The sequence below is a fragment of the Eurytemora carolleeae genome, unplaced genomic scaffold, assembly GCF_000591075.1.
Source record: "Eurytemora carolleeae unplaced genomic scaffold, Eaff_2.0 scaffold94, whole genome shotgun sequence".
NCBI lineage: Eukaryota > Metazoa > Arthropoda > Copepoda > Calanoida > Temoridae > Eurytemora > Eurytemora carolleeae.
In genome coordinates, this window is record NW_019396036.1 from 1 (window position 1) to 58,027 (window position 58,027).

At 31.9% G+C, this 58,027-nt stretch overlaps 3 protein-coding genes across 3 annotated transcripts in view; 2 read left to right on the forward strand and 1 right to left on the reverse strand.

The window, feature by feature from the left end:
• Positions 1-3,885: 3,885 nt before the first annotated feature.
• Positions 3,886-10,308, forward strand: LOC111699021 (uncharacterized; the record flags this gene model as incomplete). The annotated part of the gene is made up of 7 exons (XM_023469552.1): positions 3,886-3,955; positions 4,575-4,621; positions 4,905-4,964; positions 6,667-6,759; positions 7,101-7,206; positions 9,607-9,782; positions 10,205-10,308. Coding segments are annotated over 7 exons (616 nt in total), but the record flags the coding sequence as incomplete, so codon positions are not given.
• Positions 10,309-22,977: 12,669 nt separating this feature from the next.
• LOC111698896 (uncharacterized) lies at positions 22,978-35,104 on the forward strand. The gene is made up of 7 exons (XM_023469370.1): positions 22,978-23,747; positions 24,645-24,743; positions 26,471-26,555; positions 28,074-28,213; positions 31,622-31,898; positions 33,219-34,086; positions 34,156-35,104. The coding sequence occupies exons 1-7, from the start codon at positions 23,665-23,667 to the stop codon at positions 34,596-34,598; spliced, it is 1,995 nt and encodes a 664-aa protein (XP_023325138.1). The 5' UTR covers positions 22,978-23,664; the 3' UTR covers positions 34,599-35,104.
• Positions 35,105-53,269: 18,165 nt separating this feature from the next.
• The window catches only part of LOC111698875 (S-methyl-5'-thioadenosine phosphorylase), a gene marked incomplete in the record, with an annotated part of 39,024 nt that continues 34,266 nt past the window's right edge, over positions 53,270-58,027 (reverse strand). The window contains 2 exon segments of the mRNA XM_023469347.1: positions 53,270-53,512; positions 56,441-56,588. Of these exon segments, the coding sequence (XP_023325115.1) occupies positions 53,478-53,512; positions 56,441-56,588 (183 nt within the window).

The window sequence follows — 58,027 nt, forward strand, 5'->3', positions numbered from 1 at the left end:
AAAAAATTATGATAAATGTGAAAAGTGTCTTGTAAAGGATAAAAAGAAACTTTTCTTTATTTACTTCAAGACAATTTTTTTCAGGTTTCAGATATCAATGGGACCTATGCTTTGAGGTAAGGCTGAATGGTATTTAGAAATACACAATGAACGCCTTGTTTATGTTATTATTATGGACTTTAGCGTCCCACACTGTTGACAACTGATTTTCCACACGTTGTTATTTGATCCGATTTTGAGACGTTTTTTTGTTGATATTTCTTCATATATTATATATATTTAAATATAAATCAAAATATACTTTGTTTGTTCGTATCCAATAAACGTCAAACCGGCGGAATCGACCCAACCCAAATTTGTTGTGGGACCTCACATGACCCCTGGGGAGGTTTAGGAATGTTCAGAGTTTTAAAATCTGTCTCCAAAAAACTATGATATTCTTCAATAAATCATTTATTATCTAAGAGAAAATTCTGAGCATATCTGAGCATATCTAAAATTTGAAATAGAAGCCTAGTTTATGTATAAAATATTAAACACTGTAGATTGAGCATATCTAAAATTTTTGACTCACCCTGTATATATATAACTAGATAAAGAAAATGAGTCTTTGCCACAAACTCTTATTATGATTTTCTTATTCCTACATCTTTACAACCCAATATCACAAACCTTAGATATTTCAAACTGTGAATTCTGTTAGATCAAAAGGTTTACACCATCAGAAAGTAAAGACAGCGATCAGAAATTTCAATTTGTGGAGAGAAAAAAATTTCTTTGTAATCTAAAATACATATGCACAAAATCAAAAAACAAGGAGCCAAGAGGTTCCAAAGTTCTACCAGTAATATCGCATAAATTTCTCCTTCTGACAGAGCTTTGTTTAGTAAAAATGTGAAGTAAAATACAGAACTATTTATAAATATTCAATATTAAACATGAAGTCATAAAATAAACCTTATCAGAATTTGTGCTAAAATTATATATTATATTTTTGATATTTGACAAATAATATTCAATATTAAACATGAAGACATAAAATAAACCTTATCAGAATTTGTGCTAATATTATATATTTTTTTTTGATATTTGACTTAAAATATTTTTGATAATAAAGGATTTTTATAAATAATTTTTATCAAATGAACTTAAATTGTTTAAAACTATTTTTTCTTTGAAAAACAGAACTCCACTAGGTTTGCATACTCTCTAGTTGGATTGAAAGAGTTGAAACCTAGACAAATTAAAACTTGCTGCATACATTGAAGTATTAGCATAGCATAAATCTTTATCAAGCATCGCATTGCAGTTGTTTAGCGCATAATAAAATTCTTCTCAAGAATTTATAAACCTGATTTTCTTAAAGAGACTTACCACGTAAACTCAAGAGTAAGTTAAAGAGTAACATTCCCAAACCACAACGGTGTTAGTACCCTTTAATAGTTGTTTTGTTACTTTAAATTAAATTTCATTCTTGATTCTGAAAACCAAAATTGAAGTTCGTAATTTTTCAGATAAAAAATCTAGAATATCTTTTTACTCTTAAAAGATGCCGTTGTTGATTGTGCAAGTGGGGGTTCACTTGAAATTACGTCTGTAGTCCCTTTCATGAGATTGAGAATCCCTTTCATAAGATTGAGAATCCCTTTCATGAGATTGAGAATCCCTTTCATGAGATTGAGAATCCCTTTCATGAGATTGAGAATCCCTTTCATGAGATTGAGAATCTCTTTCATGAGATTGAGAATCCCTTTCATGAGATTAAGAATCCCTTTCATGAGATTGAGAATCCNAGATGGGGCACATTGCTCTAGTATACTTCAATATCAGATGGGACACATTGCTCTTGTATACTTTAATATCAGATGGGGCACATTGCTCTAGTATACTTCAATATCAGATGGGACACATTGCTCTTGTATACTTTAATATCAGATGGGGCACATTGCTCTAGTATACTTCAATATCAGATGGGACACATTGCTCTTGTATACTTTAATATCAGATGGGGCACATTGCTCTAGTATACTTCAATATCAGATGGGACACATTGCTCTTGTATACTTTAATATCAGATGGGGCACATTGCTCTAGTATACTTCAATATCAGATGGGACACATTGCTCTTGTATACTTTAATATCAGATGGGGCACATTGCTCTAGTATACTTCAATATCAGATGGGACACATTGCTCTTGTATACTTTAATATCAGATGGGGCACATTGCTCTAGTATACTTCAATATCAGATGGGACACATTGCTCTTGTATACTTTAATATCAGATGGGGCACATTGCTCTAGTATACTTCAATATCAGATGGGACACATTGCTCTTGTATACTTTAATATCAGATGGGGCACATTGCTCTAGTATACTTCAATATCAGATGGGACACATTGCTCTTGTATACTTTAATATCAGATGGGGCACATTGCTCTAGTATACTTCAATATCAGATGGGACACATTGCTCTTGTATACTTTAATATCAGATGGGGCACATTGCTCTAGTATACTTCAATATCAGATGGGACACATTGCTCTTGTATACTTTAATATCAGATGGGGCACATTGCTCTAGTATACTTCAATATCAGATGGGACACATTGCTCTTGTATACTTTAATATCAGATGGGGCACATTGCTCTTGTATACTTTAATATCAGGTGGGACACATAGCTCTATACTTCAATATCAGGTGGGACACATAGCTCTAGTATACTTCAATATCAGATGGGACACATAGCTCTAGAATACTTCAATATCAGATGGGGCACATTGCTCTAGTATACTTCAATATCAGATGGGGCACATAGCTCTAGAATACATTAGTATCCGATGGGGCACATTGCTCTTGTATACTTTAATATCAGATGGGGCACATTGCTCTAGTATACTTCAATATCAGATGGGACACATAGCTCTAGAATACATTAATATCAGATGGGGCACATTGCTCTTGTATATTTTAATATCAGATGGGACACATTGCTTCATGCTTCAGCGTTAAGAGGTGTTCAGCTAAAACCTGTCATTTTATTTTTTTTGTCCATTGATAATCGAACCAAATTTAACTTTAAATCTACAAAATATTTAGGAGATGAAACACGTCAGAGAAACCTTCTTCGAGAAATTCTTAATTCTTAATTTTGATCTCACGACGCAGTTAAAATATTGTACTTCATGATATCCTGCTAAAAAGTATCTTATTATTTGAATAATTCGGGTGAAGTGTTCCAATTCTCACTATAGAACCTTTAAAAAAATCTTTACACAAATTTTTTTTTCAGAAAACAAAAAATTTAAAGAATTCGAGATTCCATGCGACATCTTTCCTTGGTCCATGTACTAACTATTTCGATACATTTTTACGGATTTCGTTTAATGGTTTTTAGTATATTTTAATTTCGTGTTCTAAATCTTAAGTAATCACAAAAATTTCTGATACCTTTACTTAAACATTTTCTTGGAAATATATTGAGTCTTTGCCACAAACTCTGAACGTTCTGATCTCTATATCTTTGCAACTCAACGTCACGATCGTATACCTTAGATATTTCACAAAATAAATTGTGTTAAATGATTTAATCTAAGTTTAAAATATTATAGATTTACACCATCAGGTTGCAAAGATAATTGGAATTAGAAATTATGAGTTTGTGGTAAAAACTTTATTCCTCTACCAGATTCAAAAATAATTTCAAGAAACTTTTAGATTTATTGCGCTATATATCTATATATCTATATATCTATATATCTATATAGCTATATATCTATATATCTATATATCTATATATCTCAGTGTGAAAATTAATGTTTTGACAGTTGAAAAAATATTTTTAGATTCTCCGTTGCCAACTCAACAAAAAATTTATTTCCAGGATTTACAAAAACCTCAGTGAGAGTGAGACTAAACGAGGATTTATGGTGAGAGGAACAGTTCATCTGGAGGTAATTTTATTCATCTCAGGGGGGGGGGGAAATGTAGGTTTGATTAGTTCTATAGTGTAAGTGTAGAAACAATTTTGGCTGTTAATGGCGCCATCTTTTTTTGTAAATCGTATTTCGAGGATTTTTGGGTATTTTCAAAAATAATGAATGCGACATGGGCAAAAATATTTATCTTTAGCAGGCGTCTAGAAACCTTCCCTAGGGTCATGTGAGTTGTCAAACAAATTTTGGCCGATAGATCCAGTCGATTGACGTTTATTGGATACAAACAGACAGACAAGCAAAGTATATATATTTAGAATAGATACAGTGAATTCGGAGAAAACTATATATCTAACGATCACAATCATTCAGAGAGCTTTAAAAAATTTGTATCAATTTTTAAGACCAGGTCATCTCTGAAGTGTCAAACACCTTGCTTTTGATTTTACATACAGTGATAACCAGAAAACAATAGAATAGGAAGACGATAATATGTCAACTAACGTGTATTTGTTACAAAGCAAATTAAATTTATTAAAATGGGTCTGATTACATTGCACAATTGGTGTGTCTCTGCTCATTGCTCAGTGTACACTTTGGAATAAAAAATTTAAAAAATGGAAAATTCTTTTTTTAGAAAACCCAAAACCTCAACAGTCAGACTTCCTTCAAATCGATGCTGAGGTATGTATATTGTATGATATATACTTTTATTAAAAAGATCAACATTACATGAATTCGCTGAAAAGTTTTTTTCTTACGTCTTAAAACGTGTTGGATTGTTTCCATCACATCTACAGCATTAATCAGTCACTTTTTTAGTGAAATTACAATCGAAAAGTAGCAATTTTCTGTTAGAAATAGCAATATGTATTCCTATTACTTTATAGGAAAAAGATTATGAGGTACCTTTGTGAATCTCATGCAACTCCTGAAATTGTACAGTCCCTTAAAGCTATATTTTCAGGAGTAAGTCCTTGAGAAGGGGTAATCAGCTCACAGATCCAAATATGTTCTCCATTTCTAGGTATAGGTATAGGACTCAATCATAGATATTATATTTATATATATACAGAGCGTCCCATATCATATTGGATTATCTCCAAGATATACCACTGAAATATGCAAATAATACTCGAAAAACCTAGTATTTCATATATTAGGCTTAAACGATTTTTAAAAATGATTTGTTCTTTTTAGATTTTCTAAGTAGTACCGAAAATCGCAATTTAGAGCCAGAAACGATATGTTAATATATATATCTATCTATAGCATGCCGTGTCAGTACGAGTATGGTCTATCGGCTATCTACAGTATGATCTTTAACACAAGTTTAGAAATTACATGAAATCCGAGACAATCGAATTAGATTGGACATTTTTGATCCTAGAGGGGATTTGGAGATTAGCCAGATCAAATCCCAAGAAAAACAGCAAAATTATTCACTCTTAGCAAAGTAAATCAATAATTCTGAAAATGGAGTGCTGAAGATGTGAAGAAAGTAAAAAAAAGTTTAGAAGAAATTCGACCAAAAATCAACTTTGGCAAGAAACAATTTTTAGCCTTATTGAAAGACTTTACTAAAGCGGCTTTGTTCATCCAATGAAGAGCAGAATGTGATTCTTGCAATGGAGGATACGTTGAACCAAGGTTATAATGCAAGGAAAGTTATTTCAGCCTGACATGGGATCCATTTTTCACATAAAAAATCAATGAAATATTCTGGTCATAGGAAACTACTATGTCCCTTATCAAAATTATCAAAATTTAATGCTTTTAACCTCAATATAGGATTCTAAACGAACACTAATGCATCTATTCTTCTTTACAAATTCCGCCCAGAGAGATCTGGTTTCAATATGTACGCAGAGTATACGCAACTGCAATTAACTTTCCTTGCATTATAACCTTGCGTTGAGCATGCATAAATCATAAAAATTTATATTTTCGAGTTATTACTATAAACATTTTTAGAATCACAAGACTGGTATCTTTTGCACATCACACTTTTAATTTGTTACATTTACTAGAAATCATACTGTAGCCAGGTTTATCAAATTCTATTAACAGTTTTTTTTAGACTATTAAAGAATCCGTAGAAAATCGTTCTATACTGAGAATTTGATAGGAGGGAGATGGGATATTATGAATATTATGCCAGAGCCTCATTTCTCAACAGATTTTCTCTTTTTAGATCTAAAAATTATTTTGTAAAGTTTTTAGTTCTTAAGGGAAGTACAAAAACCTTGCATCAAGATGAAAGCAAATTGTACCCACAAAGGATGAGACTTCAGATAAGATTGTACGGAATTAGTTCTATCTGTTTCCTTTAGTTATATTCACACATTCCTTGCAAGTATAAACTTTTTTGTTTCTTTGCTAAATCATTAAATAAGCAATTAGATTACCATATATAATACAGAATAATTAATTTACCTTGGGATCATTACATTTTAAGAGTTTTCAGTCGTCTTTACAGTCTCATCCTTTGCGGTGAACCCTGTATGTACGTTTAAAGTCTGGGAAATCAGTTTATTGGGGAAAATATGAAAAAATCAACCAATAAACACACTAGATAAATATGTTAGCTCCTATATGATATTTTATAAGCTTTTTATTTTGATATTTTTTTTTTCTGTTTATTCAGCTCATTTCAAGGAAATACAATTAATGGAAGGTGACAATATAAAGTTGTACGAACCCCTGTAATGTTTGTCTCTGTATCCTAGTTCTGATCCGGAACGAGGTCAATCCATGTTGTCTGGACGACCAGGAGAGAATATGGAGAGAGAAACCAACTTCGGGGGTACTCCTTCGTTTAGGTATACACTCCTGATACACTACAGTACTCCAGGGGGGTATACACTCCTGATACACTACAGTACTCCAGGGGGGTATACACTCCTGATACACTACAGTACTCCAGCGGAGGGGGGTATAAAAATAATCTTTCAATCATTCTGAATGGGTTTAAAGGATTTTAAAATAAAACAGGACTTTAAAATCCAACTATTTTCCTTATATCAAAAAAAAGGATAATTTTGCTTTCACCTCTTCATCCACAACTTCAATCAAACATCCGTCTTTAGAAAGGGAGGGGGGGATATTAGCATTATACTTATTAAACCTTGTTACAAACCTTAACAATTTCTTTAATGTGCAGAGTTCAGTTCAACCAGTTGAAGAGGAAAAGAGAACGAAGTAATCTAATTCTGCTCGCTATAGTCCTACTCTTCATATTCTCTCATTCATTCCGTATACTCTTCAAGGTTAGTATTCCGTATACTCTTCAATGTTAGTATTCCGTTTACTGTTCAATGCTACTATTCCGTATAATCTTTAAGGTTAGAATATTTAAGAAATGAATATTTTTAAAAGTTCAAGTTAGCAAGATTAATTGAGCTTGATTGAGAGGTTAATTAAACTTTAAACAACATGACTTGAAGGCTTAAGAAAGTTTTAAAATTATCTCGCAAATTACTCATTCAGGCTAGAATACTTTACATTTTTTGTCGTCTTCACATTGACCTCAAATATGTTTAGTACTTCTCAAAAAATATGTTCTTCTGAGGACTTTTTATGTTGTAAGATCATTATCCTAGATGATTCTAGGTGTATATGCGCAAATTATAAAACATTTTATCAAAATTTGAAAACTACGTTTTAACAATTAGTGTATGGCCAGAAGTTAGACCTTGTTGTGTAAATCTCTGATAATCTCCATCAATATCCAATTTATACAGTCATACCCCTCAATCCTCAATCCTCAAACAAACTAAATTAAGTAAAAATTTCCGGCAAATAAATAATTTCCCAAATTATACACAAGGCAGTTGCTTACATAATTTTATTCCTTTATAAACAGAAAAAAACGCGAAAAAAAAACTCTTAAATCCGCAAAATTTAGTGAAAAATCCAGAATTTGACAGTGTTAGTTGAACTGGCAAGCAAGAGGCTAGATTCATCAATTATCTTCTGGGACATTTATTCTCATAATGTCCCAGGACAATTATGAGAAATAATTTCCCAGAAGTTTTTCAAACTACAGGAAAATACACGGGATAATATTTCTCTCAAAATGGAATAAAATATGATATATTTAATATATTTAAAATATTATATATTTAATGCTTTTTTGTAGTTCAGGGGAGAAAGTCTTGAACTTGAGAAGTTTTAATGAAACTAAGTCTTCTGAAAGGATGAATTTCAGAAACAAAATTTGTTAGGTTTAAGAGCTTTTTGAAGTGAGTTAAAATGTATCAAACTAATTAATAACATGGTAATTCTAAACGAAACTTAAATGTTTAATGTGCATCATATTATAAAGTTTAAGTAGAATGTTTTTTCAAACTGTTAAATTTCAAGTATTTGTAACGACGACATTAATAATTGTAAACCATTTGTAGTCCTTACAATCATAAATTGGGCCCCGAAATAATAATTTGAAAATTTTACCAAACCAAATAATTGCGTATGGCCCAAATAGTCGTCTTTATCCTGTCTGTTCGTTGTTCATGACAAAAACAAAACAAACAGACAAAAAGAGATTACCAGCTTTGGAACCCGTAATTCCCTGGAAACTAAACTTTCTCTAGAAAAGTCAACTCACCAAACTTAGAACCATCAGTCCTATCTTTCCATGCTCCGACCAGGTCTAAGTCCTATCTTTCCATGCTCCGACCAGGTCTAAGAATTACAGGTCTAGTGTGTCATCGTTTCGAATTACTCGTACCCAGTTTATATTGGACCCGGGGCGTTTTTTTTTTTTCAACCGATGTAGTCTGACAGAATCTATGTATTTCGTTGCGCTTTTAAAAACAAAATCCGCAAATCCACGTTTCAAATGATATTCTTGCTGATAAAAGAACGTATAAAAAGTATAAATCATTTTTAGAGAGAAGGTTGCGAAGAGTCTGATCTTTGTGACAATCTCAAATTTTTAAATCCCTATATCTTTACGACTACTTAGATTACTTAATCTAACAGAATACATAGTTTGAAATATCTAAGGTCTACAACATTTGGGTTTCAACGATATAAGAATTAGAAAATCAGAACTTGTGGCAAAGACTCAATTCCTTTTTTGTCGAGAAAATAAAAATAAGTTATCAATTTGATAAATAATAGATTTTTGGGTAAAAAGAAACTTTGCACTGAAAGCTGGAACTCGTTAAGTATTGTGTACTTGAAACTTGAAAGGTTGGGGATAATATCTCAACAATCCTGTAGAAGTTTTCTTCTTTAAAAGTAAAATCTTATAGTCCTAAAATTGGAGAAAGTTTGAAAAAAACACCTGGATATCACTTTTGAACGATACTATAATCGAAAGAATAAAAAATAAATAAAAACATGGTTTTTAGTGACAAAAACTTAAAAAATCAAATGTTTCTTTTACCTTCATTTAAACCTAGGAACCTTGGGTGCTTCATGTCCCGTTTCTCAGAAAAAAAAAGAAAAAAAATTGTTCAACAATAATTCTCCCAACAGTGTGCCAGCCATGATAAGACGAGAAAAAATAAANATTGATTGCAGAATTAAGAAATTAATAGAATAGTTTTCCTTTCAATCCATCGAATTAAAGGTTAATTTTAAATTCAACTTCATTCTTCTCGGCTCTTTCTTTTACAAGTAGTTTCTTTAATTTTCGTACACAGTCTCTTTTTGTTCAGGCGATAGAGTTGACCTTCATCGACAACCACGTGTCCCTGGAGGTGTTTAACTTCTGTTATGAGAAGGGTCGTTATATAATCCCTCCTGCCTGGCTCTGCTTGTCTCATGTAAACCATCTTTTCCTTGTCCTGAACTCAGCACTTAACTTCTTCCTCTACTGTCTAGTGGGTCGCAGGTCAGGAAAACTTTTTTTACTTTTCTGAAACCAAAGGGGGGGAAAGGTCCACGATTCCTGTTTTAGAATTGATCCAAATGGTTCAAATCTGATGGTGTAAACCTCTGATATTTTAAACTTTGATCCAACAGAGTTTACAGTTTGAAATATATGAAAGATATTCTGATTAGAAAATCAGAGTTTGTGGCAAAGACTCTTGTATTTCGAAATTAAATAAATTTAAAGTTTGCTATGAAAATATTTTTTCTTGGGAGTCAATTTGAGGAAAATCTTAAATTAGATAAAAAAATGTTCGAAATATTTTGTTTCTAATTTAACTGCTTTTAACTTGAAAATTCATTGAATTTCTTTCCTAAATTTATATTATTACAAATTTCGTTGTAAAAAAAACGATCGAAATGCAGCTATCACATTTTTTTAAGGTTCCGGCAAGAGCTGCAGTTGTGTATATGCCGGTTAATCAGGCGGAGAAGACAAAACATCTAAACCTGATCCAAGAGAAACCTCAATACTCAAGGCTTGAGGACAACTCGTCTTGAACTTGAGAAGTTTTAATGAAACTAAGTCTTCTGAAAGGGTGAATTTCAGAAACAAAATTTGTTAGGTTTAAGAGCTTTTTGAAGTGAGTTAAAATGTATCAAACTAATTAATAACATGGTAATTCTAAACGAAAAGAGAACTCTGAACATTAATCCCAGAGAACTCTGAACATTAATCCTGGAGAACTATGAACATTTATTCCGAAAAACTCTGAATATTAATCCCGGAGAACTGCACAATGAACTACATTTACCTCAGTGAACTCCATTAACTGCACAGTGAAATCCATTTACCTCAGTGAAATCCATTAACTATAAAGTGAAATCCATTAACTGCACAGTAAACTCCATTACTGCACAGTGAACTCCATTAACTGCACAGTTAATTAACTCCACAGTAAATTCCATTAACTTCCCAGTAAACTCCATTACTGAATGCAGTGGACTCCATTAACTGCACAGTGAACTCTACTTTCTGCTTTGAGCTCCATGTAAATTGCTGCTCAAGATATTGCAGCAAAACTCTATACTCATCAGTTAAACTCTAGATACTACAGTGAAACTCTAGATACTACTGTAAAACTCTAGATACTGCAGCAAAACTCTATACTCATCAGTTAAACTCTAGATACTACAGTGAAACTCTAGATACTACTGTAAAACTCTAGATACTGCAGTAAGACTATAGATACTACAGTTAAACTCTAGATACTACAGTAAAACCCTAGATACTGCAGTAAAACTCTAGATATTTACAGTAAAGCTCTAGATACTACAGTAAAACTCTAGATAATGCAGTAAAACTCTATACTCATCAGTAAAACTCTAGATACTACAGCAAAACTCTAGATACTGCAGGGAAACTCTAGATACTACAGTTAAACTCTAGATACTACAGTAAAACTCAAGATACTATAGTAAAACTCTAGATACTGCAGTAAAACTCTAGATACTACAGTAAAACTCTAGATAATGCAGTAAAACTCTAGATACTGCAGTAAAACTCTAGATAATGCAGTAAAACTCTATACTCATCAGTAAAACTCTAGATACTACAGTGAAACTCTAGATACTACAGTGAAACTCTAGATACTACATTAAAACTCTAGATACTACAGTGAAACTCTAGATACTGCAGTAAAACTCTAGATACTACAGTAAAACTCTGGATACTACAGAAAACTCTAGATACTGCAGTAAAACTCTAGATACTGCAGTAAAACTCTAGATGCTACGTAAAACTCTAGAAACTACAGTAAAACTATAAATACTGCAGTAAACCTCTAGATACTACAGTAAAACTCTGGATACTACAGTAAAACTCTAGATACTACTGAAACATTCTTGAAACAGTACTAATAGTTGAAATCTAGATAAATAATTCTTATTATGATTAATTTATGATTTGATATAAACCTGATTGTTGTATAAAACGACTTGATGTAGGTTACTTTGATGACACTAAATAACTTTAAAGGGGATAAACTTTACCCAAATTATTATTTAAAAACTAAATCTTCGTTTTTTCTTGACAAAGCATCAATGGTTTAATTGTTTCAAAAGTTTGAATATTTCAAATTTCACACAATGCACGGGAATTAAAAGAAAACTCCATTTTTCTAAATTAGAATTGATAATTTTCTTTGAAGGTAAATGAGTAAAAACAAAAATTCATGTTCAGAATGGAAGCTTGCGTTACTTCAAAGTATGCAAAAGATGTTTATTGCAAATGTAAAAAACTGTAGCAAGCGCAGATTTAATTATAACTGCATTTCTTTTAACATTTATAATCCCTATATCTTTGCAACCTTAGGGTTAGGTGTAGCATTTTTGATCTAACTTAACATAAGTTTGTGACAAAAATTATATTCCTTAAATCTATTTTGCACCAAAAAAACGAAAAAAACGACGAAACCCGCGAAAAATGGACAAGGATCTTTAAGCATTTGCTCTTAAAGGCACTTTAGAGAGACCTATGAATGTCAAGTGATTTTCCATGGCGTGGCGTGGCGTGTCTGATTCTCAACAGTACCCCTTTAAACGTTTAACTTATTTATCTACATGCTAAATGCTTGTAAGTGTTAGTAACTTTGTCAGCTTAGTTGAGTTCACACGGTATGCAGGCGTACACTCCAATTTTTCTCTGCAACATGGAAATTCTTTCGAGAAAAACATACAGAGTTCTCTACCATCAATGATCAGTCAAAGATTTAAACGGCACCCTTGTAAATAGGGCATTCATCTCTTCTCTAATGTAGGATCACTTGAAATTACTCTTACAATCCCTTTAAACTAAAAAATGTTATTACCTTGGTTTATAAAGTTATTATAATTCAAAATTTCTATCTAACAATGAATTCGTTATTAAATATATAAAAAGAAACCAGGTATTTTATTTCGAGGCCCTAGGGACGCTAGTCTGGTATGAATACAAAGTGTATCGGAGAAAAGAAAATATGAAGAACAAAATTAATTTATGCAAATGATGTGTTTAATATGAAAATGAGCCACGTGTAATTACAAATATATGTATTTATGTAAATTACTTTTACAGGGTGTCCAATAAAAAGTTTAAAATGATCAAACATCTTACCAGTTTTTTTGGACACCCTTGTAATTGACGGACTGTTGTGGCAGTTTCCTTCATTAATTAAATGAATAATTAATTTATCCATTAAGAGGGCAAAACTTTTGATTTGAACAGCTGGGACTTCAGCGCTCAGTCGTTTTATTAACCCACAACAAGGCATTCTTATAAACCTTACTTATCACATCCTTAGACGGGAATGTCGATGTAATTACAAGTTACCCTTCATTGACAAAGTTACATGGCTCGATTCACAAGGATACACACTTTATTTGAACAACAATTAGGAAAATATGTTGTTTTTTATTTGAAAAACATTTAAATTCTGACGTTTTCTTTGCTGCAAAAATCCGAAAGTCTCATTTAGAGACGCCATAATTGGTAATAATCAATTTTAAGATAGAAAAATCAGAATATTTCATCAACTGACAAAGTTTTAAAGGTACCGTTGTAAATCGAGCAAGCCCCTGTTTAAAATGAGGGAATTTACTTTGAAAACTTCAAAAGTTAAATTAAATGGTGATATTGAGCTAGCAGTATTCCTAACAAAAGTTTTGCACTACAATTTCAATATTAAAAACGACATTTAAATGTATTAATAACGTATCAGGTTTACTGGGACACACTGAAGAATCTACAATTTATTTTTCGTGTCCGAATTAAAATAGATTCAGTGAGTTGACGTTTAGTCCAAAAGCTTATGAAAATAAATGTGATAATATAATTCAGCTCATATTCTAGCAACCATGCACTTTCCCTTAAATATTTTCCTCTGTTTAAATACTTACCTCTGGAAAAATAATATTTTTCCTCCTTCCTCTTATTTCTTTCTTTACTAAAAACCCTCCAAATGTCTTTCATTTGGTCGTTTCAATTGGAAAATACATATTTAAAATATTTAAATATTACATTTAAAATTTCATAATATTTATGAAATTTTGACCTCCAGATAGGATTGTGAACGTTTTCATTTTTTTAAAACGATCGTTTTGTTAGGAAAACGACGACGAAAATTCGGAAGCTTAACAATCGTTTTGAAAAACGATCGTTTTTTAAAAAGTTCGTTTTTAAAAATGGTCGTTTTTAAAACGATCGTTATCCGTTTTCTAAAAGTTCAAAAATAGTAGGTCGTTTTCAAAAACGATAGTTTTTTCCGAAAACGAAACGATCTTTTTTGAAAACGATTGAAAAACGAAACAAAAAACGATCGTTTTCAAAAACGATCAACAACCCTACTTCAGATCATATCTTTTCGCGTGTTGATGTTCCATAACGCCAGAATATCCAATTCTCTTTGTAAATTGAGAAAACAATATTTTGTGGATTTGTTTTATACTTTCTGTAATTATTTATTTATAAAATTTAACAAAAACATACAAAATTAAATGTTTCAGGAGAAAATATTTGAAACCTCCAAAAATAGAGGTTGTGGGAATATTTCCCCCCAATTGTAAAAACATATAAAAAATAGAAATTAAAGGAAAAGGAAAGGAAACAGAAAGTTACATATTTATTGTTTACATTATATTTAATGGTGGTGGATTGTTAGTATTTTTTGACGATGAACTATGAACAACTTTTAGAAATAAAAATGATATATTTATTTGTAATCTTTAAAAAATTTAAAATGGCCTTTATTGGTTGTAAAAAAGATATAGGTTATATATATATACGCAAAACATGCATTTTAAGCATCTTTTTAATTCGCGCCGATTTATGACATTCTTTATGTTTGATGATACCTTTTACTCTTTTTAATCTTTTTAGACTTTTCTTTGTAAAATCGTCTTTGCTTTCTTCGATTCTTTTTCAAACATTTTCAATTAATACATTTGTTCTGCTGATAAAAATTTTCTATCAAATTCTGTTTAAAATTTGAAATAAGATTGATATTTGAAAGTTTAGAAAAGTGTCGTTTATTTTCATACCATATTTTAGGGAAATTGTGAGGTGGGAGCAGTCCAATTTTAATAGATTTTACTCTAGGAATACAAAAATCATTTCTGTTTCTAAGATTTGCGTTTTTTATATTTTTTGACAATATGAAATCTTTTTAAATGTTGGGGGTAATTGGTCTCCTTTAAATTGAAATAAAAATTTTATAACATTAAGAATTCCTAATTTTCTATCTTTTTTCACAGCATAAAGTGAAAAAGTTAATCGCCTGTATATCTTTTCAAAATAGTCATTAAAGTTGAATTTAGTATCCAGCCATATTCCCAAGAATCTAACTGAATCTGTTTCTTTTATGCGTTCAATTTATTGTGTAGTTTCTCATAGTTTAAAGAAAACATCAGGACGTACGTACGTACGTACGTACGTTTTGTGAATTTAGAGAAATTGAAAATAAAATTGCATTAGTTTTCTGAAAGATAGTAAGCTTATGAGACATGTATTAACAAGTTATTTTTTCTAATTCTTTATTTATTGTGTCTGCAAGAGTATTTAAGTTTTTACATTTTGATGTACATTTTGATTTGTGTCGTCGGCGAAGGGTACACGGAAAAGTTCTAATTTTTTCAGTATTTCTTCATTTTTAGTATTTCTAATCTTTATTCAGAATTTCTTCATTTTTAGTATTTTTAAACTTAATTCAGTTTTTCTAAAAAAAAATCAGTATTTATGAACTGTATTCACTATTTAAATTTTTTTTCTCAATATCTCTAAAATTTGTTTTCAGTATTTCTATTTTTTTCAGTATTTCTGAATTTTTTTAGTATTTCCACATTTTTTGTATTTCTAAACTTTATTCAGTATTTCTGTATTTAATTTAGTATTTCTAAAATTTGTTTTTAGACTTTGATCCGTGTTTTCAATTTAAGGAAAATTTAGTAATTCTGAATTGCATTTATGTATTTCCACACTTTTCAAGTAAATAAATTTGTTTCTATGGTATGTAAGATGATGAAGTATGAAGTCACCATCCGTTAATGGATCAAAATACAAGAACAAGAAACCCATACCATTCCATTGCAGAAGACGGAACGGTTTTACTATTTGAAAAAAAAATTCACGCATTTCTGTTAAACAAAACTTTAGGTCAATAAATACAAGATTACCCACAATTGTACGGTATTTATACTGTCTGTTCCTTATGAATTCAGGCCCGTAGCTAGGAATTTAAAAAGGGGGGGGGCACTAAAGTTAGAAATGGTATAGATAGATAAGTAAGGGGCGCGCCGCTGGTAAAAATTTTGTTTGACCTGAAAAATTTAAAAAGGGTCAAAATTAATGAATAAAGAATAAAAAATTAGATTTTTAACTTATCACACATTATAGTTTATTAAGGTAGATATTTTGCCTGTTTTCTTTTCCTTAAGTGCTATTGGGAAGCTATTTGCATCAAAACAAAAACAACTGGAGGTATAAGATGTACAAATTTGAGTTTAACTATAAATAAATGTACTTTAAATCACGAATAGCCAATACTTAGTTTTGATACAGGGAAAGTAAAGGATATAAATGCCTGTACAGATCAAGATAAGCTCAAGCATGAAAATCTTTAGTTTTCTCGAAACTAAAAATTCGAAAAAAAAACTACTTGAGGATGAGTACAAATAGGGATGGGCAATAGCCAGATTCGACTTTTAAAATGTTTTTCAACAATATGAGAAGGTTCCAAGACTTTAAAACTTTATTCTGTAGAAGTTTGATTTTATCAAACATGTGTTACCCTAGAAGAAAATTAAGGCAAAAATTATTGTTTTTTAACGATAGTTCGTTTTTGCCTTATATTTTTACATAGGATAACAAATTTTTATGTTTGATAAAATCAAACTTCAGAAGAATATAATTTTAAATCGTTAGAACCCTCTTTGATTGTCGTAAAACTTGTAAAAGTCTAAAAATATTGCCCATCGCTTAGTACAAACAGCTTCTCCTAAACCTGGCCGTATTTTGTACAGGGTGTCCCGATAAACATGGGAATTCAGTGACGAATTCAATGTCGTCTTTTTAAATAATTCTTTGATTTAGTACAGTGCAGATACCTAATGAGAATGCTGTAATCTGTAAGAGTTTCGTCTGCTAAGTTTACAATTTGTTTATTTATGTTTTGACTGCATACAGTTGTACGAGTTGTACTTATTAAAACAAGAAAATTGCAGTATACAAACAGAGTAAACTTGTCCGTCATCACTGTTCATCTTGCGGAGACATCTTCGCAGTCTTTTACCCTCTTTTACCCTTTTCATAAAATAAAATCTAGCAGACATAATAATATTATGGCTTTTGAAATTAGGTATTACAATGCTAATTCATAACAAAGACGATATCGACACTGAATTCCCATGTTTTTTTGGAAACCCTCTATATAATTCAGATTTGCCTCCATGTTACTATTAGCTGTACGATAGTTCATTAGAATCATTAATTTAAGAAAAGATGAGAATTAAGAATACACTTCTCAAAATACAAAAAATTTATTTAAATCCTATCATTTCACAAGACAGGATAGAAATAAATTCCCAAATAATTTAGTTCAGAAAGCACTCAACTTTTCTTTAAATCTGAAGAAAAAATAATCCTTTACACATATTCTTAAAAACAAAAATTAATTTTCTCCTTTTTCCCCTTTTCTTTTCATTTTTCGTTTCCTTCTTTTCATTTTCCGTTACCTTCTTTTCATTTTCCGTTTCCTTCTTTTCATTTTCTGTTTCCTTCTTTTCATTTTCTTCTTTTTCTGTCTTGTGCCCCCCCCCCTGTGCCCTCCCTTCGGAGGTAAAAGGGCGTAGCCGTAGCACGTGCCCCCTCCCTACGGACCTGCTTTTGATGGCAGAAACTTTAATATAACATTTGAATATTTTCAAAATTTAAAGTCGTCTTCACAGTCTCAGTCTTTGTTGGTAACCCTGTATATATTTGCTAGTAATTATTTATGGTTTGTTTATAACAAAATCATCGAGCTTTCTCCTCCAGGTACTTAATATACGGTGAATAAAGGAGTCTACTCCGGGTAGGTTGAATAGTAGGAGAGCAGGTAGAACGGAGTAATATACACATTCTTCAGTTTATCATTCCAATACAGATATAAATAGATCGAATTTCTATAGAATTGGTTGAATTTAGATTTATTCCAGTTTCTCCCTCAAACCTTATATATTCTGTATGGACATCCGAGAGTAAAATTATTCTTTTTAAAAAGTTTTAATTAGGGCTGGATTGTGGAGCAGGATAAGTCTCGATAAAATTTTTTTTGATTTTATCTGTTTTCTAATCCACATTCCACAAGTTGTATTTCCAAAGGTAGTGTACTGTATACATGCAGGGTATATTTTAGTCAAATTATGAAAGTGTTTAGATTTTAGAAAGAAAATAGGAAACGTAAATTAAAGGATTGTTAGGCAAGGAAAGTTATTTCAGAAGTGTACACATCTTTTGTACTGCAGTGTACTGTCTCTGGGCGGTAATGTAAACACAAGACGGATGTCGAAGCCTGAAATGGGATCCATCTTTCACATAAAAAAAAATCGATGAAATATTCTGGTCATATGAAACTAATATGTGAATTATCAAAATTTTCAACATTTAATGCTTTTAACCTCCTCGAATACTAAACGAACACTGATGCATCTATTTTTGTTTACAAATTCCGCCCAAAGAGAAGTGTTTTCAATATGTACGCAGAGTATACACGACCGCAATAAACTTTCCTTGCCTTACATTCTTGCTTAAATTAATGTTTTTTAAAAAGTTATTGAATTTTAGCTAAGTTGGATGCTTTATTTTAGTTAAACCTCAGAAAGCGTGGCAGTAAATTAGTTTTTATTCTCCAAAACCCAGTTTCATAAACCTTTATTTTTTTAAGTTTCAGTCTCTGTATATTATTCAGGCAGTATGAAGTGATTGAAAACAATGTCCAGAATTAATATTGTAATCAGCTGTTTCAGGTTTACAATCTTAATATACTCTCTTAAACTGAGAACTAGTTTAAAATTGGGAACGACAAAACAGATTGATATCTAAACTATTTTTCTATTCATCTTTATTCCTCTTAGCAACACCCGCCCGGAAATTATGGTAAAATTATTTCGGTGAATACTCAACGTTTCTCCACAACCTTTAATTATTTTACATTTTAACAGTGCTTGAAATTTTACTTTTCACATCTTACGGTAAACTAGAGGTCCCACGGTAAACTAGAGGTCCCACGGTAAACTAGAGGTTCCAAGGTAAACTAGAGGTCCCACGGTAAACTAGAGGTCTCACGTTAAACTAATGGTTCCACAGTAAACTAAAGGTCTCACGTCACGGTAAACTAAAGGTCCCACGGTAAACTAGAGGTCTCACGTTAAACTAATGGTTCCACGGTAAACTAAAGGTCTCACGTCAAACTAAAGGTCCCATGGTAAACTAGAGGTCCCACGGTAAACTAAAGGTCCCACGGTAAACTAGAGGTCCCACTGTAAACTAAAGGTCCCACGGTAAACTAGAGGTCCCAAGGTAAACTAGAGGTCACACGGTAAACTAGAGGTCCCACGGTAAACTTTAGGTCCCACGGTAAACTAGAGATCCCACGGTAAAGTAAAGGTCCCAAGGTAAACTATAAGTCACACGGTAAACTAGAGGTACCACGGTAAACTAGAGGTCCAACGGTAAACTAGAGGTCCCACAGTAAACTAAAGGTCCCACGGTAAACTAAAGGTCCCACGGTAAACTAAAGAACCCACGGTAAACTAAAGGTCTCACGTTAAACTAAAGGTCCCACGGTAAACTAAAGATTGCACGGTAAACTAAAGGTCTCACGTTAAAATAAAGGTCCCACGGTAAACTAAAGATCCCACGGTAAACTAAAGGTCTTACGTTAAACTAAAGGTCCCACGGTAAACTAAAGATCCCACGGTAAACTAAAGGTCTCACGTTAAACTAAAGGTCCCAAGGTAAACTAGAGGTCCCACGGTAAACTAGAGGTCCCACGGTAATCTAAAGGTCCCACGGTAAACTTTGGGTCCCACAGTAAATTAAAAGTCCCACGGTAAACTAGAGGTCCCACGGTAAACTAAAGGTCCTGGTAAAAACTCCATTCTAATTCTTGAACCCATCTTTACTCATTTAAAGCAGTAGATACTTCGTATTTGTTATTTTTCACGTTTTTGTTGGGCTAGATATTTCAAATATTAAAGTATACCTGATCTCTTACGTTATTTTTGTTGGACTAGATATTTTAAATATTAAAGTATACCTGATCTCTTACGTTATTTTGACAGATTTTGAATAAAAGATAAAAATATGAACACTCTATATATCATATTCTTTTTTTCTTTCTAACCCTCTGCCCTCTCTTTCTTTGCTTTAGTTTCTCTCTTATTATCTTTTCTTTCTATTTCTAGAATTGTATAATTAATTTTTCTTTCTTTTTTGTTCGTTCTTTATCTCATTATCGGATATTTCACTTTTCACTCACTTCTTTTATTCTCTTCTTTCTCCTTTTATCTGTATTCTTTCTTTCATTTTCTTTTTCTTTACTTTCTCCTTCTTTTCCCTGCTCTTTTCTTCTTTCTTTTTCCTCCTATCTTTAATTCCACCTTTTTTTCTTCTTTTTTCTCTAATCTGTATTCTTTCTTCTTTGTTTTATTTTCACTTTCTCATTCTTTCTCCACCTTTCTTCTCTTTCTTCTCTTCTTCTCTTTCTTCTCTTTCTTCTCTTTCTTTTCTTTCTTCTTTTTCTTCTTTTTCTTTCTTCTCTTTTTATTCTCTTTCTTCTCTTTCTTCTTTTCTTCTTTTTCTTTCTTCTCTTTTTATTCTCTTTCTTCTCTTTCTTCTTTTTCTCTTTCTTCTCTTTCTTCTCTTTCTTCTTTTTCTTCTTTTTCTTCTCTTTCTTCTTTTCCTTCTTTTTCTTCTCTTTCTTCTCTTTCCATTTTCCTCCTTGTATCTTCTTTCTCTTTTAACACTTTCTCTATCTTTTTTGACTCTACTTTTTCCTTTCTCTCTCTCTTCTTTCTACTAGTTGTGATTTCCCATCTACTATCCATGCGTTTATAATATTACGTCATCCTTTCTCTTATTTCTTTCTCTGTTATCCTTTGTACTCCCCTCTCCTGGAACAAGAACGCTGCAGGACATGGTCCAAAGAATCTATAATAATAAAATATAATTATTGCATTCTTTGTTCTTCCGCTTAAATCAAAAGTAATATGATAGCGGGGTGTTTCCAAAAGCTTAAGATCTTTATTTTTCAAACAAAAGTTTTTGCCACAAACTCTGATTTTCTAACTTATATAATCTTGCAACACCTTTGACATGTTATATATAAATCAAATAGTCATGGGCTTTAAATATCAAAGCCCAAAGGTTTATACCATTAGGTTGCCAAGATATAGGAATTAGAAAATTTGAGTTTGTGTATGGCAATAACTAAGTTTCTTTGTTTGCGATCAAACTTAGACATTTGCAATCAAAGTTTACAGTTTAATGTATCATGTCATACATACTAAGTACAATATATACACAGTATTGGTATTTGTTGAAATGTAGTGTACATTGTACAATATGTGTAAGTGTGTGTGACTAAGTTTCCAATGGGAACCTGTATTAGAATATGCCTGAAACTGGTTCTAAGCAGTATTCTTAACCTGCCTGGGAAACGACCAGAATAGTCAAACAGGCAGTTGCCTATTTTGGGCCCTGGAACTTTTAAATTATACTCAAACTTTTTTTAGACCCTCCCTTGTCTCTTATATGAAATTTGCGTCACAAAAGTTAAAATATTAATAAGTTCTGGAAATTTTTCATGAGGTTTTCCCGGGCCCGGGACTTGAGATAATAGAAGAATATAGGAAGCCTTGGTTCAATCTGGAGATCTAAACGGCTTTGTGCCAGTAATACAGCATACCTGGATATAGGTAGAGAAATAGTATTCCATAGCGCGGGAAATGCATCTTGTGCGCTTCTTGACCTTTGTTTTTATAGACAGCATTAACTTACAAAAGTATAATTTTGACAATTATGACGGAAGTATTTGGTATATGCAGCAATAAAATGCGAGGAAACTTTAAAACCTGCGTTTTATAACTTTTTTGTCGACAGCTGAAATAAAGAAATCATGGAATCAGAATATCTTCCTTAAAGGGAGTGTATAATTGTAAAAATCAAGTGACCCTCCATGCAAAGATGACAATACCCAATTTAGCTTTGTCTGATCAAGTATGAATTAGATAATAATGTTTATAATTTTTTTTAAAAACTGACTATATATTAATTGTGGCTTCTCTACAAAAGAGACTTGCGCATTTCTACTACAGGAAACCATTTAGAAATTGTCACAACTAAACACTTTCAAACCTAGAAAAATGACAAAATCTTCCACATTATTGATCAGAAAAAGGTTTCATTGGTACCGTATGTAATGACATATAGCCATCTTTGCATTGAGTGTCACTGAAAATTACGCTTACAGTACTTTTAAAATCTAAATTTTTACCCCCGTTTTCTCCTTGGAAACTCAATGTATTGTCGCTTATTTTGATTACACTTTGTTTTGGGGACATTAGGTCCGATCATTCAGCAAAAGCAAGATAAGAATGAATTGCACCATTTTTCATTTAAACTTAAGGGGTTCAATAAGGTTATGAAGGTTTTAAAAACTTATAGAATGAAATACAATACTCTTTGTAAAAAATTCTATGCATTCTACGTCAAAGCCCTTTGTGATTTAAAGCTTTTGCGTCGTGAATGTTATCATTCATGCATTAATACTAAATATAATGTTTATTTGGTAAAATTAATACACTCTGTTAGAATTAAAGTTCTAAATTATATTAAAAGGTTAAAATTTATTTCTATTTTATGTCTGGATTGAATGTTTTCTAAAAGGAAATTAATTCACTGTGAAAAGGTTTTAATTTTTAAAAAGTACGCAATCTTACAACGATACGTATTCGGGAATTTTCACCGAATTTATATACTCGGCCTCTGGGCAATTAATCGTTACTGTATGTATACGCGGCAATGTTTACGGAGATTCCCAGTTTTGCTGGTTTTAGAACACTACTTACTTTGAACCTACAGATAATGTATCTGTATCTGTATCTGTATCTGTATCTGTATCTGTATCTGTATCTGTATATTTTATTTCAGACTTATTTCTAAACACCTGGAGAAAAGATGTAAACGTAATCTCTCATTTTCCAGTTCCACTAGTTCCAGTCCCGTGCATACATAGTGTCTCTTAGATCTCCCGAAATAAATGCACCCTGTATCCTGGTATATGTAAACATTATACCTGACTGTAAATACTCAGGCAGTTGCTTTGAAGGCCTTGCACGGGCCCCACGCCCAGCTTAGCTCATCCTATCCTCATACACTACATAGTACAAGTACCCAGTTAATACCCAGAGTATTAGAGTTTGGAGTGTTTCACAGTGAATTCGTGAATTATGGAGTTTGTGATAAAATGAAGAGGTGAATAGTAAAGTATATATATATATATGTAGTATATCCAGGGTTAGATTAACACAGAACGGATTAATCAACCAGGACAAGGGTTGGAACGGAAAAGGGAGAAACCAAACCGGAAGTTTATAATTGTTTCCTAAACCTGCTGTCTCCTAGTACAGGAGTGTACACAGTTTACGTCCTGACATAGAGTAAGGTTTAAGTTTCCTTCTCCTCACATCTTCTCCAGGGCAGGGTTTAATTTCACTCCTGGAGAACACACTCCGGAGATATTTGAAACCTGAGGAAACAATGAACCTTAGACCTGGAACAGTAAATCCAAACTTGGATTGATAATCAGCTGATCCCTCCACACGGATCCACAATGTCTGATCCGTATAGAGGGTATACTGGATACAGCTCCGGGGGGTATGGAGGATACGGAGCCCCATATAACAATACACCCAGGTTAGAACAATAAAGTTTAGAAACCACAAACCGGAAACTGGAGTATAGAAATTAAAATGCAAAAATACAAGAATAACCGGAATTATCTGTTTTATTGATTGTTAAAATTGCTTCATGAAAATTTAAGATTATTTCTGTTCTATCTGTTTATTTATCTGGGGATATATAATCTTTTATCTGTTTAGCTGGTGATATATAATCTTCTATCGGTTTATTTAGCTGCGGATATATAATCTTCTATCTGTTTAGCTGAAGATATATATAATCTTCTATCTGTTTAGCTGGGGATATAATATCTTCTATCTGATTAGCTGGGGATATATAATCTTCTATCTGTTTAGCTGGGGATATATAATTTGCTATCTGTTTAGCTGGGGATATATAATCTTCTATATGTTTTGCTGGGGATATTTAATCTTCTATCTGTTTAGCTGAAGTTATATATAATCTTCTATCTGTTTAGCTGAAGATATATATAATCTTCTATCTGTTTAGCTGGGGATATATAATCTTCTATCTGTTTAGCTGGGGATATCTAATTTTCTATCTGTTTAGCTGGAGATATATAATCTTCTATCTGTTTAGCTGGGGATATATAATTTTCTATCTGTTTAGCTGGGGATATATAATTTTCTATCTGTTTAGCTGGGGATTTATAATTTTCTATCTGTTTAGCTGGAGATATATATACTTCTATCTGTTTAGCTGGGGATATATATATAATCTTCTATCTGTTTAGCTGAAGATATATAAAATCTTCTATCTGTTTAGCTGGGGAAATATAATCTTCTATCTGCTTAGCTGAAGATATATATAATCTTCTATCTGTTTAGCTGAAGATATATATAATCTTCTATCTGTTTAGCTGAAGATATATATAATCTTCTAACTGTTTAGCTGGGGATATATAATCTTCTATCTGGTGGTTCTCCTGGTTGGATTGGTCGGGAATGGAATCTTCTGTCTCATCATCAAGAAGAATGTTCAGCTAAGAAAGTAATAATGTCCATCTTTTCATTTCTCTTTCAACTTTCTCAGAAAACCACGCCAAAAGAACTGAGCATTTGCCTCAAGCTCTAATTTTCTAATCACTTATTATTTGCAACCTGATGGTGTGAACCTTTGATATTTCAAATTATTATTATTTGAAATATCTAACTTGTACTATCTATTCGTGGCAGAAATATCAAAGGTCTACGAAATCAGGCTGAAAAACACTTAAGAAATTGAATATTTCAAAAATATTCAAAAATAGGATTAATCATTTTGACTGTAAAAATGGCAGATAATTTCCCTGATTTTCTCACTTTAATTTGTAAAATTTTTGCAGTACTCAATTTCATATTTCAGCTATTTTCTTTCATGAAAAGTTTTTTAATCAAAGAATTCCAAATATCTAAGTTTTAATTTCATTCCATTAGTCAAATATAGTATCAGGAATGGAAAAAAATAAAATAAAAAATTTTACGTTTTTTTTACAAATGTTTGGTCGATTTCCTTTTCCCTCTCCTGAATTTGAGTATAAGCCTGCCAAGTATATTGCCAATAGAAGATTTAATCAACATGACAGTAGAATAGAATACGGAGAGCCTCGTTTAACATAAAATTTAGTTTTAAAACTTGAGATTTTGTACACTTTGCTATTTTTAAAACTTTCTTGTTATATATTTTACACGTAAAGTTTTTTTCTATTTGAATTTTTTTTCTGAATTGACATACTCTAATCCAAATTTTTTCAAAATGAAATATTTTCTAAACAAGTATTTTCCAAATAAAATGTTTTATTTTTATGTATTAAAGAAATTTTTTCTAAATAAGTATTTTCTAAATAAGTATTTTCTAAATAAGTGTCTTCTAAATAAGTATTTTCTAAATACGCCATCCATAAATTTTTGAAGACGAGAAACTTTCTATTAAGAAGTTTTTTAATAATTAACTAAAAAAAATTTCAAGGTCAAAATATACCGTTATAAGACTATATCAGATATAAATTGGTTGGAGGTTTTTCAGATTTGTAAAATTGATTTTAAATATATTCATCTATCCTCCTGACTCTAAGTATATTTAGATCTATCCATCTATTCCTTCTAACCCTGAGTATATTTAGATCTATCCATCTATTCCTCCTAACCCTTAGTATATTTAGATCTATCCATCTATTCCTCCTAACCCTGAGTATATTTAGATCTATCCATCCTAACCCTGAGTATATTTAGATCTATCCATCTATTCCTCCTAACCCTGAGTATATTTAGATCTAGAAATCTATTCCTCCTGACCCTGAGTATATTTAGATCTATCCATCTATTCCTCCTAAACCTGAGTATATTTACATCAATCCATCTATTCCTCCTAAACCTGAGTATATTTAGATCTATCCATCTATTTCTCCTAACCCTGAGTATATTAAAATCTATTCATCTATTCCTCCTAACCCTTAGTATATTTAGATCTATCCATCTATTTCTCCTAACCCTGAGTATATTTAGATCTAGAAATCTATTCCTCCTAACTCTGAGTATATTTAGATCTATTCATCTATTCCTCCTAACCCTTAGTATATTTAGATCTATCCATCTATTCCTCCTAACCCTGAGTATATTTAGATCCATCCATCTATTCCTCCTAACCCTGAGTATATTTAGATCTATTCATCTATTCCTCCTAACCCTTAGTATATTTAGATCTATCCATCTATTCCTCCTAACCCTTAGTATATTTAGATCTATCCATCTATTCCTTCTAACCCTGAGTATAGCGGATATGTTGGTTTGTATTCTCGTTCTTCCCTTCATCATTGATGCTCAGGTTAGATAAAATTTCAATTTTCAAAATAAAACTTGATTATTTTAATATCATCAAAATTTAAAAAAACGAAGGTTGGGGGGATAGAATTTGCGTACGTTTTACTGTAACGTATCAGGACTGATCAGGAATTGATTTAAGGTGCAGGGTTTCCCACAAAGGATGAGACTGTAAATACGACCTGAAATTCTAAGAATTCAATCTTCTGCAATAGCTTTTTTTAATGATTGGCAAAGAATGAAGCAAGTTTTATAGTAGTAGGGAACCATAAATTTAGAGAAACAAACAGTACAAAATCTGTAAAATCGTCTCTGAAGTCTCATCCTTAATGGTTAATCCTGCAATTAGACAACAGTTGGTAAACAAACCCAGCCTTCCTGCCCCTGCCTAAGAAATATATAGACCATGAACCGCCATATTTGATGCGTCAAATCTGTGTACTGCAGTGGGAGGAGATCAAAACAAAGAATTCAGGGGCAACGCATCATTTCTGAGGGAAAAGGGCCCAAGGGGTAGAATAAAACTATATAGCCATTGTATTTTCCATATTGACCAGAAAGCCCAAAACCACAAGTATTCGCTCTAATTTGTTATATTAACTTGTCTTTTGTTGGACTGTCCTTTCCCTTCAACGTCTGTGGGGGCACTGGGTTTGTTTACATTTCTCCCACAGTGTACAGTACACAATTTGCGTATATCTGAGTTGGGCGTTCCTGTATATAGTGCCTTGCTCCTGCCCAGTAAAGTTTCAACCTATTTTACAATCATTGCTATTTTTAGATAAAACTGATTCAAATATGCAAATAAACTCTACCTCCCCCCCCCCCTTCCTTTCATTTATGACAATTGAAAATTAGTATAATTTTTAATATTTTTTTGAAAAGAGTGAAATATTTTACTATGGATTGTAAATGATAAAATCTTAAAATGTGTACAGTCATAAACATAAAACTGTGGAATAAAAAGACGACATTATAGCATTTCTGAAATGTATATGATGCTGTTTAAAGCAAATAGCTTTAATTGAAAGTTATTAAATTACTTATTGAGTAAAATGGGTCTGTTTACCTAGCACAATTGCTGTGTCTCATGTTTAATGCGCTATTAAAGTCCTAACTTGAGTTTACAAGTCGACTTCCTATTCCAGAGTTTTCTGGTTCTCACTGTATATACAAAACTGGCGAAAGTATTTCCATTTTAAAAAAGAAAGTTGTTTATCATTAAAGCTGGAATGTGAATCTCCTTGTAGAACAAAAAGAACTTAATGAACTTAAAGAATTAAGTCTTCTTTCTTACATAAATATATATAAATTGTATTGTGTGATAAAAACAATAGATTTAGGGTAGAAGACATTGTTAATATTCATGTATTAAGATTAATTCGAAACAAGTAAAAAGCATCATTAATCATTATGTTGCATAAATGTTTTATATTCTTTTCTCCATTTTTTACTATTTTCGACAGAGAAATTATAATTTGTGTCGCAGATATGAAGTATTTATTTTGATGTTTTATTTCAGGCAAAAAGGTCTGGGCGGCAATTGTGGCAAGGGTTGCCCGAAATATTGTGCAAAATGTACATTTCCATGGATTACGGATTGAAAGGTGTACAAGTGTACACTCTGCTCGTTGCCGCGTGTTTTCTCTACTTTTGGTACAGGTAAATATACGAACTGTATGAATAGGGTGGCCCGTTAAAATTTAAAGCAACTGTTATTATAGCTAGGTTTTTAAGAAGTAATTGGAAATATTCTAATCGATTTGTTCGTGAGAACTTTCAACCTTTGGATCACTGTGAACATTTGGCTACTGAGAATCGTTTCGTCGAAACAATAACAACGTTAAGTAAACAAAGATCGGATTTTAAAGTCCAGCATATGAACTCACTGTTTACTAATTCTTGTTTATCTTGCTATAAAATAAAAAAAGACATTCGTATATATGTTCCATACAGCCGGGAAAACGGCTAGACCGAATGGGCTGACATTTTTTGTGGGAACCCAGGGGTATCCAGGGGGGTAACATAGGCTGAAAAATTGAAAAAAAACATTCTTCAAAAATCCACGGACATGAAATGTCTAGACCAGGAACCACTTTATCTGAATCTGATGCGTCAAATCTGCAGTGTACTGCACTGGGAGGAGATCAAAGCAAAGTTATTGAGAGGCAACTCATCATTTTGTTGGGGAGGGAAGGGGAAGAATATATTGATATTGTAGATATGAAAATCATGATTTATGAAACGCACTCTGTTCCTTAAAATCTTGTGAATAAATGATTTAAAGGCACGAGATGGAAATGTTATTCACCAAGATTGTATTCATAATGTGAGACGATATTTTGAAAAACTGTTTGAATATTAAAGCAAAAGAAAAATTACATATGGAAAGAAAGGCGTTTTTTAATTAAGTGACTGATAATTTTAAGATCTATTTAGATTGACTAAATCGACAGAAATGGATTCAAATTAAATTAGTTCAAGAACTTTTATAAAAAAAACCATCCTCATTATATGATTAAATTCAATACTTAACGAGACTGTCTACTTAAATATATCCCTTAATGTATAAAAAAGACATGTTTGATTCACAACAGTACATCTAATCACTTTTTTTGGGGAACATGCACTTTCAAACCTGAATTATACCGTTCAAAAGTATAGATCAAACCTTATAACATAAAATAAGAGAAAAGGCGAAAAATTTACATTTTAATTTATTATCTTAGACGTTTCATATATTTATTTCCAAAGAAGCATATTAACATGCTTTAGAATTTTTTAACATATTTAGTCCTAAAACTTCACAATAAGTTTCCCAACAACCGGAGACCACCTTTTATAGTAATGCAGGGAGGAAGGATTTAAACTTTGGGAAGAATGGTTTAAATACTAGAAGGAAGGATTTCAACTTTGGAAGGAAGGGTTTAAACTAGGAGGAAGGATTTCAACTTTGGAAGGAAGGGTTTAAATACTAGGAGGAAGGATTTCAACTTTGGAAGGAAGGGTTTAAATACTAGAAGGAAGGATTTAAACGGTGGGAGGAAGGGTTTAAAGGTTTGGGGGAAGGATTTAAATGGTGGGAGGAAGGATTAAATTCTTTGGAGAAAGGATTTAAACTTTGGGAGGAAGGATTCAAACGGTGGGAGGAGGATTTAAATGTATGGAGGAAGGATAAAAAATCCTGAAATAAAGGGTTCAAACGTTGGGAGAAAGTATTTAAACATTTGGAGGAAGGATTTAAATCTTTTTACCTAGCTGATCAAGTCACAAATATCTCACTTGGCATAACTAAATTTTCCATATTGACCTGAAAGCCAAAAATTATATCAAAGTTATCAATTTGTATTCGCACAAACTTGATATATTAACTAGTGTTTTGTTGGTTTTGTTTACATTTCTCCCACAGTCTACAGTACACAATATGCGTATATCTGAGTTGGGCGTCACGTTCCCAAGGAACTATATAAAGGAACGCCCAAATCAGATATACGCAAATTATGTATTGCACTCTAGCTGTGTGAGGAATGTAAACAAACCCAGTGCCCCCACAGAAGTTGAAGGGAAAGGACTAAAGGTCTGATGTGATTACAGCAGTGGCGTAAATAAGGGGGTTTATTGGGGTTATTTACCCCCCCCCCCAGATTCCCGGGGGTAATTAACCCCCTTTAGAAATTAAAAATTTGATTTTAAAATTGAATATCTTTTAAATTTGCACGAACATATTTTAAATGTGCAGATACTTCAGATATTTCAGATTTTGAGTCAACATATTTTAAATGATTCTAAATTCTAAATAACAGTCAATGGCCAATGAAGAATAAATTTTTACTTCTAAATAATGTCATTTCTATATTAGATTTATTTAAGATCTTAACATACTACATTAACGACAAGAAAATTTTAGAAATTAGAAATTAGAAATTAGAATATAAACAAAGGCAATATTTTTTCAAAGTTTTGCAAAGTAGCTTTTTTAAAGATTTAAAAAAGCAACATCTTTTTCCTCTTTGAGTAAAACTATAATTTTTTATGTTACTTAAAATAAATTCAGTTTTTTACAGATCTTTGTAGTTAATGTAAAATGAATGACTATAATGAAGTTTATAAAACAAGGTGAAAGCTGAAAGGTATGAAATGAAGCCTTTATTTGTTGGAGTTTGTAAATTCCAGAAATGAGTGGAAAATGCAAATCAACCCCAATTAGACAAATTCCCGTCTACGTCCCTGTTTCCAAGCTATATATAGCTTTTGATAACTACGTAAATCTATAGTCGTAGTCCTTCACTACACATGATTGAGAACTCTAAAAAGTTTGCAAATAATAAATTATTTTTGTTGGAAGAAATCTTTCCTCCATTTTTCATAATTTATCATTTCATACAATACACCCCAGTCCTTAGTGTTGGAATATATTTATGTTTTGTTTGAGGTTTTACTTTTATTTTGTTCGTAGCATAATGTATTATACTTTACCGTTCTCAACTGTCAAATTCTGTACTGTTTTATAACGTGATGTACGGTTCTTTACAATATATATACGTATACTATAATACAGTAATGTACTGCACATTAGTTTTCATTAGTATTTACAGTGGTAATCAGAAAACATAGTAATTATTGTCGTCTTCCTTATTTCTTTTGATATAAAATGTCGCTTTAAGGAAAGTATTTTCAAACGTATTTCAGTTATAAAAATTTACAAATTATACAATTGTTAGCTAGAGTAAGTTTCGTACTGTACTGTACTATTTTGCACTGTACTGTACTGTCCGGTATGTACTGTGAGGTATACTATTTATTTGAGTTTAATTTACAATGTACAGAAAACAAATATATTTGTTTAATTTTGAAATCAAATTACAAGAAACAAAATTTTCCACAATTACAAGCGATTCTTTAATACATAATAAGGAAAAGTCTGTCATCAGGTTTAAAGGATACAATTGTAAATCGGAGATAATACTCTTAAAATGGAAATTGAAATTACGCGTACAGTGTGTTTAAGTGTTTAAAGTATAGAGAAGAACAAAGCTACTCCTCTCATCTTACTCACCCTTTATATTTTAGGAAGAATGAGTCCTACGCTACTCAGACCGGAGAAATTGTAACTCGTAAGACCCGGATGCATAAATGGGGGATCCCACTAGCATGTGTAGTAGGAATCGGAGTATCCCTTCCTGCTGGAACAGTCGCAACTGTCAACTACGGCGAGTGCGCGGCCTGGCACGTGGACGGGGCCCAGATGTCTGGGACCAATTTCAACATGAACCTTAGCTTTCTTATCGCTAACTTCCTTGTCCCAGCCTGTCTTTTTGTCTTTCCCTTCCTCGCTCTATTTATGCAGGTACTGACAGATCGTAGATTAAGTGTACTGCAGTTTCTGGGAGAAATGTAAATAAACTGGCAGTGCTGCTCAGGCTGATTTTTGTTTATATTCCTCCAAGAAACTGTAGTACTGCAGTACACCTTTTCTGAAAAACAAAGATTTTGGGGTTCCTGGTATTCATAGATTTCTTGAATTATCACCAATCAAGCTCTTTCGGTGCGTTTTTACAATTTTCAGATTTTGTGAAATAAAACAAAATTAAGAAAGTTACAGAGATTCCAAAATGAAGATGGTTGATCTTTCTCTCTATAGAATAGGAAGACGACATTTAATCAGTCATATATCTATTTGTATATTAATTAATTGTATTGCTTGCTTCCATGTTCATGGGACTTTTTAAGGGCATATTTCTTATCTAGAACATTCGTCTTCCTAGTCCTAAGTTTTATGGCTCTTACTGTTTTATGTAAGTTTAAAATGGTTTCTCCCATCCTGCTTCATGTTAAAAAGAAGGGGTTTCCTTTCTATATCTGAACATATTTTATTCATCCAGTTTCTACCCATTCACCCTGGACTAACTATAGGCGAGATGAAGTAGATTTCTTCAATTTTATTTCTATCGTGTTTTAATGTATTTAATTTAACAATCTTTAAACTTTCGAAGATGTCTTTTTATACTTTTTCAATTAAAAAGGCATTGGTTGACTTATTTAAGAGAAAAGTTTTTCAGAGAAAAATTTTAATCGAAAGTCACAGATTGCAGCCAGTGCTTAGGATCCGGATCCGGATCCGTTGGATTCGCAAGATTTCTCTGAAACCCCAAATCTGAACTATTGAAAAAAAAGAGAAATTATTAAGATTTCCTGATTTCTTGAATGGTTCATCAAGCTTTAGCATAAAAATAAGCGAAAAAATAAGACAACAAGTTTAAAAATTCTGCTTTGTTAAAAAAATCAGTAAATTTTATGAAAATAACCTGGATCCGGATCCAATTTTTTCTAGTGCGGATCCAGGATCCGGATCCGCATCAAAATTAAATGGATCCTAAGCACTGATTGCTGGTACAAGGACCTAACTGTAGAATGTCCCCAAAGTGCAAGACAGGATTGTTGTAACCGTTCATAAACTTATTATTATGATGCCCAGACCAACCAAAGGAACTGAAACTCTAATTTTCTAATCCTAGTTTGAGGCGAGTAATCAGTTCCTTTCCTCTTTATCTTAAACGCCTTATTTGTTTATATTTTGTCCAGAGTTTTTTTGTCAATAAGTTAATAAAAACTAGTTTCCTGTGAGTACTGAGTCTGGGTATAGTTCTAATATAAGATTTCTGTTTAGATTTGTGGAGCCAGAACCCCAAGATTAGATCCTCCGCACAATAGAATAGCTCTGACTATTGTACTGTATATTATCGTATTTGTGGGGTGCAGAGCTCCTCATGATATTTACGAGCTAATGCAGATGCTGGGCAAGCAGTACGGAAACAAGGGAAACCAGTTCCGCGGGATGAATCAAAACATGAGGATCCCTGAGACCCAACTCATCCTGGAGTGTTTAGTTTATCTCCCCTGTCTTCTCCATCCTATCATTCTGATCATCTGTAACCCGGACTACAGGCAGGGACTGAAGAATGTCTGCTCTAAGTTGTACTGTAACCAGTCCTCAGCCCCTACTGGAGAAGAAACTAGACGAGGATCTCAGATTAGATTCCCACAACAAAACAAACCAATCATTAAGCAACAACAACAACTGTATCAACCACAACAGTATCAACAGCAACCTCCGCGAATGGGAAACCGTAGGCGTGGCGAACACTCCCTTATTGCAGAAGTCCAGCCGATGATTATGCCTGCACAGAAACCGATTCTGAACCAGATGGGGAAAAAGATTCAGTATCCAGGTCACTACGGAGCTCAGCCCGGTTCAATGTATATTCCGATGGAAACCCTGTCTCCAAGAGATCCAATGCTTCACAACAATAGTTACGAAGGAGAGCATTCTCCCCAACCCTGTCTCCCTGCAGAGTTTGAGTACGGTAGGTTCAAGTATGTTGATACTGCCCGGGTTGAACCAAAGATAGCGTATACTCCGACCAATACTCCTCCGAAGACTCCTCAGATGCCTCATTTTGACAAGCTGCCGTTCAAGCAACCCAACTATATTGATGGAACCTGGATATTACCAGAGGATATGGAATCTTACAGAGGTCAGTACAATTCATTTCAAAATGAAAATATATTTTTTTTACAAAATGATCAATAAGTTTTTTCTTCAGGTTTAATACCTCCGTCACAGATCCCTATTGGAGGATTTCCATATACAGATCCTTCACTCCCTTCCTCTCCTCTTCCAGTAGAGATTGATGATCCAGAGGATCCTATGGAGATCGAAAGCCTGGATCACTCCCCCGGTAGTACCCTGAGAACTGCCCGACGCGGAGTTCCTGAAGTGACCAGTCTAGCAGATAGTCCCGGAGCTAGACGTCGAGCTAGCAGCAGATTAGAGGATGCTCCGGCTAGAAGTACTCCGACCAGACTAGAGCAAGCTCCCCCTCGTCTTAACGGACACAGAGAGGACAGAGGACAAGTTGAGGATCCGTACGAACGTCCGTCCTCCAGAAACACAGTAGAGATAACCTTGTCCGGATCAGGAAGGAGTAGATCAAGACAGGATCTGTGTCCAGACCGTCCTAGATCAAAGTTTGAGCACGCTGTATGACGGGAAGATTGCTCAGAGGAAACCAAGGAAGGATTGATCCCCATTACCTCACTTAAACGCTCCGGTAGTACAGATAAACTGACAGAACGAATAATGATTCTCGGGGATGAGCACACGGAGTATATGAATAAACTAATGAAAACTCGAAGTTTGCACTCTGATAAGTACAAAAGTAGAACTCGACCATCAACCCCTGTCCGTATGGAGGACACAGACCGGAGATGGTTGTCCTCGGACTCCTTATCCGACTTTAAGCTAGAGGATAAATGGTGGCTTTCAGGGTCATGCAAATCCTTCCTTGAAACAAAACAAACTTCCTTTGGGCATAAAAAACTTTTTCTCATTGAGAAAAAACCTTCTCCATGTTCGAACCCTGAACTCTCGTCTCTAAAGCAAGTGAAGAATGGACTAAAGAAACTGGAGTTAAGTGAACCTCTTCTTTTTTAAAACCTCTAAAATATTGACAATGGTTAAACATCCTTTCTGAAAAAAATATGTGCACTTTTTGAAATGTTTTGTGGAAGATTGAAAATATTTATTATTAAATCGGGACCCGCGACGCATTTCATGTCAATTTGACATGTCGTCTGATCTCTCCGTTTGGAAACAAAGACGACATTATCGTCGACTCTCCAAACGCTAAATAAAAATATTTTTCACATATTTTTGGTTTTCAGGTTTGCCGCCATATCTTCACAAATATTAGTCTTAAGAATGTTTTTATTTAATTATATATATTTCCTCAATGAAAGAGGTTGTTTTAAAGAAAAACAAAATATTTTGTCATGGCGCAGCAGTTTTCTGAAGAGAAAAAAATAGTGCATGTTTAATTTTTAAATCACTGTAGTAAAACGTTTTGTATTCTTTAATTAGAAAAAAATAAAATTTGTCATTCGTAAACATTTTTCTATCACAAGAGAAAATAATAAAACAAAAGAGAGATTAGTAATTTTAGAGTGGTCTTGAAATTATAGGAATTAAAAATCTAAGTCTCTTAGGCTCTGAAGCTGATGTATTTATAAACTGTGCCCGGAACATTTATACCTTACAAAATTCTTACTTAAAGAAATCTTTGTCACAAACTTTGATTTTCTAAGCTCTATATCTCTGCAGACACACTAGAGAATTATGTTAGATCAAATAATATAAGATTGAAATATCAAAAGTTTAAACCATCAGGTTGCACAGACAAAGGGATTTTTGGCAAAGATTCCATTCATCAATGAAAAAAAGCACGAAGACGACAGTTTTGGGGTTAATATTCTGTTTTTATGTTCTAGTTTACTGCTCGTTTTCAGGGAATTCAAGGTTTTTTTGGTTTCTTTATAGGCTCCAAAAGATAAAGATTTTCATCTTATTTTTAAATTATTAGAAATACCAACTCAGTCAATCATTGTTTTGGAATGGAATTGATTTTTTGCCATAAACTCAAATTTTCTAATCCCTATATCTGTGTAACCTGATGATGTATAGATAAAATGGTTAGATAATCAGAGTTTGTGACAAGACCTCAGTTCCTTTTTAATATTTCATATTTTTGTATACATTTATTTCATCTAAAAAATAAGAAAATGTTAATCTGTTCTTTGACCTTAATAAAGTTTATATAATAGAAATGTCAGATCAGTGAAATGTTTGTTCATAAAATTTGGTCTTGGGAAAATTTAATTTGAGGAGGAAACTTTAAAATGGATAAAAATGGATTAAACTCATTTAAAAAGCTGAGTTTTTACCGCATACTCAACTTTTCTAATGCCTATATTTTTGCAACCTGATCGTGTAAATCTGTGATATTTCAAACTTAGATTATTTAATGTTACAAATTTATAGTTTGCAAAGACATAGGGGATTAAAAAGTTTGAATTTGTGGCAAAAACTCAGTTCCTTTTACTTCACAAATTACAAGATACATTTAAGGAAGGTATTTAAGGTATAGTTTAATTCCAACGCTTTCCAAACTTCTGCAGTACCTTGAATATATTATAGTTTTTATGAAACTATAATATTACTCTACCCTTTCTCCGTATAATGTACTTTATCATTATTACTCACTTCATCGTGAATTTCATAATAAACGTGCTAAACTGTAAAATTAGCTGTACATTATAGCACGTGTGCTATAAAGTTTTGATTAGTTCCCGGATTTTCTCCAAAAAAATTAGTAAATTTTCAAAATATCTTTTTCAATTGAAATGAAAATAAAATTGAAATAACTTTATATTTTGACTTCTGCTTTGTTTCAAAGCTTATTTAATCTAGAAACAGAAATTGAAATAAGATATGTACACGTGTACATATCTTATTACAAACGTTTCATAAAATTACCTATAACTCTATTATTTTGACACGACTTACTGTAAAGTTTTTGGATTTTATTCATAACACCATGAACCAAAATAACAGTGTTATAAATAGTAATTAATAATTCTAAAATTTCTTTAAAATTTTCTCCGAATTTTCTTTAAAATTATAAAAAAGAAAAACTTTAAATTTGCATCAAAATTGGGTTAAGTTTATTGCACTACATGATACCTAAATTTAAACAAGATATATTTTTCAACAAAATAAAAATATTTAGATAACGGATTTGATAATCATTAATTGTTTCTCATAGACGACAGATAGGGAATGGTTTTCAATCCCCGACTAAAATCAGAAAAATCTTTCAAAAAATAATTATTAGGACCAGAAGAAAGCCACAAAGTTTAGTGTATTGACCAACAAGACACTTTTAAAGAGAAACCTTGATAAAATATTACTAATTTTTAAATAAAAAACAAGATCTTCTTTATAAAAAATTCTCGGATGTAGGGCACCGTTTATTATTTCTCAACTGTTTTAGAAGCAAGAAATGCGCAAGTGACTTTTGCAAAAATGAAAAATTGGTTTTAAGAATAAAAACATGGATTTCTAATTCGTACTTGACCAGACGAAGCAATTATGGATACCGTTGTGAATCGGACATGTTACTCTATCAATGGAGGGGCATTTGAAATTACGTTCACTGTCCCTTTAAGTGTTACTTAAAGGGTATTGTAAATCAAGGTAATAAGACAAGGAAAGGTAATGGCTGTTGCGTAGTCTCAGCGTTCATATTGAAACCAGTTCTTTCTGGGCGGTGTTTGTTAACAAGAATTTTGAAAATTTTGATAATTCACATAATAGTTTCCTATGACAAGAATATTTCATTGATTTTTTATTTAAAAGAAGGATCCCATGTCAGACTATGACATCCGTTTTGTGTTTACTTTACATCCCAGAGACAGTACACTGCAGTGCTGAAAATGTGAAATAACTCTCTTTACATTATAATTCTTTGCTGTCAATAAACATTTTAAATATTTCGCACTTTTAAAAAACCGCTTGTTCTTGCTGCTTATTTTTAAATTTTGCATTTTTTCAAATTTCAGAAATAAAGGTTTCACCTTGAAAGATCTGGGAAAGGGGAGCTTACCTCTTAATCTCTATTTAAATCAAGAGATTTTGATTTATCAGTTTATTTACAGAAAATTTTATGATTATAACAGAAGGTTTACAGCACTACAGCAGCCATCAGCATAAATAGAATAGATAAATAATGATAAACAATTTAATAAATTAAGGATTTATAACAGGAAGTTCTAGATTCTTCTTCTAATTTATCTAAATTTCTCCTGCGCCCTTGCGATTGCGCCCAAAATCCTAGAATTAAAAATTTTCGTGGATTAATTCTTAATGCACGTTGTACAGGGTGAGAAAAAAATCGCTATTTTTACAAAATAATATTCAGAATTTTCTTTTAGTCCAGGTACGTATTGGTGTTGGACTTATCAGGATATACTTAACAATACAAAACCCAATTTTTAAACCTAACTTTTTAAATGCCACCCTGTAGCTGAGTGTACATTTACTTCATTATTCTATTTTTCCTTAAAATATAGAGAAGTGGATGCTGACGCTGATACATCACTAGAGGGTCAATTTTATACACGGAAATATAAATTGATCTCTATTTTGTATACTCTATGTGGAGGACTTAATATTAAAAATTAAAACAAATTCGGGCCAAAAATGATGAAAAACACGACAAGATATTTCTAAATATGTATTTCATTATCATGCTTCTTGGGGCACCCTGCAGTCAAGAGTTTTCTCTTATTTCCTTGAAGGGGTTTCTAGCAGCTGTCAGCATAACTGACAGCTAGCTCACACTTCAATATATTCATTTTCCACAATAAAAAGAATAAAAAGGATTTCACATTAATTTAAACAGAATGCAGGACACTAGAATTCTAAGATTAGAAAGAATAAATGGGGCCCAAACCCACCCGGGAGACTTGGGTAATGGTATGTAACGAAACTGATTACTCCTCTCAAGAGCTAGTTTTCCAATTAGTTTATCATGATTTGATACATCAAATCAATTTTTTTAGCTCAAATTCAAAAATATCAAAGGTTTAGAACACCAGGTCGAAAGATATAGGGATTCGAAAATTGAAGTTACAGGCGAAAGTTATGTTACAAATAAAGGACAAGACTGAAATATCTCCGTCAATTTTTTCATTTTCCTTATACTAATATTGAGATGTTTTCTTCTTGCTTTTACTAATATTGAGATGTTTCCTCTTGCTTATACTAATATTGAGATGTTTTCCTCTTGCTTTTACTAATATTGAGATGTTTCCTTTTGCTTTTACTAATATTGAGATGTTTTCCTCTTGCTTGTACTAATATTGAGATGTTTTCCTCCTGCTTAGACTAATATTGAGATTTTTTCATCTTGCTTATACTAATATTGAAATGTTTTCCTCTTGCTTTTAGTACTATTGAGATGTTTTCCTCTTGTTTTTACTAATATTGAGATGTTTTCCTCTTGCTTATACTAATATTGAGATGTTTTCCTCTTGCTTTTACTAATAATAGATGAATGTCTGTTTATACAATTGATGTATAAATAAACGTTTTAAAAACAGAAGTTTAAACCTTCTAACAAACAAATTTTTAATCAGACATTTTTTACGAACTTAACAAAATTTGCAATTGGTATATTCCAGCAATTTTCAAGTTTATATTCAGTTTTTTATCAGATTTTAAAACTCAAAATTCCATTTTAATAGTTTTTTTCATGAACACAATGTGGGGGCCCAGAGAATATCCTTTCTTATACAAAAGAAGTAAAAAGTTAGTTAAGAAGACACACATTATATTAATTATTTTGTAATAAATATTAATGACACACATTATTAAGTATTTGTCTCTATCCGATATTAGAAAATATTACTTAGGACTTTTACCAAGAAATATTTAAACCATGAAAACCTCGGAATTCTTCTGTGTACTGCAGTGTACTGTTTACATTCCCACCCACACAATTGTAAACTAACTTAGTGCAAACCAACCAAGGAGCATGGAATAGAAAGGAGATAGACACGACGCGGCCCGCCCTACCATATGATTATACATGCTTTAATTTGCAGACAGTACTTCATTTGAATAAGAAATTCAGAATAGGTTCTTGTATACAGTAAACAGGGAAAAAATTAGGAAGAATAAGGCAAACAATTACATTTTTTTGTGATTCAAAAATATTAGCAATACAAATGTATTTTTTCATAATATAAAAATTTGGTTTTAATAAATATGGTACAGTAAAAACCACATTTAGAAAATTAAAAGACGACCTTAAACCTCTTTTTCAAATTTAGTACCCGACTGCAAACCATGTTTAATCATATGGTAGGGCGGTCCGAGTCATTTCTATCCCTTGTATACTCCATTCTCCTTGAAACCAACTTAAACTGGGGTTGTTCATATTTCACCCAAAGTTGCAGTACACTTTTCACTTGTCGGATTCCTGCTACAAGCATTTTTTAATTTACACACTAGAAACTACACGTATTAGCATTACACTTATAGGAATGGTACATTTTTTCTTCATCTCCATCTGCTCTAGTTTACGTATGTACACTTACCCCACCTCGTATTTCCTCAATAAATCTCTTTAAAGGAAGTGTTTGCATAAAATAAAAGGGGGTATAGGCTGATGTCGGATTTAATTCGATATCGAATTTTACATTTATCTGTTGTGTCTTTAAGAAGGATATGGTTAAACACGTCTTATAACCAAGAGCATATATGCGCGCGCGCGTCCATACAAATTCACGGAGTTGCATTATTCCACTCAGACCGGATACAATTCAATTAAAATTTAAAATTTAAAAATTACCGTTCAGATATTACATCCTGAAAATGTCGAATTCAAATCGATGCATTTGTAAATAGTTGATATTGCATAATATTTGTTATTTGTTTCGTATACGATATACTTAAACGACGATTATTTTTCTGCTAGGTAAATCAAAATCAAAATTGAAAGTCGTCTTCATTATATCTATATAATCGCCTACCACCATACATAAATAGACTTACCCCAGCTCTAGGAAGAAGGAAGTATGCCAGAATGGCAGCTCCGGCTAAATAAGAATAAATAAAATTATAAAGATTGTATATAAAGAGGGTTTGGAGGATTTTTTACTTCTTCTAATTATCATCTTCTAATTATCATCAATATTATTAATCAGTCTTTCTAGTTAGAAAATTCAGAAAACCCAACAAAGAATAAGACTTTAGAGATGAACTTTTAAAATCTATTCAGTTGGAAGTTGGAACACTTTCATTGTCATTTCCATAAAATACGTTATGGAGACTAAATCTACGGCAGATAGATGTATTTTTAAACTCTGTCTTACAAAATACTATAAAATACTATTAACCTACCGATAACAGCTCCGATTAAAAGGAGTGAGGCGAGTAAGACAGCTGTATCGTTGAAATTGGCAATCGTAAACTGTCTAAAAGAAAATAAACATAAATCTACGAAACTGGGATTCTATAAATTTACAAATAAAACCTAACAAAAGAAACAGGATAAATCATAAATGGCAAATGTAAATTGAGACACCATTAGAGAGTGCAGCTTGTTCATAGTCGAGGCATCAATGGTCCCTCTTATCTTTATCTGCTCAAAGATGACGAGATATCTTTATTTTTCTATTTATAAATAGAGCATCAACCTTGATCAGACAAAGAGTTGAAGGTTAGTGTTGTGAATAGGACATGCTACCCCAAAAATAGAGATTGGAAACTTGAAAGTACGTCTACAATCCCTTTGAATATAAAAGTACGTCTACAATCCCTTTAAATCTAAAAGTACGTCTACAATCCCTTAAATATAAAAGTACGTCTACAATCCCTTTAAATATAAAAGTACGTCTACAATCCCTTTAAATATAAAAGTACGTCTACAATCCCTTTAAATATAAAAGTACGTCTACAATCCCTTTAAATATAAAAGTACGTCTACAATCCCTTTAAATATAAAAGTACGTCTACAATCCCTTTAAATATAAAAGTACGTCTACAATCCCTTTAAATATAAAAGTACGTCTACAATCCCTTTAAATATAAAAGTACGTCTACAATCCCTTTAAATATAAAAGTACGTCTACAATCCCTTTAAATATAAAAGTACGTCTACAATCCCTTTAAATATAAAAGTACGTCTACAATCCCTTTAAATATAAAAGTACGTCTACAATCCCTTTAAATNATTAGATGAAACCTAGACACCAGGAGATTAGATGAAACTTAGATACCAGGAAATTAGATGAAACCTAGATACCAGGAGGTTAGATGAAACCTAGTTACCAAGAGATTAAATGAAACCTAGATACCAGGAGATTAGATGAAACCTAGATACCAAGAGATTAAATGAAACCTAGATACTTCAGTAGATTAGATGAAACCTAGATACCAGGGGAATATTTGAAACCTATATACCAAGAGATTAAATGAAACCTAGATACCAAGAGATTAGATGAAACCTAGATACCAGGAGATTAGATGAAACCGAGATACCAAGAGATTAAATGAAACCTAGATACCAGGAGATTAGATGAAACCTAGATACCAGGAGATTAGATGAAACCTAGATACCAGGAAATTAGATGAAACCTAGATCCGATGTTATTGCTCAATGCAAAAAGTACGCAATTCATCGTATTTTGACATGGTTGGAAATTATCAAACCTTGGATAATGTTTTGATAAATTGCACTAATTAATAAGCTTATTGATATGAAGACAGGGTTGGTGGGGTGGGATATTGTGGTTAGGTTTTGCAATGGAAAATTTCTCCAGGATGAATCTTGCACTGAGATAAAGGTTGGAGAGAGAGGGGGGGGGTATACACGGCATTATGATTTTACCCTGAAAACCTCAGTTTTTAATCCAGAAAATTTATAGAAAGTGCATGCAGCCCAATGTCGTGGACCTTTGATATTTCAAACCATGATTTCATCAGGTTGCAAAGATTGTGGGCTTTGAAATGTTAAGTTTGTGGCAATGATCCAATTTCTTTATCAAAACAGAAACACGATATTAACATGCTTGCTAAATTTTCATGGATTTAAATAAATCACAAATAAAAATTGATTTTAAACAAGTTAACTGACTAAACCTGATTTAAGCGCAAACAATTCTTAATTTAACCAGAACTTAATTGTAGAGATTTTAGGGGAGCAATACATTATTCTACTTTGGTGACATTCATTGTCTCAAAATACACTGTGAAACCAATTGTGACAACTTTTAATTGATCTTTGAGTTCGATTGACGCAAAATTGTCAAAATTTTCCTTAGATTACACAAAAAGTTTCAAATATTTTTTTAGATTTTTTAGGCCTTGTTTTCCTGATCAGAACGGAGCAGAAGAGAAGAAGAGAGAAGGTATCAGGAAATCGAACCATTCTTTTCTGATAATAAAACTAACCTGAAGGACGGAATTAGATTCAACCTAAGGTGCTCTATTATCATAGAAAAGAAAACAATCTCAATCTAGTCTGATTTTCATCTCTCAATCTAGTCTGATTTTCATCTCTTAATCTAGTCTGATTTTCATCTCTCAATCTAGTATTATAATAATATAATAAATAAGCCATTATAGTATTTTATTTAATGCAGAAGATTTACTAACCTTGGAATCGACATATTCAAGAGTTTTAGATCGTCTTTAACAGTATTAATTACAGTATCATACTTAATTGTTAATCCTGTTTTTAATTATTTTGAATTAATTACAGTATCATGCTTAATTGGTAATCCTGTATTTAAATTTCTTGAATTAATTACAGTATCATACTTAATTGGTAATCTTGTTTTTAAATTTCTTGAATTAATTACAGTATCATACTTAATTGGTAATCCTGTTTTTAAATTTCTTGAGTTAATTACAGTATCATACTTAATTGGTAATCTTGTTTTTAAATTTCTTGAATTAATTACAGTATCATACTTAATTGGTAATCTTGTTTTTAATTTTCTTGAATTAATTACAGTATCATACTTAATTGGTAATCTTGTCTTTAAATTTCTTGAAATAAAACCAAACAAAGATAAGATTTTTAGATTCTTGGATAAACCCGTGCACGTGCAGTATCTCGAATAACAAATCTAGTTTTCAAATTGAGAAAATAATTTAACTAAAGTACTAAGTATTTTACCTGAAGTACATGATCTTTTACCTGAAGTTATTATGATATTTAACAGTTAGAATTTAATATTTGAAAGTACAGGTCGGGTCCGTAAAAGGAAACTATGGGATTAGCGTAGATTTACAAAGTATTGTAACGTTTTTTGGTTGCAAGGCTCGTGTCATAGGTTGAAAAGAATTGAAATGTAGTGAGCAAATTGCAAAAAAAGTGTTACTTTTGAAAGTTATTTTCTTTGTTTTTCAAAATCCATAAAATATAAGGGAATATTTTAGACCTGAATCATGTTTTTGTAAGTAAAAATTCGAAATTTTGTTTTTAAAATAATGTAATTCAAAACTTTTTGAGAATTTTGCTTTGATTTTAGGAACTGTCAAGTTTATAAGTAATTTCAAGTTAAGGCCTCTACTTAAAGAGTTACATGGCCGATTCACGTCGACACCCTGTAAACCTTATGAAAGATTAACTTAGTAGATTAGATATCGTCCTTGTTCTATCTTGACGAGAGGTCGAATTCTGTAAATTTTCTTCCTTGTACCTGCTGCTACTCATGCAAGTCATTTTGATAGAAAATCCGTTATTGAAAATTATCAATATTCCGATAAAAAAAGAGAACATTTGGATTATATTTCTTAGAAGTAGTGTTCTGGATCGGACTTGTTATTCTCTCTCTCTTAATGATCGGAGGTGTCACGTTAAATAACGCCCGGGCGTGAGTTAATGGCCGGAGGTGTCACGTTAAATAACGCCCAAGCGTGAGATAATGATCGGAGGTGTCACGTTAAATAACGCCTAGGCGTGAAACAATGTCCGGTCTACTTTATTTCAATCCTAAACAATAAATAAGAAAATAATTGATCCTTTCACATTTCACACTTAAAAATAACAAAAGTTTTAAATTTTTAATTTTAGTTAGGAATACGACATTATAGATTTAACATAGGCATTTACATTTTTTCTAATTTGTTTATCAATTCTTTAATAAACTAACTTTGTGGGGGAAGTGTAAAAACTGTTAAAAATGGCCAAACTGTCCAGGTGCAATATTTGCAACACCTTAAAGAGGGTCACTTGAAATTTCGTCTGCAGTCCCTTTAAGTTTCTTTAAGTCCCTTTCAGTCCCTTTAAGTCCCTTAAAACCTTTGATAAGAAGAACTTTCGTAACATTCAACGGAAACTTGATTCATACTTTCTCAAAAAATTTTATATTCTTTAATTATCAAAAATAAAATAAATTCAATTAATATATTTAGGCTTTATATGCTTGTTGTTAATTAAAGATTAAAGTTAGGAAATTTTTATTTTAAAATTAAAATGATGGTCACGTGTTAAAACAAGTTGTGGCAAATTTTCAGTGAAGTAATTTTGGGACAGTTCATCGTTAAATTTTAAAAAATCCAATTAATTTTTTACCTTTCTCAACCCCAGGGACACCCATGGATGCCCTCAAAAAAAATCAACCAATTTGATCCAGGTGTTTGGCCAGCTAGAGCGAACATAGTAACAAATATATAAAAATCATCAATTTTAAAAATGAGATTTATTTTCTAATTAACTAAAGCTTTGGTAAGAAGATTAAAGTTCAAGTAAATTGAATTAGATTTTTAAGTTTTTAAAGTTATTTGAAAACCTTTTAGATTGAAATTGTCTCTAAGTGGAAGAGCGGGGAGAACTAGGGACGGTGGGAAACTAAATTCTAAACGACCGGATGCGTGAATTAAAAAAGTTAATTTAAATCATCCTTAATTTTTAATTCAATAACTATTAGTATAGTCTTTCATCGTGCACATTACATCATTGGTTAAAATTATGGTTTTTTTGTGTTTAAATCATGAAAGTAATTAAAGTAGTGTACAGAAATTTCTTTTCTGTAATAAAAAATGATTATATTTCTTAAATATCTCTTCTAAACATTTTTCATAAAAAAACTAATTTTTTCATAGATAATTCAAAATTAGAAAATTATAAACTCTTTAAGGATAAGTAAAATTGTCGGTTATTTTGTATTTTCTTTTACTTTTTTTCAGACAAAATCAGCTTTTACTATTTATTCAACTGAAAATGAATGAAAAAACAACATTAAACAAAAGAAAAGAACAGTTTATTATAAATTTTGTTAATTTCAATGCCTTATAGATATACTACAGTGATAACCAGAAAACTCTGGAATAGGAAATCGACTTTTAAACTCAAGTTATGACTTTTAATAGCGCATTAAACATGACACACAGCAATTGTGCAACGTAAACCGACCCATTTTACTAAATGAGTGATTCAATAACTTTCAAGTAAAGCTATTTGCTTTAAACAACATCAGAACACTTGATTTAATGGCGAAAAAAAATTTCGGAAAATTTCGAACAAACGTACTTACTTCCGCAGTTTTATTTTTAATATCGAATATTTTCTTATTGCAATAAACTAGGTTTCAAACTTTGATTTAAAACATTCTTTATTACTAAGGATGAGACTTAGTAGACGACTGTACGGAATATGAACAGCCTTTTTTTATTAAATTCTTGGTTTCCAGCAATTAAATCATTTATTATTTAAAGGCTTTATATTTGGGGAAACAGATTAAATTCAACTCTTTGGTCGCTTAAGGAATTGTGTCTCTGCTGCGAATTCAATTGATCTAATCCCTATATTTCAGCCACCTCATGGTTTAAAGTTTTAATATTTAAAAATTTGATTATTTGATCTAACAAAATTTATAAAGTTTAAAATATATATGGTCTACGACATTGGGGTTCAAAGATGTTAATTCTAAAAATTTTAATTTTAATTAAGGTTTCATCCTCCAATGTTTGAATATTATATAAAAACTAATCCGGAGATGGAAACCTTTAACTATGTGTTTGCATTTTTTGAATCCTTACCTTTGCAACCAAATTTATCTTTTATCAGTCAATTGTTTGAATATTAAATACAGACTAATGAGTTGTAAACTTTTAAATACACGTTAAAACTGGCTTAAACTGTTAAACTCATTCAATTCCTAATTGCAAGATTACTTTTTTCGGGGAGAATATATTAGGATCTAAATATTCCGTTTACTAAGATTTTTCAAACTCTAGATGCACAACATTTTGTAAAGGAAACAGTTTTCATGGATATTTTAAGTTAAAGATAACTCAGCGGAAAGAAAAATTGTTGAAAGAAATCCAAAATTTTGAAAAAAAAATCTTTTTTTAAATGTTCTTATACTCTGACAAAATGTTCGTTTACTCTAACAAAATGTTCTTATACTATGACAACATGTTCTTATACTATGACAAAATGTTCTTATACTCTAACAAAATGTTCTTATACTCTGAAAAAATGTTCTTATACTCTGACAAAATGTTCTTATACTCTGAAAAATGTTCTTATACTCTGACAAAATGTTCTTATACTCTGACAAAATGTTCTTATACTCTAACAAAATGTTCTTATACTCTAACAAAATGTTCTTATGCTCTGACAAAATGATCTTATGCTCTGACAAAATGTTCTTATACTTTGACAACAAGTTCTTATACTCTGGCAAAATGATCTTAATTTCTGCATTGTTTAGTTCTATTAGACCCTTCTATTAGACCCCTATACCTTCAAGCAATAACAACCACTAACTGAATCACAAAGCGTTTCAAGTTTAAAACATCTGTTTCCCTCCCCCCCCCCACAAATTTCTAACCATTTTATTATGGCCTTAATAAATCGCCATTGACTTTGTCGAGTCATTATAGGCAGTAAATCATAAGGATGCCATCTATAGAGAAAAGTGTCAGTTTCCCAGTATTGTGTAACAGCAACGCACCGCAATATACAGGGTGTCTCAATAAAAATTAAGTGACGAAAACGAAATCGTAATAATAAAGTTATGTCTGCTAGAGTATAATTTCTTTAAACGAGATCTGATATTCTGGAAAACAAGTTCTGATATTCTGGAAAACGAGATCTGATATTCTGGAAAACGAGATTTGATATTCTAGAAAACGAGATCTGATATTCTGGAAAACGAGATCTGATATTCTGGAAAACGAGATCTGATATTCTGGAAAACGAGCTCTGATAACTGTACTTTGTTTGTTAGGCATCAGCACAGTAAATAAAAATATGATTTACAAAGACGATATAAAAGTAGTCACTGAGTCCCCATGTTTATTGAGACACCCTGTATTGAAACTGCACAGCAGCGTGTAAATTTGCACTAATCACGAGACAGAAAACTATTTCAAAAGAGTACATTTAAATTCTTATTTGGTAATAAGTTTCAAGGACGTATTGAAAAGGGTAAAATCTTAAAATCTTGTAAAAAAAAATGGGAGAATTGTCGTTCTCTTCCTTTATTTTTTTACGAAGTTAAAGGGAGTGACCGGCTATGTAAGATAGTTGAACTGAGTATGCAGTGTTGTCAAAAACTTCTTTCGGATTCATTTGAGACATATTAAAATTTTTAAAGATCTGTAAATCCTGAGTTTGAGTGCAAATTCGACGTTCAAAACTCCTACTTTGGGGGTGGATACACTTTCAGAATTAGTTTTTTTAAATTATTAATTAACGACGACATAAAATGTAAAAATATTCTACAATAAACTACAGACGTCACGTTTAGGAACATTTTGAGAAAATAAAAATGAATTTTATCATCGAAAATAAGTAATCTTGTTCAATTATTAGTTTCTATTATCTCATTATTAACAAAGTTTTCGCAGATTTTCTAGAATTATTAAGACGACATTTGAAGAATTTGAAGAAATCTGCGAATAAATTCAAGAAAATTAGAAATTCAATATAATAATGAAAACGAAATAATGGAAATTAGCATTGACTTATTGACAAATTTCTTTTGAGAAATATGTTCCTAACCATCTAATTAGATTACTGTATAATTTTTACTTTATTTTTCGTTGTCGTTATTTAATAATTTAAAAAAAAATAATTCTGAAACGTATCCACCCCCAAAGTAGGAGTTTTGAACGTCGAATTTGCGCTCAAACTCAGGATTTACGGATCTTTAAAAAGTTTAATATGTTTCAAATGAATCCGAAAGAAGTTTTCAACAACACTGCATACTCAGTTCAACTACCTTACATAGCCGGTTACTCCCTTTAAGCAGAGGGGCTTCTAAGCTGTAATTAATTTATATCTTTAAATGTGTTATAAAATATTTTTAGACAAACCGTCAGAGCGCTCCGCGCCCATCTTCCATTTCAACTTTTTTTTGTTTTTCAATCTTTCAGCATTTTCTCTTCGATAAAACAATAATAAAATATTGGATTTTCAAAATTTTCCAAAAATAAAAAAATTTTGGAGAAAATTTTTTGTAATTCTAAGCATCCTGAAACCTTACCTTGTCCGGAAACCTGGGGTCATGCTAGGTCCCATAATAATTTGGGTCATGTTAGGTCCTATAATACTTTGGGTCATGATAGAGGTCCCATAATAGTTTGGGCCCAATCAGTTCCACCTTTTTAACGTTTATAGGTTACAAACAAAACAGACAAACAAGCAAAGTATATTGATAGGTTAGAAAAATGTCAGTTCTTTCAGAATGAACAATTAGAAGCACTTTATATTTTGTTTATTAAATACCATTCCTTGCTATATTTTAACGATTCGACCTTTTCAGAAACATTTAATAAAACATTTTATATTAATAGCTATTTGGATGTAAAAATAAATCTTATAAATAATAATTATAAAATAAAAGTTGAAAGTTAAAACTGAGACAAAACACCCATATAAAAACGTATCATTGGCATGGAATAATGTAATTATATCCATGGTTATACTTCCTATTTTTAAATAAAATTACAACAAAAATAGTAAAAAATCATAAATTGAAATGAATGGATATTCTTTTAAAGATAATTGACATTGTGAATCGAACACATAAAACGGTAATAGAAAAGGACGTTTTGAAAAATTAAAAAGGGAGTTTTTGTGAAAAATTAAATTTTAACCCAAATTGAATCAATCTTTTTACTTCTGATGTTTTAGAAATGAGAAGATTGCAACGTTAGTTACCTCAGAGCTGAATCCATTAGTTTAATCCGTTGCTTAAACATAATTCATTCGAAATCATTTACTAACTGCTCTTTTTTTGCTATAAAATCATTCCTCCAAATTGAATTGATGTCCCTTGAATATATATTTTTATTTTCATAAGATGCGTGTACTTTGGACGACAATAATATTTTTCAACGGACTCAATTTTTGAGAATAAACGAAATTTTTCGTTAAAAAGAGTTTCGTTCAGAAGCGTTAACGAAATCATTCGAACAAATTTGAAAAAACGATAGTTTTTCTTTCTCAACGTACTTATACTCTTCGTAAAAAATTGTTTTCTAACAAACAATTAAAAAAGGGTCGTTTTTTAACTCTGAATGAACGATTTTATTTAATTAACGATTTTACTTAACGAACGTTTTAATTAACGAACGGTTATACTGGACGATCGTTCAGTGAGAAAACGAACGAAATAGATGGAAAATTAACGATAATTTTGAAAACGAACGAATTAAAAATTAAAAAATTTAAAATTAAAATTAAAATTTAAAATTAAAGAAATTAAAAATTTAAAAAAAACGAACAGAATTAAATAAACGAACACGTCCATCGTTAGGTGTCTTCCTTCAAACTTTTGAGCAAATACGGGGTTTCACTGGATTCTCCGCTGTGAGCGCAACGAATGATTTTACAATTTTCGCATCACTCTAATATCTGATAAAAAAAAGCATATTGAAATACCATTCGATTCAAATTCAATTTGAGTTTAGCCCTTTTATATTTTTGCGAACACTCCCTTTAAAGAATAATATTTGAGTTTTAAAGGTGGTATAGTGTAAACTTTATACTAAGTATATAATAAATGTAAAACTGTGTTCATACATTTGGTGTTTTACAATTAAAGTTTTGGTACATTTTACCATTGGTGTTTTGGGGCCTTCACGTTATCAAATATTTTAGGTTTTGGGGATATAAATGCCTATAATTTTGTGGAAAGTTATTCTTTTACATCACTCTTAACTTTGCGAGAACATTCGAAATATTTCCGCGTCAAAAATATCCATCCGAGAACAACTTTAATTATGCAGATATTTGTATCAGAGCCTTAAAATTTAAGGGACTCGCTGAGGACCTATTTCAGGTGACCCTCCATTTGCATGCAGTGGCACGTCTGATTCAAACAGTACCCTTGAAAACCTTTGTCACTGCAAGGTTGACGTAGATTTTTAGCTGAAAATCTACACTCGCAACCAGGCATTAAATTTTAAGAAATAAAAATAGAATATTTCACGTAATCCTTGATCAGAAAATAATTTAAGGTTACCATGGACATTCCAATCTATAAAAGTAGGCTAACTGTAAATGACGTCTACGATCTTCTTAAAACTAAGTGAAAATGAATATTTCAATTGGATAGAACAAAGGAATTGAACTCATGCTTCTAACTCTTATTTTTTACCCCAATATATTTGAACATACAATATACATGCATACTGGACTACTACCGAAACGGACTACTCCAGATGACCTACACCATCAGGTTGCAAAGATATAAGTAAAATAGCTGGAAAAGCGACGATATCATCCACATTTTGATAATTGTGAATCCGGCATGCACCAATTAATAATTTAAACAAAATATACTATAATAGTTAAAATTGCCGATATACCAACTGTGTCGGATCTTAACAATCTGTATCTATGTTTATAAGTCATATTCTTTGAATAGATGTTAATTAGATTATTTTAGGTTCTCTCCTAATTATTATTCACTGCAGTTTTTATCTCAGCTCAAAGTTTTGCTAACTTTTGATGGTTTTTCTTTCACATAAAGATCTGTCTGTAATTAACTAGTGCTAGTCCCAGAAAACATAAAGATAACCGATTATAAGATTCGTAACATATTTCTTCGTCATTTTTAAATTATTTAAAAAAGATAAATTTTCAAAATCAAGTCTATAGGAATGCACGTAATCAGTTTGAGTCGCTTCTCAAATCCGCCAAAAACGGTTTCAATTGAGCACCGGTTTAAATATTGAAACATTGAATACTATTTTAAGTGGAACCAACCATATATGAGCAACGATTCAAATTTAAGCCGCGGCTTAAATTCATTAAATTCGGCCTCAGGAGGATTTTACAGATTTTGTCTAACCAACCGGTGACTCTCTTTATGATGAATTTATACAATTAACTTATTAACAGCAAGTTGTAATTTTATAAAAGTTTTATAAATATACATTTTGTTGGGAACTGCAAAATCTAAACTTCTAAAATTCTAGTAGATAGGAATTTTACATGTTTTCAATGACTGGTAATTTGACAGAATGTCGGGTGTGATAGGTTTACAGTTTAATAAAAAGAGAGCATATACTTAAAAGCAAAACAATATCGATAGTGTATTTTATTTTGTTTTTAAAACCTAAACCCAAGCATATCTCCTTCTTGATATAGTAATTTCATCTAGAGATTGATATGTGGATAGTAGAACATCTCTAGAACTCGGCTGCTGTTTCTAAGAGATGCAGTTTTTATATGGATTTAAATTTAAGAAAATTATGCTTTTAATTGTGGCCTCTTAAGTACAGTATAATTTTTCTTGCGTTTTTTTTAAATTTCACAAAAATTAAAAAATCAAAAGGTTTTTGATAAAACTTTTTGTAATTCTGCAATCATAAACCTTCCCAAGGGTCATGCGAGGTCACGTACAAAATTTGGGCACGATCAGTTCAGCCGTGTTGACGTTTATAGGATATAAGTATATTATATTGGAAAAAAGTAAAGATATAAAAAATATGTCTTAACAAAAATATTTCTCTTTCATGACCAACCGGGTTACCAATCCTGGGTTTCATGACCGATACTCTGTCTTAGGCTACTGGTTCTGAATCTGATGTACACAAAATTCTCCGGGTTTTCTTTAAAAAGATTTGAATAAAATAGTTTGTTTAATAAACTCTCAAACTCTCTCATTTTTTACTTTTATTGGATACAAACAGACAGACAGACACCCAAACAAAGTATATATAAGATGGAAAAAGTAAAGATATAAAAAATATTTTTAAACAAAAAAAAGTTCTCTTTCAAGTTGCTCTATACCATTTCATGACAATTATTTATCTTTGCTAAGCAATGAAACATTTAAACAATATTTACGTTCTAAAAACTTGTATGTTTCATATATTTCTCTGTAAACATTTATTCTTTTTATGTGTTTAATAGCAGGGTAGTAGGATTGGAACAGTATTTATATATCTTGTTTATAGACTTCGGAACAATTCAAGATATTCTCTGTAAAATATCTTGTATCTAAGAGGATATACAGAGGTTTACTCCGCCCATACCGGAGACTAGGGATACTATTCTTGAACATCAAACTTCAAACATTCTCCTCCTGAACAAACAATATTTTAAAGATGATTCCCTACTTCAAAGAATATTGAAAGAATATGGATATGAATATTAAACTTGAGTCCGAGGAACCCCAAATGCGTAAAAAGAAAAGTTTGTGCCTATGAGAAGGATCTAGACTGAAAGGAATTGAGTCTTTGCCACAAACTCTGATTTTCTAATCCCAATATCTTTGCAACCCATGGTCGAATTTTTTACAAGAAAATCTGCGAATTTAAAAAAAAATTCACAAAACTGCATTTCTCGGTTGAATTCAGCATGGAGAGGTTGGTCAACTATGGGATGAATCAAAAGAAGAAAAGAACATTGATTGACGACCAGAAATATGAATATGATTTTGAGAAAATTAAGAATGAAACAGAGTTCTGGCGATGCCAGAAATTCAAGAAGGGGTGCAAGGGGCGGGCAATGTCACGCCCCTCTACCAACCTTCTTCAGAATGAACAAAAGCACGATCATGCTAACAATCTTGTATGCAAGATGGCAAGGGCTACAGAAATGGCAGCCATCATCAAAGCTTCTGAGAATCCATCAATAGCCCCAAGACGTATTCTTGGAGATGTCAGCAACGCCATACTGGCATCTGAGACTCCAGTTGTAGTTCATGGCATGCGATCTAGCGATTCATTTGCCCAGGCAGTGAGGAGAGAGCGCCATAGAGTTAATCCAAGGCCTCCTGTGCCAAAAACATGGGAGAACACTCTGGATATTCCCGATTCTATGACTAAAACAAAGGTAATGTTTTTCATCAAAAATTTACTCCAATTATGAAAAATGAATAATTTTTGATTTTGTATTCTTATATGTTTGCAATCTGATGGTGTAAACTGACGATATTTCTAACTTAGACTATTTGATCTAAAAGACTTCATAGTTTGAAATATCAAAGGTCTTTAATATCAGGTTGCAAAGATATGGGTAAAACAAATTTGAATTTGTGGCAACAACTCATTTCCATTCTGAAACTCTAGGAGGGGGGATAGTTTCTACAGCTGGCGTCCTGGACCAGCGATACAGAAGATGGCACCATTCTAGTATTCATGTCAGGTGTCTGTTTTTATTCCTAATTTTTTTATTATCAATTTGTCATTTATTTATGTATATATATATATATAAATGTGAAGAACATAGCGCAGAAGTGTTGAAGAAGTGTGCCGGCTGGAGTGTGGATGGAACCTTCAAAACAGCTCCACATCCCTTTGTTCAGGCAAGATAATAACCAACTCTTTTGCTTACTTAATGAATTCTATGACCTAACCATACCATATTTTGAGTTAGACAAAATTTAACTTATAGACCAAAATAAATTAGACAAACTGAGCCAATCTAAACTAAACCTTTACTTTAGGTTTTTATCCTGCAGGCTAGACTGTCGAATGGTAGGTCCATTCCGGCTGCCTTTGGACTTCTGCCAGGAAAATCTGCTGATATCTACTCTATGTTTTGGAATGCAATCAAGGAGAAGGTTGGATCCAACGTGAATGTCAGGCACCTGTTGGTTGACTTTGAGACTGCAAACATTACTGCCTTCCAGGAGATGTACCCAGACATTGATGTCAATGGGTGTGAGTTCCATTTTCGCAAAGCTATATTTCCTCATATCCAGACAGAGAAAATTGTGGATTTGTTTAACCAGTCTCCTGAGTTTCAGCTCTTTGTTGGCATGCTCTACAGTCTGGCATATGTTCCTCCTAAGGATATTGTTAAGGTTATTCTTAGAATTAAAATTGACATTTTCAATTACGGCCAAACTTGATCCAACCATCTTTTTTATCCACAGGTCTATGAGAATGTTATCCTGGAGTATGTAGAGGAACATGAAGATTTGTGGCCTGACTGGTCAGAGGAGGTTAGGTTGTTTGTTGCCTACTTAGATAGGACCTGGATTGGCAAGCTGCCCATGACCAGAAACAGGGCCAGGAAAGATCCCCTATTCAAGTTTACGTTGTGGAACAAGGGGATGGAGGTTAGGGAGGATATTCCTACAACCAACAACTCAAACGAGGCCTACAACAACCTCTGGACTATTATCACCAACTTCATACGTGAAGAATCCCTGTCAAGGAAAACTCTTCTTGATTCAGCCAGTGTGATGCAAACAGCACTGAGAACGCTCGCAAGAGATAAACGTACAAAGATTAAAAACATGACTGAAATGTATAATAATAGCCCTGCACCAGACTATATGAAACAGCTTGCCACAATTATTGGCATGGATTAAAATCATGTACATTTGTAAAATAAAAAATTAGTCCTAATAAATAAGAATCATTATTTTTTGACTTTTTTGGGACATTTAAAAAAAAATTAATTTGGAAAAATCTACCTTTTGAACGTTCTACCTTTTGTAATTCTACCTTTTGAACGTTCTACCTTTTGAACGTTCTACCTTTTGTTTGTTCTACCTTTTGATCGTTCTACCTTTTGTCGTTCTACCTTATGATCGTTCTACCTTTTGTCATTCTACCTTTTGTAATAGCTGTAATCTCTGTGTGTCTGTATGTATGTTTGTCCGATCATAACTCATGAACCTCTGTACCGATATGTCTCAAAGTTTAATTGCAAAACTCGATAAAACCACGGAAATGTTCTTAGCTTCGTCTTGAGATTCTAAGTTTAGTGGGTCAACTTTTACAGGGGAAAAATCCTAATATTTGACCAAGTGCGGGTAAACGGCGAGATTAAGTATGAGTAACCTGGACAGTGCCGGGTTCCCAAGCTAGTAAAATATATATTTAAGTGTTTAGTTTAGTGTTTTTGCAAAGGTTTACATGTACTATTGTGACTCGAGCCTACCAATCTAGGAGTCGAGCGGAGGGAACTTGTAACTACGTCTGTAGTTCCTTTAATTCTTTTACAAATATCTATTTTTTTGTAGAAAATATGGAAAAATAAAGAATTGAATATTTACCTAGAACGCTGTTAGCAGCAACAGTTCTATGCTCCTGTATAGTCTGGTTCCAATCCTCCTTGTTTAGCTCCGGTATCAGAGCCAGTAGTAGAACCTTAACCCTGCTCACGTTCTCTCTCAGTACACGGAGAACAGATGGAGTATCAACCTTGGACAAATGATCAGGTTCAATTTCTTTTATCTATTTATCTACTGAGGAAGGGGGGGAGGCTAGGGGGGGAGACACGTTAAATTACAGTAAATTTCACGTGTTTTCAAGCATAACTGCTGTACTATATTTATTTATTGACAAGAACAAGAACATTTTGAATTTCTAAAATGTAACTAAGCTTTTCTCATTTACTCATCCTAATCTGAAAATCAAAATAGAGAAGCTGCGAGGTCATAAGTCCTACCGGTATTGTTGCATAAATTCATTATCAATATCAATCATTATCAATCATCATCACTCATCATCACTCATCATTAATCACCATCAATCGTCATCAATCGTCATCAATCATCATCAATCATTATCAATCATCATCAATCATGATCATGATCATGATCATTACTATTATCATCAATATCATTATCATTATCATTATCATTATCATTATCATTATCAATATCATTATCATTATCATTATCATTATCATTATCATTATCATTATCAATATCATTATCATTATCATTATCATTATCATTATCATTATCATTATCATTATCGTTATCATTATCATTATCATTATCATTATCATTATTATTATTATTATAATTATTATCCAGACTGCTATGAAGTACGGTAACGCAATGGTTTTTGTTTTTACCTCAAAAATATTTACTTAAACTTTATTGGAGGCTGGAGCCCCGAAAGTGTTCAGTTTACTATAAAGTATTTGTTTAAAAGAAGTAGTTGAAACATTCTCAAATATATTTATGTGAGTGTTAGCAACCTTTATTGAAAATATTTTGACCCTGTAGGATGCAGGATCCTTAATAAAATAAAACCACGTTTAAAAACTATCTTAAATATCGTCTTTTAATTCCCATGTTTTTTAACTCCCTGTCTCATGGTTAGATGGAACGGAGTGAAAGAAATTATAATTAATCTTGTAAATTGTTGAAATATCATTTTCCAATCTTAGCGATGACAATAAAAAATTAGCTGAATGTGGTTCTACAAAAAAAAAATTATGTTCCAATATTTCAATACAATGAAGTCGTCGTATATTTCAATACAATGAAGTCGTCGTATATTTCAATACAATGAAGTCATCTTATATTTTAAAAAATGAAGTCCTCGTATATTTCAATACAATGAAGTTGTCGTATATTTCAATACAATGAAGTCGTCGTATATTTTAATACAATAAAGTCGTCGTATATTTCAATACAATGAAGCCGTCGTATATTTCAGTACAATGAAGTCGTCGTATATTACAATACAATGAAGTCGTCGTATATTTCAATACAATGAAGTTGTCGTATATTTCAATACAATGAAGTCGTCATATATTTCAATACAATGAAGTCGTCGTATATTTTAATACAATGAAGTCGTCGTATATTTCAATACAATGAAGTCGTCGTATATTTCAATACAAT

Excerpts from the sequence above, each read along its gene's own strand:
- LOC111698896 (XM_023469370.1), top strand. The coding sequence starts at position 23,665 with ATGTCTGATCCGTATAGAGGGTATACTGGATACAGCTCCGGGGGGTAT. Across the intron at positions 28,214-31,621 it reads TTTCTCTACTTTTGGTACAG|GAAGAATGAGTCCTACGCTA; the intron begins GTAAATATACGA and ends TTTATATTTTAG. Across the intron at positions 34,087-34,155 it reads GGATATGGAATCTTACAGAG|GTTTAATACCTCCGTCACAG; the intron begins GTCAGTACAATT and ends TTTTTTCTTCAG.